General features: G+C 42.7%; 1 long non-coding RNA gene across 1 annotated transcript; it reads right to left on the reverse strand.

Annotated features, from left to right (window-relative positions):
* Positions 1-701: 701 nt before the first annotated feature.
* Positions 702-25,802, reverse strand: LOC119526997. The gene is made up of 4 exons (XR_005215296.1): positions 25,540-25,802; positions 24,024-24,109; positions 5,554-5,742; positions 702-1,181 (listed from the first exon to the last, which is right to left on the reverse strand). It is a non-coding gene; the product is annotated as an uncharacterized LOC119526997 (long non-coding RNA).
* Positions 25,803-72,089: the final 46,287 nt, after the last annotated feature.

Genomic DNA, 72,089 nt, shown 5'->3' on the forward strand with positions numbered 1-72,089 from the left:
GTCCCCTCCCCACTTCCCCTACAAAAATCCACCTCTCTGAATGGGCCTGGGTGGGCAACTTCCTGAGTGTGCCTATAGGGGAAGACAATTGCCGATGGCAGGGACGGCTGAATATTCTGAGTTGGAGAAGATGGCCTGAGTTTCAATCCTCATTGTCAAGAACGAACACTTACTGAGACCGCTTTAAGTGACAGCCTTTGAGTTGTTGCAAATTTACTGTTTCAGAGGGAACAGGGGCACAAAAGGCAGTTGCAAATTGTTGAACACAATTTGGAAATTGTCATCCTAGACATCATTCCTTTCTTCCCTGATTTATATACATGAATCATTTGCCACCTAAACCCTTTGAAGGAGTCTCATTGTTCCTAAGATAAAGTCCAAAGTCCTTACGTGACCTACCAAGAACCCTCTAGATCGAGCCCTTGCTAGCCTCTCTGACCTTGATTGTCTCACCAGCCCTCCTTCTGTGCATCCCAGCCTCCCCTGTCTTCCTGGGGGAGGTTTTCCCTGATACCTCTGTCCTAGTCAGGACCCCCTCCCCACCCCTAGTTATGTACTGTCATAGCAACCCGTACTTCTCTGCAGGGCTTATAAAACTGCAATTAAACAAAGAGTAACTAGTTGTTTATTAACTCCACATTCCTGAATGTCAGCTCCCAGAGGGCAAGGATCTCATCTGCTGTATCCCCCAACAGCTCAGAACTGGGCCTTGCATATGGTGAGCACACAAAAATATTTGTTGAATGAATAAGTGAAAGGCCCATGGGGGTCAGGGGGCAGAATGTCTGGGTGACCCTGCTGACTATGAGGATGGGGTTTGGCCCAGCTGAATAGCTCTGGGAGCCAGAAAGATACAGCCCGGGTGGCTGTGAGGACAGCCAGTGGACACGCTTTCAGACCAACCGGGAGAGGGAGGTGCAAACATGGTGCATTTCACAGAAAGACCTCAGATGGCCCTGCTGGCTGGGCTCCTCAACCACTGAGCAGAGCAGAGGACTCTTGAACTTGGTTTTCTGGTTCCATGTTTTTCTGAGCGACACAAAATGGAAAGGGAAAACCGTGTAGGAAGAAACAGATCATTCATTTATTCCTTGAAGGGCTGGGAAATCCTCATAAGGAACAGGACAGGCTGGAGTGCCCAAATTCATACATCCACTGCATGCCCAAGGGACTCTAGTCACCTGTAGGTGTAAGAAAAGTTGTGTGAGTATTTGTGACTCCAGGCCAAAGAGCTCCACTGGCTTTGGAGTCAGGACAACTTGATTCAAATCTCTGTTTTTCCACTTGCTATCTGTGTGACTGCAGGCAAGCAACTTAACCTCTACTTGGGCTTCAATATCCTCTCTTGGAAAATGAGCACAATTACTGGGTTATTATAGGAAGTCCCTGACCTAGAGGAGGCCCAATAGCTAAGATTACTGCTGGTTTTTTTATTACTATGTTAGCTCCTAGAGGGAAGTTTCGCTTTGCTCATTGTAGATTTTGACCCTTCTTTGACTGGAGGTTAAATAATAACCCATTGTGAGGAAAGTGGTTTCAGCTTTTAGAAAGTTTGTTTCTCAAGTAATAAACTTTCTTTTTTCCCATTCAATTCAATTGAAGAGTTCATTCAGAAACTTCATGGTTAGGATTATCTCAGGGCAGTTAATGCTCTCTTGGCTGGGTGGCAAGGGAGGCCACCCCCATTTGGTTATCCTGGAGACCACGAGGAAATGCTGTGCTCAGGTGTAGGGGCCTCTGACCAGGTGCTGTTGGGAAGAACACACACAGAGGCTCACATTCCTGAGCAATGAGTGTGGAGCTTTTTGTCCATCTGCTCCTTGTAAGGAGTGAGATATCAACAGCCCCGCAGAAAGGTTACTGCTATTTCTTTCTCTTCAAGTGTCTGAAACAGCCTTTTTTCCTTTGAAGGGTGGGGTGGTGATTAAACAGGGTAAATATGTCATACACACCCAACTTTAAGGATGTTGACAGACTCCTGCAAATCCTAGGGGAAGGTCAGAAGACCTTCTGGGAAGCTTCCTGAATCTGACTGGGAGGCAAGTCAGCCTGAAGAGCCCCTTCAGCAACCATCTGGCTAGGCACAAAGCTTGGCCTGGTCAGAGGAGTTGTGTCCTCACCTTCACCACAAGCCATCTGCTCCTGTCTCTTCACTAGCAGCCCTTGAGCATTGTAATGTCAAACAGTTGGCTCCTGGGAGGAGCAAGGAACCCAGAGGTGACAGGGAAGAGTCGGCAGGTGGGTGTGCTTTTCTCCTCCAAGAAGGATCAACTCCGGACATCTCACAGAAGCAAGGTAGACAGGGGTTCATTCCTGGCATTTCCAAAGCTCAAGCCTTACCTCTTTGCTGAAGCCTATCTCCTGCTTCTTGGGACTCTCACTGCACCATCTCGCCCTCAGCACATAATTCACACTCGCTTCCCTAAGATCTTGTGTGGCTTACGGTGCTTTCCTTGTCGTTGGTGGGGCCTCCCCGCTGAGACCACAGTCTCCTTGTAGGCAGGGCCTCTGGCTTCCACTTCATCTGCGACTCTGTGCTGGCACCCCATGAAAGTTGGCTGATCGATTGATGGATTGATGGGAAGATTGATTAGGTGACTGAGTCCAAAAAGTCTGGACCATCATCTCCTTTCTTTATGTTGGGTGTTGAGAGCTGGTTGTCTGAAGGATTCTAGGTCTCCTCCACCTGACATTGGCTCCTAATTGTCCCAGGACATGACCAGACTCCAAGAATTCCAGTTCCTCTTGCCAATGGCCATTTAAAAAATCCACTTTGTAGTTCCTCCTGCAGTCCCATGTGAGCTAATCATTATACAGGTTCTCACTGAGTTTCACTGTGCATCCAGCACTGTGCTTAGTCATGGGCACAAGTGAAGCCGAGGTACCACTCCTGCCCCCAAGGGACCTTCCATGTAGTTCAGGAGTGAGAGCACACCTGGAGCGATTACCGTGTGCCAGGTGTGTACAGGTTCCACAGGCACCAAGTGTGGTCCTCACAACAGAGCCAGGAGATGGGTGTCATTCCCCCTATGTTCTAGATAAAGAATATTCAGGCCCAGGGAGGTGGGATATCCTATCTAAGGTCACACAGCTATGGAGACAAGGCCAGAACTTGATGTCCCATCTGTCTTATCAGAGCAGGTTCTTATGGTTATTGAGCTAAGAACATCTCGGGCACAACCCGCTCCACAGTTCCCTTCCTGGTTGTGGATCTCACCACTTCCTGCCTCTTCAGACTGAGGCCCTGCTCTATGTCCAGGTGCACACTGCCTCCCTGATATCCTGCCCCCAGCAGGAGTCCTAATAGTGCTTTGGGGGCAAATAAGTGAGAATTGTGGGGCGTGCACAGGCTCCCAGCCCAACACTGCTTGTGTGGCCTCCATCCTTGTCCTCTGCAGACCACCCACCCGGTCAGCCCCACCTTGCTCCCTGTCCACGTGACATACAAGTTACAAGAGCATGGACACCTGTTTCTTTCCTCTATACCTGATCTGGTCATTTGGCTTGGCCATTTGTGAATTCACAAATTGGGGGCCCTCTCTTCCCCACCCTTTGGCTCACCAGGAACCCCTTGGTCTGCTTCAGGAGGTGGAACAGTTCCGAGGGTTCCTGCACACCCCCCACCTAGAGCTCTGGTCCTTTGCTGCTTGTTTAAGGAGAAAGTTGAAATGAGCAGCAGGGCCACTGGAACAAGCACTGGTGTTGCTGTCAGAGAAGCTGATGGCAGTCCCAGCTGCACCTGGCACCCATAAGTAGCACACCTCACCTTTCTGATGATGGTTTGAAGGTCCTTTGAGATGATGTGCAGGAAGGCACTTTGTAAGTCATTAAAGCTCTAACTGTTAGGTATTGCTAGCCAGAGGGGTCAGGAATCAAACAGCCAGAACAGAAGAGCCATTGGGTTTGTGCCTCTTTTAATGACTGCTGAATCCCTGGCACTTAAAACAGTGCCTGGTGCCCTGTAGGCACTCAATAATTATTTTTGAATGAATGGACAAATGAATAAATTGCTTATGTGTTGTTGGTGGCTCATCCCACCTCTCTTTTTTAATGCAAATTTTATTGAGATGTAGTCACACACCATATAATTCATCCAAAGTATATAATCAGTGACTCACAGTATCATCACATAGTTATGTAATCATCACTACAATCAATTTTAGAATGTTTACATTACTTCAAAAGGAAAAATATAAAATAGACATAAAAAAAGAAAACCTCAAACACCTCCATACCCCTTATTCCCTATCACTCCCCATTATTGACCCCTAGTATTTGTGTGGTACATTTGTTACTATTGGTAAAAGAATATTAAGATATTACTGTTAACTATAGTCTGTAGTTTGCAATAGGTATGTTTTTTCCCATATACCTCTCCATTATTAACTCAGCCCCCCTCTTTTTTAACCTGTGACATTTCAGGCTCATCTCCCAGTGAAGCAGATGCTGTATGAAGTTAAAAAAACAAACAAACAAACAAAAAAAACCAACAACAAAAAAAACTGGAAGAATTTTTTTATTTTTCCTGTATGGATTTGGGCCAGTTTTTTGTCATTCCGGTCCTCAGGTTCCCCATCTAGCAAATGGAAATAATAATAGCATCCACAGTCTTTGTTTAAGGGGCAGTGTGAACAGCAAATGAGAGTACATAGGCTTAAAGGCGTTCACGCATACACGGTGCTTTATAACTGTTTAAAATGTTGGACGATAGGAACCCAGTGGGACCCTTAGGGGACCCCTGTAGATGTCACCTAGATATTGATGGGAAGTTCAGTCTCAGAGATGAAGAAAATCTTTTATTTCAAGTTGCCTGTACTAAAATGAGTCGCATTATCTATGTGGGTGGAAACTTGTTTGGTTAGAAATTAAATTCCTGATTTGCATCCAATCTTTGCAATGATCCATTTAAGGAAAGGAAATACTCCCACATGGAATCAGTTTACAAAGCCTTGAGAAACCTGTAACTTTCTGGGTTTGTCTAACTAATGAGCCTGTCCCTGACTCAGCCTTCTCAAGTCAGGAGCCTTGCCGGAATGCAGAGCAAGCTCCCGAAACAGATAGGAAAGCTCTTATTTCATCACTAAAACATCTTGTCTGGAAGGCAGTGCTGAGTCCCGACACACAGGCCAGCTGTGATGCCATCCCCAGGTACAAGGCTGCTTGGCATGATTGCCTCCCTGTTACATGTATCAGATTTTCCCAACGACCCCTCCACCCGTCTATCCTCACCAATACCTCCCCCTGAAGGTAAAGTTCTGAAGTCTTCTGTGTGAGGACAAAGTTTTTCACTCAAAGCTGGAGAGGCAGCCTAAGTGAATAAATACCCCAAGATACAGCTTAAATCCCTAAAAGGTGTCATCTGCCCAACACTTTCCTGAAAGCAGACTGGAGGGCAAGGGGAGCACACAGGGTGGGTAGAAAGGGGAGTTTAGGAACAAAGACAAGGTTGACCTGCTTTAGATTTTGGTCAAGGGTCAACTCTAGCCCATAGTAACTGAGGCACATTTCGGTCCCTGACCACCCCCAACAGCACAGAGCACCTTCCATCATTACCTGCTCCTTGGGCCCAGAGAGCCACAGAGAAGGAGTGCAAGAAAACAGGCAGCTTGGATGTATCGTTTGTCAGTTGAGGTCTTTGATGTAAAGTCCCCAGTGCGCTGCAGTGAATAGAGACACTGATCTTCAGACACAGCATTTGTTCTTGGACAAATCACTTTCCTCTCCAGGCCTCAGTTCCCTTATCTGTAAAATGAGGTAGTTAAAGTGGAAGTTTTCTCAGTTCCTTTTCAGTTCCAAAAAACAGCTGCTCCCAAGTCCCCCAGATAACCTGCCCCTGCTTGGATGCAGTAGAACGCGAGGGGTTCTTTCTCACCCTCCTGAGGGAGACCTGTGGGGCACCCGCTGCAGTCCTTCAAGGCGCCCACTGTCTACAACTGATTATGTGTGAGCAATGGGAAGAGTCAAACCTGTCTGCATTCAAACCTTGGTCTCTGTTACTTACTCACCGTGTGATTTTGGAAAGCCTTTGCTCACTCCTTTATCCTAGAAGTGAGATGTTAGCTCCTGCCTGGCAGAGTCAGAGGGAGATTAGAGTTGATGCCTATAAAATGCGTGGAGTGAGGCCTGGTCATCACAGTGTGCCCTCACAGTTAGTTGCATTCCTGCCTGCCATCTGAGACACATGGGGCTGTGCGTGTTAGGAGGGAAGCCCGAGAACTGCTCCACTGATGTGTCGGTTACACTACAGGCCCAGCGGCTATAACAAAGATATCTAAAAATGCAGTGGCCCAAACAGGGTAGAATTTAATTTGTCTCTTATTAACTGTCAGAGATGAGCAACTCTCCTCTATGAGTTCCAACTTCCCAACCTCCCCACCTTTTTTTTTCTTGGTACTCTTTAGAAAAAAAAAAGTTTTATTTTGGAATAGTTATAGACTCACAGGAAGTTGCAAAAATAGTACAAAGAATCCTGTGTAACCTTCACCCAGCTTCCCTTTACGGTGATGTCTTATACAGCTGTAGTACATTCGAAACCAAAACTGATATTGGTACATTATTGTTAACCAGAACATAGGCCTTATTCATAGTTCACAATTTTTTAACTTGCATTCATGTATGCATTTATGTGTGTTTATAGTCCTGTGTAACTTTGTCCCATGTATAGATTTGTGGAATCATCATCACAATCAAGATATGGAATTGTTCTATCACCACAACAGAGCTCCCCCATGCTGTCCCTTTATACCCACAGCCCCTCCCCTCCATTCCTGTGCCCTGGCAACCAGGAATCTGTTCTCCATCTCTGGAGTTTATCACTGTGAGAACGCTATAGAAATGGAATCATACAGAATATAACCTGTTGAGATGGACTGTTTTTCACTAAGCATAATACCCTTAAGATCCATCCAGGTTTTGTGTGTATCAATAGTTTGCTCCTGTTTATTGCTGAGTAGATTCCATTGTATGGATGCACTCTAGTTTGTTCAACATTTCACCCATCAAAGAACATCTGGGTTGTTTCCATTATTTTGCTATTATGAACAAAGCTGCTACAAGCATTTGTGTACAGGTTTTTGTGTGGATATAAGTTTTCATTTCTCTGGGGTAGATGCCCAAGGGTGCAATTAATAGGCTATATAGTAAGTGTATGTTTCATTTTGTAAGAAACTGCCAAACTATTTACCATAATGGCCATACCATTTTACATTTGCACTAGCGATATATGAGTCAAGTCTATAGGAGAGAATAAAAGCCAGAACTAAAGGAAACATCCAAATTTTGGAGGAGCTGGAAAAGAAGAGGAATTACAAAACAAAAAGAAAAGCAGGGAATCATGAAACTGTTTCATGAAACTGCAAAGTTATAGGGATTTTTAGTTCCTAAAAGTAAAAAGCAGTATAGTGCAAAGTATGAAATTAAACAGATACTTATTATCCTCTGTTGAAAATAGTATTCATTTTCAATTTGTTTATAACACACTCACTTGATTGCTTTATATGGTTTTGGATGGCTGTTTCTGTTCTTCAATCAAGAATAGTTTTGTTTTCCATCTCTCATCATCCGAGTCCCTGCTTAACAACTTTCAATGGTTCCCACTCTTTACAGAATCAAGTCTCGATTTCTTAGTGGGAATTCATGAGCCTTTTATACCCCAGCCCTAGCCCTGTCACTTGCCGGCTTTATCTCCCTTTACCCTCTAATGACAACATGTCTCCAGGCTGCCCTTCTGCCCCATCCCCAGACATGCCCGCCTCAGTCCAGCCACCCGGCCTCTGGGCACAGTTCCTGCTATCTGGATTGTCCTCCTGCCTTTTTACCAGTTTTCCACATCCTATTCTTCCTTCAAGACCAGCTCAGGGCCCACCTCCCTTGGAGTCCCCAGGTCCCTTTCATCTGCAGGCATTGCCCATGGTCAGCACCCCTCCATGGACAGTTAGCCTGCACCGCCTTGCTGTGGTAGATACCTCAGCTGGACTGGGAGCTCCTCGGGGTCAAGTGCCACACCCTCTCAATCTCCATCTGCATCTCAACCCCACTCCCACCCACCCAACCTCAGAAAAGGGCCTAGCATGGTGCTCAGCACATGGTAGTTTCTCAAGTCATAGTTGACCCAAGCAGATGCATTCCTGGAGTCTTTGGTCAGCAACAACCATGAAGACTGGGATATTTACTCAGTCATTACCTTATGCATTTTTTTCAGCTTAATTGCCATGCAATTTCTTCATATCTCCCAATAAAAGGAAGAAAAATGCTTATCTTAGGAGGAGTGACAACTCTCACAAAAGTCCTTAACTCACCACAAAAATTTAAGAAATGTGGTTCTTACACAGGGATGCAAGGAAATATCAATTTTCTCATCATGTGTGAGCTAGGAGTTGCCTTTGGGAAGAACTGCCTGGGATGCCTGGAGGACTGAATGTATGTATTACTGTAAATTTTATAGAATCAGATTTCTTAATGGAAAAACTTACTGTAGTCATCAGTTTTGGGAACTGCCCCCAAACTAGCTTAAGGCTAGCAATCCCAAATAGCAAACTAACCCAGTCATCTACCTCGATGTTTATTTTACAATTCATTCCTTGAAGGGATGAATTAGAAAGACTTGGTCAATGGAAGTTCTGCTGAGATATTTTAGAGCTAACATGGAGGGGGGCATATTTCATTCCACCTGCTTTAAAAATTTTCAGACTAATATTCTCATAGCCATTTTCTGTGTCAGTGCCAAATTCATATTATTCCTTATGGAACCTTTATCCTGTCCGTTGGTGCTCCTTCAGCCCATTTCTGCAGTAAGTTAGATATTATGTGCCCTTGTCTGGTTTTGGTACATTTATAAATATGTATAAATATAAATCTTCCTCTGCTTTAATTGATAGTTAAAGCCTCATTAAGCAGGGTTGCCTCATGCAGTTGTGTAGGTTGCATACTGCAAGAATCCAAAAAGTGCCATTTACATGACCCACAATGGCACCTCCAAAGCTGTGCAGACTACACCCTCCACAGTACCTCCAGAAAGGCCCAGTCTCACAGATTAGCTGTGTTCCAAGCATTTGTCAGCAAATGTAAGCTTAAACTCTGCCGTTCAGCATTCAACGAGTGCTTCACTGAGAGACTCAGAACTTAGAGCTATGAATCATGCCCAGTCCATGCTACTCAAGGTCTGTTTCTGAATCAGGCCAGGCTAATAGAAAGCTGCATATCTGTACCGCATTATTCTGGCCCTGTGTACAATTGCTTTGACATATTTATGCTCTAGCATAAGACATCAATCACATTGGAGAATGTAATAAGAAACACTCCGATCCTTGTTGCTGTCTCTCTCTAACGCTCTAGCTGAGCACCTTGGGCTCATGGGATACATTTGTCTCTGGGCTCAGTATCAGGATGAGTTATGTTTTTCCTGGACAGTTTGATTTCATCTCAGTGACAGGCACTGTGACTCATGTAACCGGAGCTGCTTTTACATTGTACTGACTGTTAGAAAGCTGAGAGGCAATTGGTGGCTCAGCACTAACTAGTATAGAGACCTCGCAGCCCGTGCTTTACATCCTTACCTCATCCCTAGCTTCATCTGCATTAATTCATTCAACAAATAGCTATTGAGCACCTACTGCATGCCAAGCACTCTTCTACATACTACTGCGAACAAAACAGACAAAATTTCCTCCCTCAGAAAGCTTACATTTTAGTGGGGGAGAACATGCATGCAAAAAAATAATGACATTATATATGTTAGGTGGTGATAAATAAATCAGGGAAGGGGAATGGGGCAAGAGGGAGTGAATTTTAACCAGGGTGGTAGGGTCAGGGAGGGATTTTCCGATAAGTACACATTTGAGGAAAGCCTGAAGGAGGCTGGAAGTTCTGCTGTGTAAATCCCCAGGAAAGAATGTTCCAGAGAGAGGGAACGGCAAGTACAATATCCCTGAAACAGGAGTGTGTTCAACATGTTAAAGAAACAGTAAGGAGGCCGGTGTGACCGGGCTGGAGTGGGTGAGGCAGAGCACAGCTGGTGATCTGGTCTGAGAGCTCACAGGAAGCCAGATCATGCTGGGCCTTGGAGGCCTTTGATGTGCTTGGGCCTTTTTGAGGGGGAAGATGAAAAGCCATTGGAAGACGAATGACATAAATTAAAAGGATCACTCTAGCTGATGTGTTGAGAACAGACACAGGAGACAAAATTAGAAGCAGGGAGACCAATTAGGAGATAATTGTGGTAAAGTACTAGGCAGCAAGTGAGAAAGGGTCATATTTTCTGGATATATGTTGTAGGTAGAGCTAATAGAATTTGTCTTTGTAGGTAGAGCTAGAACAATGTGGGGTATGAAAAAAAGAGTGGAGTCAAGGATGACTCCATGGTTTTTGTCCTGAGAAATTGGAAGGATAGAGCTGCTTTTAACTACATGTTCTCCCACAGAGTAAAATGTGGGACAGTAGACTTGGACATGTTATGTTTTAAGGTTTTGTTAGATACCCAGGTGGATATGAGTGAGCTTGAGTTCTGGGGAGATGTTCTGGCTGGGCACAAACAAGCTAAACAAGCCAATGGTGTTTAGAGCCAGGGCACTGGAGGACCTCATCACAGAGTTGAGTGTGGATGGAGAAGAGGTTCTTCAAGGACTGAGTCCTGGGGCACTGCAAAGTGAAGAGTTCATCTAAGCATCCCCCTCCCTTTGTTTTTAACCTCACTTCCTAGGCTGGTAGCTAACAAATCTTATTTATTGTGCCCATTGCTATAAACCCCCTTAAATTCTTTTGGGAACAAATCAAATAAATATAGTTGAAGATAGTAGTGTCATAGCAAGATTGATTCACTCATTTAAGACTTACTGAGTGCCATTATGTGCCAAGCATTAGGAGCTGGGGAAAACCAGAGTGCCTGCCTTTGTGAAGCTTATATTCTAGTTGAGGGGAATGGCAGATGCTTCACAAGTAAATAAATAAATAACTAAGATAATTTCAGATTGTAACAGATACTATGAAGAGAATAAAACAAGTAAACAGATAGAGAGTGACTCAGGACAGGGCTTCACTGAGGACATGCTATTTGAAATGAAACCTAAGTGATGAGAAGGAGCCAGGCCAAGGGGGCAGCAGCGCAGAGGCCTGAGACGGGAGTGACCTTGGCATGTTGGGATGGTGGGAAGGCTGGCGGGTGTGGCTGGAATGCTGTGAAAGGTTAAGGCCAGAGAGACAGGAAGGGGCCAGGTCACACTGGGCCTTGACACCATGACAAGAACTTTGGGTTTTATTTTAAGTGAAGTGGGAGCCGCTGAAATTGTTCCAGCAGGGAAGTGACAGACATGATGTGACTTTTCCTGGCTGCTGAGTGGAGAATGGCCCGCGAAGGGGCAGGGTTTGGAGGACGTTGCGTGTGGAGCGAAATCACGGCAGCATGGACTAGGATGGACGTGGCGGACATGGGAGAGGGGCTTGGATGTATTTCGAAGGACTCGCTGATAGACTGAATGAAGGAAGAGAGACATCAAGGGTGACTCCTGGGGTTTTGGCCTGAGAAACTAGATGGATGTTGATGCTGTTTATGAGATGTGGCAGACTGGAGGAGGGGCAAATTTTGAGGAGAAATCAAGAGTTCTGCTTAGCTGTTTGGTTTGAGATGCCTATTAGTCACTGAGAGGCTCTGAATGTTATCTAGAAAGAAAGCCACAGTCATTTAATTAATATTTGCTGAATGAGTGAGTGGATGCCAGCCCTTTATACATGAGGAAGACCAGACTATTGCAGTTAATGACGGGCAATTCAGAACAATGATGGTAACCACCTGGCAAGTATTTTCACTGATCTTATCTTGACCAGTCATCTTAGCCACCTGTGGAGGTTCTGGGCTGGGAACTATTATCTTTATTACAGGTGAAGTGTCTGAGGCTCAGAAAGACGGCATGACTTGCCCAATGCACCCATTTCCAGGGGCAGATCCAAAACCTGTTATCTGTGGTTTGTCATTCGCTCCTTCTACCGTTCCACACCAAGTTCCTGTCTGTGCGCTGCAGGGCTCCTGAGAGAGTCCTCATTGGGAGGTACCCAGATGACATGGAACCCTCTGTGGCCTTTGTGTCTGTGGCAACTCTGGCTGGATGGGAGCTGTGGAACCCTGGACTAGCCTGAAAGTGGCCTGGGGAGTTAGTAGGCAACTGGAAGCTGTTGGGACTTCCAGACAGGCCCGAGCAAGCTGTGTAGAAGCCATGACACCCACAGATTAGTCTCCTCTCTTTGCCCTGGTGAGTCAGAACCCCATGATTGATCCAAGGCTAGGAATGGGATTTGGGCTAGTTTTTCCTGCAGACAGGTGACTCCTCTGGGCAGCTTTTATCACTAGAGTTAATTATGTATGGGGATGGCACCTTTTCCAAGCACTTCTGCCTTTCATGTTCCGGTTTCCAAACCTACAGTCTTACAACCTGGCTTGGCACATTCTCGTTAAGAAAAATTGTTTTTGTAAATTTCCATACAAAAGGTAAAAATATATCCAATTCCCCAGGTACAAGTCTATGTTAAATAATAGGCATAACAGTGAGTCTCAAACTTAAGTGTGAGTAAGAATCAATGGGGAGAAGAGGAGGTATTGTGCAGTGGATAAGAGCTTGACATCTGGAGACACACTACCTGCCTTTGACTCCCAGCTCTACTACTTACCAGCTGTGTGCCTTTGGGAAAGTTTGTCATGCAATTAGTTTCTTGGTTTACTGATCTGCAAAATATGGATAATAATACTACCTAGTCTTAGAGTTCTGCTGAAGATTAAATGAGTTCATCTGTGAAGCACAAGGAAGGAGATTCCATAATTAATAGCTATTATTAATAACAGTATTATTACTTTTTAAATCATATTGTTATTGCAGAATATAACATATATACACAGAAGTGATAACTTCCCAAATACAATTTAACAAGTTAGAGGGTAAATTTCAAAGAATGTTATGGGTTACAGTTCCACAGTTTCAGTTATTTCCTTATTGTGAAATCTAATGTGCAAAAAGGTAATAACTTTTGAAGTATACTCTAACAAGTAGTTATATAGGAAATTTCCAAAAACATTATGAGTTCCAGTACCATAGTTTCAGTTGTTTCCTTATTGTGAAATATAACATATATACAAAAAGGTGATAACTTTCAAATTACAATTTAACAAGTAGCTATAGAGTAAGTTTCAAAGAATGATATGGGTTACAGTTCCACCATTTCAGTTCTTTCCTTCTAGCTATTTTAATACCCTAGCAACTAAGAAAAACAAAATTTTATAGAGATTCAGTACTCATAATCCTTTGTTAAATTCCATCTTGTCTGCTACTACCCCTTCCTCTAGTTTAATCACTTTCCTGATCTTCAGGAATGTCTGGGCAGTGACCACCCTAACTTGTTCATGTTGGAAAGGGGTGTCGACATTATGGGAAAAGGGGACACATCTGGTTAATATTCTTGAAGAGGCTGTTGCTTCTGGATTTGGGGACATAGCTGGCATAGGAACTCTCTGGAGGATTTAAGTTTCTGAAGAATAAACTTAGAGAGTGAGACTTTTATAGAGTCTCAGATAGTGATCCAGGTATTCTTTAAGGTTTTCAGGACTACTGCTGACTTGGGCTGATCACACTGTGGCCATTTGGCATATCTAAGTGAGGCTTGCATAGGAGTAACCAGGACAGCCTTTCGACTCGATATGAAATCTCTTAGCAACTGAAACCTTATTTTGCTGCCTTTCTTTAGCCCCTTTTTGTCAAAAAGGCATTCTCAACCTCTCAATGCCAGGGTCAGGCTCATTCCTGGAATCCATGTCCCACATGGCCAGGGAGACTTATTTACCTGGGGGGTCCTGTCCCACACTGGGGGGAAGGTGATGAGTTTATTTGCAGATTTGGGCTTAGAGAAAGAAGGTCCACATTTGAGCAACAAAAGAGGCTCTTTGGAGGTGACACCTAGGCATAATTATAAGTGGGTTTAGCCTACCCTTCACAACCATAAGTTTCACAAGAACAAGCCTCAAGATTGAGGGTTTGACTTATAAAGTAGGGGGTTCCTAAGTTCGCATAGCATATGCCTGTCCACAATAATCCATCCATATCTCACATTATAATCACTTAGTTGTACAATCCCCATCACTCTCCATTTTAAACAATTCTCATGACCCAAAACATCCCATAGCTCTTTTCAGTCCTCAATTTGTCCCTAGTATTTGTGTGGCACTAGTAAGGTATTCCTGTTAATTATAGTCCCTAGTATGCAATAGGTAGATTTTTCCCATATACCATTCTGTTGTCAACTCTCTGTACCGGCATTATACCTTAGAAGTATATCATGCAAGCACCTATCTATGTTTGTAGTGCCGCTCTGTAGGTTACATGCCTTTAAACAACCCCTTTCAATTCTATTCACCTTCAATGCAGCTCCAATACTTACAATCCCATTGACAAACAATCATCACCCCATTCATTACCAAACCTCATCACCATATCTGAACATAACAGGTTGTCATTCCCCCTTCACTAGCTTCTGTCTATCTCTAGGTCCCCTATATTCTATATTTATAAGACATTTATTTTACATTGTTCAGGGAGGTCATAGTGGTGGTAACATACAATATCTCTCTTTTTGTGTCTGAGTTATTTCACTCAGCATTATATCTTTCAGGTTCATCCATGTTATCATATGTTTCAGGACCTTTTTCCTTCTTACTGCTGCATAGTATTCCATCATATGTATATACTACATTTTGTTTATCCACTCGTCTTTTGAAGGACACTTGGATTGTTCCCATCTCTTGGCAATTGTGAATAATACTGTTACGAACATCGGCATACAAATGTCTGTGTCGCTGCTTTCAGATCTTCTGGGTATATATGGAGAAGTGGAATTGCCAGATTGTAGGGTAATTTGATATCTAATTTTCTGAGAAACCACAAAACTGTCCTCCACAGCAGCTGGACCATTATACATTCCCACCAGCAATGAATAAGAGTTTCAATTTCTTCACATCCTCTCCAGCATTTATTGTTTCCTGTTTGTTTAAAGGCAGCCAATTTTATTGTTGTAAGATGGTATCTCATTGTGGTTTTGATTTGTATCTCCCTAATAGCTAGTGAAGATGACATTTTTTCATGTGTTTTTTAGTCATTTGTATTTCCTCTTTGGAAAAATGTTTTTTCACATCTTTTGCCTATTTTATAATTGGGCTGTTTGTGCTATTGTTGTTGAGTTGTAGTATTTCTTTATGTATGCAGGATATCAGTCTCTTGTCAGATATATGGTTTCCAAATATTTTCTCCCATTGAGTTGGCTGCCTCTTCACCTTTTTGACAAAGTCTTTTGAGGCACAGAAGCTTTTGAGTTTGAGGAGTTCCCATTTATCTATTTTTCCTTTTGTTGCTTGTGCTCTGTGTGTAAGGTCTAAGAAAATACCTCTTATTACTAGGTTTGAGATGTTTCCCTAAATTATCTTCAAAGAATTTTATTGTGCTGTCTTTTATATTGAGGTCTTTGATCCACTTTGAGTTAATTTTTCCATAGGGTGTGAAGTAGGGGTCCTCTTTCATTCATTTGGTTATGGATATCCAGTTCTCCCAGTCCCAGTTGTTGAAGAGACTATTCTGTCACAGTTCAGTGGATTCAGGGGCCTTATCAAAAATCAGTTGACCATAGATATGGGGGTCTATTTCAGAACTCTCTATTCAATTCCATTGATAAGTATGTCTATCTTTGTGCCATTACCATGCTCTTTTGACCACTGTGGCTTTGTAGTGGGCTTCAGATTCTGGAAATGTAAATCCTCCCACTTCATTCTATTTTAGGATGTTTTTGGCAATTTGAGGCCCCTTTCCCTTTCAAATAAATTTGATAACTAGCTTTTCCAAGTCTGCAAAGTAGGTTGTTGGAATTTTGGTTAGAATTGTGTTGAATCTGTAAATCAACTTGGGTAGAATTGACATCTTAATGATGTTTAGCCTTCCTATCCAGGAGCATGGAATATCTTTCCACCTGTTTATGTCCTATTTTTATTTCTTTTAGTAAAGTTTTATGATTTTCTGTGTAGAGGTCTTTTAAATCCTTGGTTAAGTTTATTCCTAGGTACTTGATTTTTTTAGTTGCTATTGTGAATGTAATTTTTTATTGCCTCTTCAATTAGCTCATTACTAGTGTATAAGAACGTTACTGACTTAAGTGCATTAATCTTGTATCCTGCCACTCTGCTGAATTTGTTTATTAGCTCAAGTAGCTTTGTCATCGATTTCTCAGGATTCTCCAAAGGATTATATCATCTGCAAATAATGACAGTTTTACTTCTTCCCTTCCAATATGGATACCTTTTATTTCTTTGTCTTTGTGAATTGCTCTAGTTGGAACTTCTAGCACAATGTTGAATAATAGTGGTGACTGTGGTCATCCTTGTCTCATTCCCAACCTTATTGGAAGGCTTTCAGCCTCTCACCACTGAGCACTATGCTGGTTTTTCATACACACCCTTTATCATATTGAGAAAGTTTCCTTCAACCTTTTGAAGTGTTTTTATCAAAAAGGGATTATGAATTCTGTCAACTGCTTTTTCAGTGTCTGTTGATGATCATTTGATTTTTCTTTTTTGATTAGTTAATGCATTCTATTACACTGATTGATTTTCTTATGTTGAACCATCCTTGAATGTCAAGAATGAACCCTACTTGGTTGTAGTGTATAATTCTTTTAATGTGCCTTTAGATTCAATCTGCAAGTATTTTGTTGAGAATTTTTGCATCTATATTCATTAGGGAAATTGGCCTATAGTTTTCCTTTTTTGTAGTGTCTTTATCTGGTTTTGTTATCAGAGTGATTTTAGCTTCATAAAATGAGTTAGGTAGTGTTGCTTTTTCTTCAATTTTTGAAAGAACTTGAGCAGGAATGATGTCGATTCTTTTTGGAAAATTTGGTAAAATTCCCCTGTGAAGCCATCTGGCCCTGAGTTTTTATTTGTAGGTAGATTTGTTATGACTGATTGGATCTCTTTGCTTGTGATTGGTTTATTGAGGTCTTCTGTTTCTTCTTGGGTCACTCTAGGTTGTTCATGTGTTTCCAGGAAATTGTTCATTTCCTCTAAGTTGTCTAGCATGTTGGCTTACAGTTGCTCACAGTATCCTCTTATGTTTTTATTATTATTATTATTTCTTAGGGATCTGTAGTAATTATCCTGCTCTCATTTCTGATTCTGTTTATTTGGGTCTTCTCTCTTTTTGACTTTGTCAGTCTAGCTAAGGGTCTATCAATCCTGTTGATCTTCTCAAAGAACCAACTTTTGGTTTTATTTATTGTCTTTTTGTCTTTTTTGTTTTGTTTTGTTTTGTTTTGTTCTCCAGCTCATTTATTTCTGCTTTAATCTTTGTTATTTCTTTTCTTCTACTTGTTTTGGGATAGGTTGCTGATCATTCTCTAGCTTCTTCAATTGTTCAGTAAGTCTTTGGTTTCAGCTCTTTCATACTTTTTGCAGTATGCATTTAGAGCTATAAATTTCCCTCTCAGCAGTGCCTTCCCTGCATCCCATAGGTTTTGATATGTTGTATTCTCATTTTCATTAGTCCCTAGATATTTACCTATTTCTCTTGCAGTATCTTCTTTGACCCACTGGTTGTTTAGGAGTGTGTTGTTTAACCTCCAAATATTTATGAAAGTTCTGGTTCTTTGGTGGTTATTGATTTCTAGTTGCATTCCATTGTAGTCAGAGAATGTGCTTTGAGTAATTTCAATCTTTTTACATTTATTAAGAATTATTTTGTGCATCAACATATGATCTATCCTGGAGAATACTCCATGGGCACTAGAGAAGAATGTATATCCTGATACTTTGGGATGTAATGATCCATATATGTCTGTTAAGTCTAATGCATTTATCATACTGTTTAGGTCCCCAATTTCCTTATTGATCCTCTGTCTAGTTGTTCTTGCTATAGAAGAGAGTGGTGTATTGAAGTCTCCCACTATTACTATAAAAATGTCCATTGCTCCCTTCAGTTTAGCCAATGTTTGTCTCATGAACTTTGGATCTCCTTGATTAGATACATAAACATTTATGACTGTTATTTTTCCTTGGTGAATTGTCCCTTTTATTAATATATAGTGTCTTTCTTTGTCTCTTTTGATGTCTCTGCATTTAATGTCTATTTTGTCTGATGTTAGTTTAGCTACCCCTGCTTTTTTTGGTTGCAACTTGCATAGAATATTTTTTCCATCCTTTCACTTTCAATCTCTTTGTGTTGCAGGGTCTAAGATGTTTCTCTTACAGCATATCAATGGGTCATACTTTTTAGTTGATTCTACCAGTCTGTACCTTTTAATTGGAGAGTTTAATCCATTCACATTAGAAATTATTACTATGAAGAGAGTTCTTGAACCAGCCATATTATCCTTTGGTTTTTAGTTGTCAGATCTATTTTTCCTCTCTCTCTCTCTTCATTTCCTTTAAGTTACCCTTACTAGTACTCTTCAGGTCTGTGCCCTTCTCCAGACCTCTCTCTCATTTCCTTTTTTCTTATCTGGTAGAGATCCTTTTAGTATTTCTTGGAGGGCAGGTCTCTTGTTAACAAATTCTCTCAGCATTTGTTTGTGAAAATTTTAAACTCTCCTTCAATTTTGAAGGGGAGCTTCACTGAATAAATAATTCTTGGCTGGCTATTTTTCTCTTTCAGAATCTTAAGTGTGTCATACCACTGCCTTCTTGCCTCCATGGTGCCTGCTGAGTAGTCAGTACTTAGTCTTATGTTGTTTCCCTTGTATGTGGTGAATTGCTTCTCTCTTGCTGATTTCAGAACTTTCTTCCTCTCTTCAGCATTTGACAATCTGATCTGTATATGTCTTGGAGTGGGTTTATTTGGATTGATTCTATTTGGAGTTCATTAGACATCTTTGATGTGCATATTTGTGTCATTTAGAATGGTTGGGAAGTTTTCCCCAACTATGTCTTGAAACCCTCTTCTTAGCCCTTTACTCTTCTCTTCTCCTTCTGGGACTCCAATCATTCTTATATTTGTTCACTTCATGTTGTCCATCATTTCCCTGAGATCTATTTCAAATTTTTCAATTTTTTTCACCATTTGTTCTTTTGTGTGTATGCATTCAGTTGCCCTGTTCGCTTGGTCACCTATTCTTTCTTCTGCCTCTTCTGCTGTTGTGTGTCTCTAATATAATTTTAATTTGTCAGCAGTATCCTTTATTTCCATAAGATCTTCTTATTTTTTTAATTTACTCTTTCAAATTCTTCTTTATGGTCTTCTGGAGTCTTCTTGATGTCCTTTATGTTTTTAGCCTCCTCATTGAAGTTGTTTTGGAGATTTGTGTATACTTCTTTAATTAATTTCTCCAAATTTTGTGTCTCCTCCAGCTTTTAATTTGTTCATTTGGCTTGTCCAAATCATCTAGATTCTTCAGGTGCTTTATGATTTTTGCTTGGCTTCAGGGCATGTGCTTATCTTGGTAAGGTTATTTTGGGAAATGCAGGATTATTTGAGCATTTATATTTGGTTTGGCAGAGCTACAGCTTGCTGGAGTGCAGTTTCCTTATCCGACTAGCAGGTGGTTCTCTTGAGCTGCCTCTTACTCTCAAATCAGCCTTCCCTGAACTTTTCCTATGTGCTAGGCAGAGTCCAAACTGGGTAGGGATCCAGTTAATGCACCAGTTCTCTGTGTGCCCTGGGGGTGTGATGTGGGCCCTTTGCAGTTCAACAGGGAGTCCACTCAATGGCACCCTTCAGCTCAAACGTGACCCAATCCCTGCCTGCCATGCACCCACGAGCCTCCAGGGTGTGGGAAAGGCTCCTCGTGCTTCCTATGGTGCCCTCTTCTTTCCCTGCTTCTTGCCAGTGCAAACCCTGGTTTTATGTGAGAGGAGAGTAAATGTCACATCCCAGGTTCCCTCCTGGGAGCTCCCGGCCATATGGCTGTGGAGGTTCACCTCCCCAGCTAACTGCCAAGGCGGGTGCACGGGAGTGGACAGCTGCTGCTCGCTCCCTTGCCTGGTGGCCACCTGGCCACTGTCAGCCCTGGGAGGCAGTTCTGGCCAAAGAAACTCACCCCATCCCTCAAGGTGTTTTTGTCCACATCACCATCAAATAATGTAGGGGTCCCTCTATGGCCAATCACACTCTGAAACTCTGGTCCTGGGTGTCCTCCAGCCCCTTTCTAGTTCCTTTCATGGAGAAGAAGCCTGCTATGCCTCACCCATTCTGCCATCTTCCTTCTAGACTTTTTAATATACATCACAGTATTATTTTTATAGCAGAGAGGCTTGGCTAAAAGTGGCAAGTCCAAATACCAACCTAAAGAGCTTCTGTCTCAGTGGACCTGAGATTTCTGATGCAGGTGAACTATGGCAACACTTTGAGAAACTCTGATCTATAAGGCAAAGAGGGGCATCCAGGAACAAGGAAAGGTATAAGGTACTACAGGGAGAAAAATGTGGGTATAAAATAGTGTACACTTCCCTGATTCACGGTTTCATACTCTTTTATGTGGTATGTTTAGAACAAAATCCAGTGGACTCTTTCAGTGGACACATAGATAGCTTCCAAAGAGAGTAATTTAACTGTACTATTGTATTTTTATACTACCTGATCATTTTAGTTTGTCTCCCTCTAGATCTTTAAAATTGAAATATAATTTTTATGCCATAGAATTCAACCTTTAAAGTGTCCAGTTCAGAGGTTTTTATATAATCACCAAGTTGTGTGACCATTGCTACTAATTACAGAATGTTTTTATAACAGCTCCCCCCTTCCTCCAAAAAAAGAACCAGTACACATTAGCAGAGACTTCCCATTTTCTTCTTCTCCCCAGCCCCTGACAACCACTAATCTACTTTCTGTCTCTACAGATTAATGGAATGTAAATGGAATCATGCAATCTGTGGTCATCTGTGACTGGTGTCTTTTGCTTAACATAATGTTTTCAAGATTCACCCATGTTGTAGCTCCCCCCTCCTTTTTTTTCTTATTAGAGAAGTTTGGGTTTACAGAACAATCCTGCATAAAATACAGGACTCCCATAAATGATCTTATTATTTATTCCTTGCATTGTTGTGTTACATTTGTTACAACTGATGAAAGCAGATTTTTTATAATTGTACAATTAACTATAGTACACGGCTAACTTAGGTTCACTATTTGTGTCATGTGTTTCCATGGATTTCCTTCTAAATTTTTATTCTAGTAACATACATACAACCCAAAAATTCTCCTTTAAACTATATTGAAATATATAATTCAGGGCTGTTAATTACATTCACAATGTTGTGCTACCAATACCACCATCCATTACCAAAACTTTTCCATTATCCCAAATTCCTATTCCTACCCCTAATTCATCCTCTTATAATTTATATTCTAGATTCTGACTCTATGAGTCTGCTTATTCTAATGATTTCATATCAGTGATATCATTCCTTTTATGACTGAATATTCCATTGTATGATGTGTCCATTTTGTTTATCCCTTCATCAATTGGCGGACATTAGGGCTGTTTCCATTTTTGGCTATTGTGAACAATGCTGCTATGAACATTCATGTACCTGTTTTTGGGTGGACATATATTTTCAGTTCTTTTAGTTATATACCTAGGAGTGGAATTTCTGGGTCATGTGGTTACTCTATGTTTAACTTTTTAAATAACTGCTAAACTGTTTTCCAAATAGATTAGCAATGTGCAAGGGTTCCAATTGCTCCACATCCTCCTCAACACTTGTTATTGTCTGTACTCTGTCTTTTTTATTTTAGTCACCCTATTGTGTGTGAAGTGGCATCTCACTGTATTTCCGTAATGACAAACGATGCTGAGTATCTTTTCATGTGCTTATTGATGTGTTGTACTTTTTTATAAATGTCTATTCAAATACTTTGCTCACTTTTAAATTGGATTTTTGTCTCTTATTGTATTGTAACGATTCTTTTTATGTTCTGGATACTAGACCCTTACCACATCAGGCTTTTCAAATGTATTCTCCCCCACCCCCCACCCATGTGTTGTCTTTTCGCTTTCTTGATAGTGCTCTTTGAAGCCCCCAAATTTTTATTTTTTATGAAATCCAATTTATCTATTTTTTCTTTTGTTGCTTGGGCTTTTAGCGTCATAGCTAAGAATCCATTGCCAACTATAAAGTCCTAAAGACTTTGTCCTATGTTTTCTTTTAAGAGTTTTATAGTTTTAGTCCTTATATGTAGGTATGTGATCAATTTTTAGTGAATTTTGTATGTAGTGTGAAGGATCCAACTTCACTCTTTTGTTCCACTGATTTTTATCTTTTGTAATCTTAAGGAAATATGTCATACATACAGGAACAGGGCACAAAGGTATACAGCTAATGAACTTTCATGAAGGGAACACACTTGTATAACCAGTACCCAGATCATGAACCAGAACATTACCAGAATCCCAGAGGCCTCTCACATCCTTTTCCAATCACTGACCCCCACGATGGACTACTATCCTGACTTCTAAACTGATGAGTTCTTCTGCTTTTTAACTTGATAGAACTGAAATCATATCTTTTATGTCTGACTTTTTTCACTCAACATTATGTTTATGAGATTCATCATGTTTCATGTAGTTGTACCTCATTAATTCTCATTACTATTCATTACATAACTATACCATAATCATTTATGCCTTCTGCTGTTGATGGGCATTTGGGTGGTTTCCAGTTTGGGGTTATTGTAAGTAGTTTTGCTATATACATTTTGCTACATGTCTTTGGTGAACATATACACATATTTCTGTTGTGTGGAATTGCTGGATCACAGGGTCTGTGAATATTCAACTTTGTTAGTGGTGGTACCAGTTTATACTTCCATCATAAGTGTATGAGAACTCCAGTTGCTCCACATCTTCACCAACACTTACTATTGTCTTTTTCATTTTAGCCATTCAAGATGGTGTATCGTGGTCTAGCATGGTGGTTTTTAATTTGCAGTTCCCTGATAATGAGTGAGGTTGAGCACCTTTTCATGTTTATTGGCCAGCTGGATTTTCTTTCTTGTAGACTGTCCTTTGATTCTTAAGCTCTTTGACTGCTTATAGTTTCCATCCTCTATAGTTTTTCTTATTATACTTATATTAGATTTTTCCTCTATTTCTTTGCCTTTAATTCTCCTTCTGCCTTCAAATTAACATAACATACCCCACCCTTGCTGGAAATCTATGACAATATTAATTAGAGAAAGAAAATTTAAAAGAATAAGAGAGATTTCTTCTTTTAATCTGGGTTTGCTCAAAGAACAGCTAGGACAGGGTAGGGAGAAAATGAAAGTGCATCCTGGTGTCCCTTTCTCCTTTCATGGCCACATCACTTCTGCTCCACTGGGCTCATTTATTTCACACTGTGACATATTCCTATCATTCTCCAGTTGTTTCATGTTTATATGTTTTGTGTATTCTTAACTAAAATGTGTTTTTTAAGGACAAGGATGCTCTCTTTTACTTTTTGTATCTACCGTCCTCCTTATCCAAACTTCCTTGAGCACCACAAGCCCTAACAGCATCTCTAACATCACACTAGTAGAAATCTCAGAATTTTATGTTGAAATCCCACAGGGTCAATCCTCTTTTCCTCCTTGTCATTGAGGTCTCTGAGCCTATGATTTTTAAGTTAGAGGAAACCATGAAACCGACAACTATGCATCCTACTCCCTCCAGAATCATCCTACTTCCTGCTGTCAGTTTCCAGCCCTCCCCACTGACAGCTTTTTGGATCCCCGGGCTGGGATGCAGGAACACTATTGTATTTATAACGTTCTGTTGACCTCTTCCCACCAGGACTAAAGAGGAACACGTTTTATAAGGGGATGAGCAAGTATCTAGGCCCTTTCTATAACAGACATGCTTTTTGTCAGAGTCTAGAAAAGGAATATGACTAAAAAAACTTTTAAAAATTATTTTCACAAACTAAATGAGTAGTTGAAGAAAAGAAACTAATATGAGCAAGATATAAGAGAAACTCCACTGGAAGAAATTTTACTATTTAAATACTTGCTTGAAAGATTTATGTAGCCAAATCCACTCACCCCTCTCAGCCTTCTATGCTAGGTGGCCAGTGCCGCTGCTCTGGAGCTCCAGTGATCCCGTAATGTACAAGATAAACGGGCACTCTCTAGGGACCAGAAATTAAATTCCCATCAGTGAACTCTCAGCACAACCAGCTCACACCCACAATGCTTCCTGAGCGCTGGGAGGTTATTTGAAGTCCTCTGTTGCTCAATCACAGAATTTCAAAATGTTCTCAGCCTCCAGTTTGAAGATTAGGGGGCTAAATTCCTGGGGAAATGGAAAAGGGGTGTATCTCACTAAGAGTCTCTAAGTCTAAACTTGATTGGAAATGGATTTGATTTTCCCTTATAGTGAAAACCAGGAATTCCCTGAAAATGAGGTGGCTAACCCAAGGGAAATCCCTGCTAAGGATACTTTGGAAGCACCCCCAAACCTGAGAGGGTTTAGGAAATTTGATTCCCAACTTGAATGTCTCTTCTCCATACATGTTCTCTCATCCTGTGGCTAAGTACCATGATGAGTTTACTGTGCTTTTTAGAATTCATAATAGCAGAAACCTCAAAAAAGTGGCAGATTTTAAAAACAGAATTTACAGTCTCGTGACACAATATGCTATTCCCGGAGGGACTTCTGTCACGCCCTGATTTCTGGGAAGCAGCTAGCTGAAGAGATATTCAAGAAGGGAGGGCAGGCAGCTCCTGAAGGCAGCATTTGTGACTGCTGGGTAATGGCCTGGGCATCACCACTTGCAGTCCTATGGCCTTGGGCAAGTGACTTAATTTCCATGAACCTCCATTTCTTCCTCCAAGAAACTAAAAGCCTTGATAAGGACACAACCTCAAAAGGCTGATTTGAGATGGCAAATAAACAATGAACAAGAGAGCTCTTGGTGAATTGTGAAGGATACATAAGGGAGGCTGTTGTTATTTTGCCCCTTCCTCCGATCCTTACTGGGAACCTTCTTTTATTCCTTTTTCAAATCTCCTCTCAGACCCTATATCTCAAATCCAGGCAATAATTCCAGACATTCAGAAGGTATTCAATGAAAGTTTTCTTAGCTGGATGAACAAAACTTTAAATAGGTAAAGGGGGTCATTTACTGAACAAATATTTATTGGGTGGTTATTATGTTCCAGAGACTGTTCTAGGTACTGGAGATATAGCTGTGAACAAAAGAGACACAACAAAATCCATGGCCTCATAGAGCATCCATTCTAGAAAGGGGAGAGGGGCCATACACAAATCATTAAATAGTATACTAATGAGTAAATAAATTTTAATTATTAGTATAAATAATTAAATTAGTATGCATTTAATTTAAATGCATTTAAAATTTTAAATAATGTTAAATATTTATTAATTACATTAAATATATTATATTAAATACAATTAATAACATTGAACAAATCATAGCATGTTAACTGGTGGTAAATGCTATGGAGAGAAACAAAGCAGGGAAGGAAGATGAGTGGCAGGGGTGGGGTGTGGCTAGAGATGGGTCAAGGTATTACTGTTTTAAGGGCTTCAACTCACAGTTCCAAAGGCTGAATTCTTTGGGGATGAGTTAGCTTTTGAGGGGGCATTTCTGGAGAGGCATCATCTTCGTCGCCGCTCAGCCGTCCCGCTGACGGCACTGCACCCAGCAGCCAGGCTCAGGGTCAGAAGCCAGACAACAGCTGTGAGGGACGGCGATGACCAGCCAGGCAGAGCCAAGCAGCACCGGGAGCAGCGCTCCAGGCCACCCGACAACGGGAATTAGATCACCTTGGGAAAGATTCTCCCCGTTGGCTGTGCTTAAAATGTCCCACATTGTGTTTCCTTCAATAGAACTGGGCAGAGACCAATTTCAGCACTTCAAAGCCCTTCCCTGTTTGCATTGCCTGACTGACATATTTCTGTCCAAACTCATCCAGACTAAGAGCTGTTAATTTCCTAAGAACACTGCCCACATGATTCTTACTTGGCTTGGAATTGATCTGGCTCAGAATCATAAATTTACACTTCAGGATAAAAACTTAAAATTCTCTTTGCATACCTCCCCTGGTACCCACCCTCCACCACAAGGACCATCCTTGGCCATGCCTACTAGGAGGGTCTTTTCCTTCAGCAACTCTAAAGCCCTAACAACGCTGAGGATGCCCACCATAAAGGATAGTATTCACAACAGCTCACACCTACATAGAGCCAAACGTGGGTTATTTCTTGACTTTATGGAATCATCGGTTTTTCTGCCTGTGACAACTATAGTAGGAAGCTGGGATAAACTTATAGAAAATGATTTAAAATCACATAATATCGGGGTCAAATGGCCTCACAAAATTTTCTAAAGATAGCAAATATGTTGTATCTTCTGTGCCAATTCCAAATGATGGGTATTGGCTCCATGTAGCATGGGCTGGGATGGAGTCCCAGGTAGTTCTGACTCAGAAGGAAAGGGGAGGGCAATTGATTAGCAGTGTCTGCCATGGATGAGACACAGTGCAGGGGTACTCCTGTTGGGTATTTTACTGTGCCTGATCTGGTTCTGACTTCTCATTTTACAAATGAGGGACCTGATAGTTTAGGCGACTCCATCAAGACCATATAGGTGATGAGAAGCAGAGCGGGATCTGGAATGCAGATCTCCAACTTTCTGCTTGAGTATTCCCTCTAACATCAACTTCTCTAAACTCTGGTTCATAAGGTCTGTGGAAGGAGGAGATTTAGGGACTGATGCACATTTTGAGGTGATCACTGTTCCGGTGTTTCCTGCTTTCTCCGGCTCCTGCCAGCAGGGCTGCCTGCCTCAAGCTCCTGCAGACCCATCAGGAAGCGAGAGTCAACCTACGAGGCCCAGGAAGCCTGGACTCCAGATCCTGGGCCTGAGGTCACACCCTTCTCACTATGATCAAATTGTCCTTATCATTCTTATCATCCCAGTTTGGGCGAGCTTGAACTTGTGATGGTATGTACAGAATTGCTTTTTCTCTGCAGAGTGATGTTTGACATACATTGCACATAGGTCTATTTTAAAACTTAGTCTTTCTAGCTAGCTTGATTTATTTGGTGGGAGAAGATATTCACATGTGGTTGTAACTAGTGGGGAAAGGGAGCAAAAAGGAGTAGGGTTTTTGTTTTAATTTATCAAGATTAGCTACATTTCTAAAAATAAATAAAATAAACGTTGGCTCAAATGTTACATTTACCTTTCCCTTTTGTCCGGGATCTGGTCTCCTGTCAAGCCTTCATGCTGGTCATCACTTCTTCTTGAAATGCCCTGCTTGCCCAACCTGCCATACCCTGCTCTTCTCTTATGTGTTTAAAGTTCTGCTTTGAAAGAAGAAAATAATTTTGGTTCAACAGACATTTATTGTGAGGCACTCAGGATTCCAAAATGAACACAATAAGGCCCTGGCCCTTGGGAAATTTAACTGGAACAGTTTACAATGAGCAAATACAATGAGGCAAATACAATGAGAAACACAGTGCTCAGCCTTGTACCCCATGACCTCATTGAATCCTCTCTCTAAATCAACTCTTCTTGCAGACTGAGTCTCTTTTGTTCTCCATGTTAGCCCCCCTTCTCCCACTGCCTTCCTCATCCTTATATCCCTCCCCACACCAAGCACAGTGCCTGCCACATCGTGCCCAGGAAAGACTTGCAGCTGTCTGACTGATTCCTCAAAGCCATTCTGCAAAGCAGGCATCATTACCCCTCTTTAATAGATGATAAACTGAGGATGAAAGCTGAACAGGCTTTCCTAAGGTCTCCTAGTTATACCGACTTAGGTACTTTTTTTCCAAGCCCCTTTACTTTTTCCCCTATATTGTATTACATTCCAAGTCACTTCACTTTTCTGAACTCAGTTTTCTCATCTGTAAATTCAAAATAAGCTGGATGACCCTATGTTTCTTTGAAGATCTAAATTTCATAACCAATGCCCAAAGTTGGTACTGGAATGCATTTACCCGTTTCTCCTAGGACAGTTCTTATGTGTGTATTTGAACTGCCCTCATTATACTACCAGCTCTTTGAGCTTAATATTTCATTTTGCAATCCATTTGTAGCACTCTTAGATCTGTGTTCTGGACTCAAGGACTTCTTGGAGATCTTAAAAATTCATGACTTTCTGTAAACCTGCCTTATCTGGAATGAGTAAACCACATGTTTCACTTCATGACACCAAAAACTTTACCCTGTTTTCTCTCAAGAACAGCAGCAAACTTTGTTGTTCTCTGACTGGCCTCAAATACTCTGTTGCTTTAAGATGGAGAAAACATTTCTTGGAAATGACCATGATCCTTGATTTTGAAGGGGAAAACACAGACTTTAAAATTTTATGAGATCATACTATAATAAATTGTATGTCTATCACTAGCAATGAACAATCCAAAAATGAAATGAAGAAATCATTTCCACTTACAATAGCATTTAAAAGAATAAAATACTTAAAGAAGTGCAAGACTCATCTTCTGTGTGCTGGTTTGAATCTATCATGTCCCTCACAAAAGCCATGTTGTTTTAATCCAATCTTGTGGGTGCAGACTTATTATGGGTGGAATCTTTTGATTAGGTTGTTTCCACAGAAATGTGACCTCCCCAACCATGGGTGAGACCTTTTGATTAGATTGTTTCCATGGAGGTGTGACTTTGCCCACTTTCCATGGAGGTCTTGGTTAGTTTACTGGAGTCCTTAAGAGAGTTCAGGGGCCAACACAGTCCCCAGATGCTTGGAGATGCAGACAGTAGGATGTTTGGGGATGCTAAGCTAAGAGATGAAGCCCAGAGTTTGCCCTGGAGAAGCTAAGAGAGGACCCCCAGATGCTTAGAGAAAAACACCCCAGGAGAACAAGCAAAACTGCATAGGAGCTGAGAAAGAGAAGCTAAGAGAGACAAAAGTCCAGAGACATTGTGGAGAAAGCCATTTTGAAACCAGAACCCAGGAACAAAGGACCAGCAGACACCAGCCACATGCCTTCCCAGCTAACAGAGGTGTTCTGGATGCTATCAGCCTTTCTTCAGTGAAGGTATCCTCCTGTTGATGCCTTAGTTTGGACACTTTTATGGTCTTAGGACTGTAAACGTGTAACCTAATAAATCCCCTTTATAAAAGCCAATCCATTTCCGGTATTTTGCATAGTGGCAGCTTTAGCAAACCAGAACACTTTGAAAACTAAAAAACTGTTGAAGAAATTAAAGATCTAAATAAATGGAAAAATAACCCATATTCATGGATTGAAAGACATAATATTGTTAGGATAGGAATACTCTGCAAATTGATCTACAGATTCAATATAATCCCTATCAGAATCCCAGCTGGCTTCTTTATTTAAGGGAAATTGAGAAGTTGGTTCTAACATTAATACGGAATTGCACATACCAAGAATAGCCAAAACAATCTTGAAAAATAAAAACAAGGTTGGAGGACTAATACTTCCTGTTTTCAAAACTTACTGTAAAGCAATAGTAATCAAGACAGTGTGGTATAAAATTGATATTCCAGAAGTAAACCCATATAGCTATAATCAATTGATTCTGATATAGGTGCCAAGACAATTCAATGAGGAAAGATAGTTTTTTAAACAAATAGCAATGGGACAACTGGATATTCACATGCAAAAGAATGAAGTTGAACCCTACTTCATACTATATAAGAAATTAACTTAAAATTGATCATAGATCTACATATAAGAGCTAAAACTATAAAACTATTAGAATAAAGCAGAGAACTAAAATCTTCATGCCTTTGGGTAAGAAAATAGTTTCCTATATATGACATCAAATTCAACAAAAGAAAAAAATAGATAATTGCACTTTATCAAAATTAAAAACTTTGGTGCTTCAAAGGACACTATCAAGAAAGTGAAAAGTCAATCCACAAAAAGGGAGAAATATTTTCAAATACTATGTCTGATGAGGACTTGTATCTAGAGTGTATAAAGAACATATACAACTCAATAATAAAAAGACAACTGAAATCAAAAATTGGCAAAGTATCTGGAAAGAGATTTCCCCAAAAAGACATACAAATGGCCAATAGACACATGCAAAGATGCTTAACATCATTAGTCATCAGAGAACTGCAGATCAAAACTACAATGAAATACCACTTCATACCCACTAGGATGGCTATAATAAAAAAATCAGATAACATGTCTTGCCAAGGATGTGGAGAAGTTTGAACCCTCATGCACTGCTGGTGGGAACGTAAAAGGTGCAGCCACTTTGGAAAAACAGTTTGGTAGTTCCTTAAATGATTGAAGAACTACTGTATAACCCAGCAATTTCCACTCCTAGAAATATACCCAGGAAACATATGTGCACACAAAAACTCGTACACAAATGTTTATAGCAGCATTACTCATAATAGCAAAAGGTGGAAACAACCCGAAGATCCATCAACTGATGAACAGATAAATAAAATGTGGCCAATGGAACACTATTTGGCCATAAAAAGGAATGAAGTACTGATACATGCTGTGACATGGATGAACCTTGAAAACATGCTAAATGAAAGTAGTCAGTCGCAAAGCCTCATATAGTATATGATTCTATTTATATGAAATGTCCAAAATATTCAAATCAATAGAGGAAAAAGTTGATTAGTAGTTTCTGAGGGCTAGAGAACAGGTTGGGGGGTGGATAGAGAAGTGATAGCTAAAAGGTGCTGCATTTTTTTTTTTTTTTGAGGTGATGAAAATGTTCTTAAATTGCCCATGGTGATGGTTACACATATCTGTGAATATACTAAAAACCATTGAATGTTAGATTTTAAATGGGTGAATTGTACAGTATGTGAATTAAATCTCAATAAAGTTATTAAAAAAAAAAAGAAAGATTCCAAAGAGAATTACTGCTATCTCTTGGTGGGGGGTGGGGGGGTGGATATTGGCAGGGCTGTGCAGAAATTAGAACACTTATATGTTGCTGGTGGGAGTGTAAAAGGGAACAGTTTGGAAAACAGCTTGTCAATTCCTCAAAGTGTTAAATATATAGTTAATATATGACCTAGCAATTCCACTCCTGTATATTTACACAAGAGGAATGAAAACAAATATTCAAAACAAAAACTTGTACACAATTGTTCACAGCAGCATTATTCATAATAGCCAAAAAATGGAAACAGCCCAAATGTCCATCATCTGATGAATGCTTAAGCCAAAGATAGTATAACCATACGTTGTGATATTATTCATCCATAAAAGGAAATGAAACACTGTTCCATGCTACAACATGGACAAACTTTGAAAACATATACTAACTGAAAGAAGCTGGTAACAAATGACTATATATCATATGATTCCATTTATATGAAATGCTGAGAAAAGCCAAATCCATAGAAAGAGAAAGTAGATTAGCGGGTGCCACGGGTGGGGGGGGGCAGGGGTGAGGGGGGACTAGGGAGTGGCTGCTAATGAGTATGGGATTTCTTTTGGGGCTGAAGAAAATGTTCTAGGATTAGTGGTAATGGTTGCACAACTCTGTGAATGTGCTAGAAACCACTGGATTATATTATTTAAAAGGGTGAATCTTATGATCTCTAAGTTATATTTCAATAAAGCTGCTATTAAATAAATTTTGTGGTATCAAAAAAAAATCTGAAAAGGGAAATGAGAGAGGCTAACTGAAAATTCCAGGCTAGCCCCAATTCTTAACACCACCACGGTAGATATGATAAGCAGTAGCCACCATCATAGAGCTCTAAAAGCACACAGATCCTGTGAGGTCATCTAGCTCACATGGTCAATGATTTTTCAACTCCTACAATATTCCCATTGGGTGATCACCTAGCCTATGCTCAACAAGGTTCTTCTTTCTTCTGCTCCAAGCATTTGTTGAACACCTACTATGTGCTCAGCTCTGTGCTAAACACTGAGGACACACTTTGCATATGTTACCTCTGTAATGCAAAAAGAAAGCCACATTTCTTTGAATATTTGTAATATTCAAATATTGAAAAATGTGTAAGACATTTTACTGGTTTCTACTCATTTTTGTTTATTTATACCTCTTTTAGTTTGGATTCTCCCAGAGGCAGATCCTCAGACAAATATTTAAGTGAAAATGGTTTATTCAAATAGTGCTGGTAACACTTGTAGGGAAGTGGGAAAGGGATCCAGGGAAGACAAGAATGCCAGTAAATGGTACCTTCAAAGTCAACTACTACTAAAGCTTAATCCTAAGGGGAAACTCTGGGAAAAGGTGTAAAACATGTCTGAAAAATCATTCCATCCAAGGTGCAAGGGAGCTGAGCTTTTAATATACCAATTCCTATGTCATTGATTTGAGCCCTTATGCTGGGAACATGTTGGTTTCTTAGCAGTCCAGATGATTGTGCAGTTTTCTATAGTTCTGAGTTGGGAGAAGAGAAGACCCTCAGACACAAATGCAGTTTCTGGCAATTGGGAGTGGGTGGGACCAATTGCCATGGTCCAAGGGATATAAGTGGGACACGACAGCTCAACTATGGTACCCTTACCCCTTCCACAGGCGATTTAAGGTGGCATGCAAGGATACACAAAATGCATCATAAGGCCATGAATTAGATAAAGGTGAAGAGGACAAATAAAATAAAAAGGAAAGTAAGTTTTCCTAATAAGGCAATGAACACCCTCCTTGTAGATCCAGAAAGCAGAATGCTGTTTCTCAGCATATCCTTGTTCAATGCTGGCTCTCCAAAAACATCACCAAAATTACCTGTTAAAAAGGTGAAACTGAGGTGCTTGCTGATCATGGTAGGGAGATCACTACTTTGACAGAGTCTCAAGTAGCATTTCAATGGTGAGAGATTTGTGAGGACTTGGGGTCTAGTTTAAAGTGGGTCTTTCTGTGCAGGGGCTTGATTAGAATTGAGTAAGGATTAGAATAAAATAGTTTAAGATTAGCGGACATAGCAAGGCAAGTGTCTCAACGTGAGGGTTTTGAACGGTCTTAGAAAGTAAATAGGTGTTTGATGCTAATTACTGAGAAGTTGAACAGTCATCTGTTCATTTAAATGGCTTAGGGAGGGAAGCCTCTGAGGTAAGCAAAAAGTTAATTTGCAACTTTTATCTTGCTGAGCAAGTGTTTTCTGGAATAGTTAAGACATGTTAAAGTTGACAGCACACTGTGGATGGTAATGGTTTCTGTTCTCACATTTGGTTCAAGCCTGTGATATCACACACTAAAACATAATTTAGTAAGAGTGGTTTTCTAGGAAGTCAAAAAGAAGCAGTCTAGGTACAGAGCTCCCTGTTTTTTGATGAATAGGAAAAACATACACACTTCCCATCTTTGAAAAGGAGCAGGATTAGAGAGAGAAATCTTGGAGCAGCAGGAGAATGAAAGCTTCAATGGCTGTCAGCTTGTCATGTGGGCCTGAGAGAAGGCAGAGGGTGGGGGAATTCTTGAAACTATGTCTCCTACATAACCCATTTCCCAGAATTGTGCCCCTCTGGTGGATCCTAACCCAGCCTAGTTTCCAGATTGGCCAAGTTCTCTCACTGAAGCCAGAAAGGAAGTCAAGGCAAATTTGCGCTCACTTGGCCCCCTCTCCCAGCCCTGTTTTGCTCCTGTGGCTCAGACTGATGTTAGAGTATGACTGGTGTCCTATTCTCTGATGAGGCTGCCCTTGGACACGGTGCTTGGGGGCAGGTAGAGTTCTGAACAGGGTATACTGTCTACACCACTGTCCGGTAGAATCACCCAAATTACAGAACTTCTCTCCAGGGCCACTGAATGACCATACATGGCACCGTAGAGCCTCCAACATGCTCTCACTCCCCTCCTCTTATTAGGTTCTCACAGCAATCCTAGTAGGCAGGCAAGGTTACGTTGAAGAAGCCATAGGCTCAGTGTCACAAGAGAAAGTGCTGGTGTTTATGACCACATCTTCTGACTTAGCCCAGAGCTCTTTCTGACATGGGAAGCTTCCTATGCAGCCATCCCTAAAATGATTATGAAAAAAATCATTGACAAAAGCTATGGCTCTACTAAAATGTCAGAACACTAGAAACAGCTCATTTCAATTGAAATGTGGTCACATTTGGCTGCAATCCACATGATCATGCTATTCAAACATTTAAAAATACAGGTAATGATTTTTTCCATTATGGAAGTACTAATGCTCATTATAGAAAATGTGCTTAGAGATGGGGTTGTCGATTTTGTGCATGAGAAGGAAGGTTTTTGGTTCACTCTTGAGGGATGGGGACCACATCTTAAAGCAACAAATGTTCCTGGGAGCAGCGGGCGGAGGGGGGAGGGGTGGAGGAGGTGGTCAAAGTTGCAACGGCATTGGGTTTCTAAGGGAGGACCAGGAGGGAGGACTGGGGATTTCTAAGGGAGGACACGTTCCAGGAGGGTAATTAAGTCTTTGTGCTCCTAAGGTTTGGGGTTCTGGTTTAACAGGCTTTTTTCAATAGGCCATGGAAACTTAACGTGTAAGAAAAGAAACACAACGAGCACCACCCTCCCGGCGAACCCAGAATGTTCAGGTGTGAGCCTTGGCTCATCACACCTCCCTCAACACCCCAGGACACTCATAAGGCCCAGGGAACCCGGGTCTAGCATGAGGTGGGGTTTCCATTTCTACATCTGGAGGCCAGACAAGAACTGTTAGTACAAGAGCTGGGAGTGGAAGTGACTAGAAATTAATCTTGCAAAATACAGAGAAGTTGCAAGGATTCCTGCATGCTTCTACCATCCCTCAGCAGCACAGTTAGCAGTGCTGGTGGCCTCATCTCTACAGAGCCCTTCCACCCACAGCCCCTCCCTGCAGGTCAGGAGGGGTCTGCTCGGGCTTTCCTTCCAACACAGGCTCTGAGACTTGTGCAAATGCAGCTTTGGCAAGAAGATTCCACCTGAGGAGAAAAACGGGCCTCACCACTCAGGAATGTGCTTAGTGGGGCACTTTACCACCGTACTTGTTCCCGCAGTCAGCAGCTTGTTGCAGCACCTGACGCTGTGGCTGCCTGGGATTTGGAAACCCAGGTACTTGCTGCGGAAGATGCTTATCACTCAGAAGGGCAAGTCCTGGTGTCAGCAGAGAGTGGAGTTAAGGGGTAGCTCAGCGGTTTCAGAGCTCCTCTCCCCTGGGGTGAACACAGAACACATTTTCCTCTAGTCACCCTTGCTTGGGGCCTAACTGGGATCATACTGCTTTTGTTTGGCCTTCCCGACACGTCTCATGTCCAGCAGTCTCTCGATTACTGCCTTTCATAGTTTGGGATAAGCCTTGCCTCCCACTACCCCTGTGAGGCAAGGTGATTGGATGTGATTTGAATGCTGGCTTGTGTATTGTGAGGTCTGCTTGCATATTTACTAAATTAAATCAAATCCAATAACATATAAGCCACATGTAATAGGAGAATAGTGGCCTCCCAAAGATGCCCATGCCCTGATCCCTAGAACGTGTGAATATGTTACATGACAAAGGAGAATTAAGGTTGCAAATGCAATTATGGTTGCAACTCAGTTGACCTTAAAATAGACAGATTATTCCGGATTATCTGTTTGGGCCAAATGTCAACACATGGGTCCTTAAAAGTAGAAGAGGGAGACAGAAGAGGAGCTTGAAGTGATGCAATATGAGAAGGACTCAACCTGGCTTTGAAAATGGAGGCAGACCACACACCAAGGAATGTGGGTATCATCTAGACATTGGAAAAGGCAAGGAAATGAATTCCCTAAATCCTCCAGACGAGAACACCAACCTCCTGACTCCTTGATCTTCTTAGTCCACTGAGACCCCTGTTGGAATTCTAACCCATAGAACTGTTTAGTTGAAAGCCACTAAGTTCGTGGTAATTTGTTATAGCAGCAAATAGAAAATTGATACACCATATACTAACAAATCTTTGAGAAACAGCAACCTGGGGTTTGAAAAATGTTTCAGGGCTCTCAGATCTCTGCTCCAAGACAAGGCATACCACAGCATCTTCCTGCTCCAGTCTTTAGCTCTCCACAGGCCTTCTGCTTCAAGGGGAAAATATGTCCTTATGATTCCTAGAATTCATGACTGTGGAAATGGTTTGTTATGGAGTCTTGATTAAATGCAGAATAAATATGACAAGGATTTATTTTGTCATCCCTCCTGTAATGATGTGTTGAGGAGACACCATAACTCACCTGTCACTTCAGGTATATCAAGTCCAGCCCAGTCTAGTTAAAGATTCCAATCTTATATCTAGTTGAAGTCTCATCTCCTCCCTCTCCCTGGGAAAGTCAAGCTTCAACGAGGGACTTTGAAGTAGGGAGGGTGTGAAGTCTGCCTTCCCATTCTTCATCTTCCCTCTGACAGATCTAGTTGGTCTAGGTTGAGGGTCAGAGAAGAGGAGGGCTGGAACTCAGGGCTATCAAACATGACCGACTGGTCACCCATCTGTACCAAGGCATCGGGGTCCATGTGATACTGGAAATTCTGGCTGATGTGTTAGTCTCAGCTTAGATGTTGGGCAAAGTTTTCTTTGGGACCCTATCCAGCCATTCCCCTGGCCAGCCATGGGTCTGTGCCTTTGGGTGGGGTATTGTCTCACCTGGTCATCGGACTGCCCTATAATCTCTTCCTCTCTCCTTCTCCAATGTCCATCCTCCTTCCCCAGGAGCCTCTGGAATCATAGAGACCCACTCTACAGCCTCCAAGGACCTCAGGGAAACTGCCACTGCTTCTTACCAAGCAGCTATCAGACTGCACTCTCACTTCTCTGCCCAGACTGCTCCTGCAGGCCTTCTGCCTTCCGAAATCTCCAGGCAAAAAGCCTGTACCAACCTCAAAGTTCCCAAAGGTCTCCAAACTTCAGGAAGTACAAGTCAGTCTCCTCAAGAACTCTCTCAGTCTCACCACATTCTTCTGCACAGATGGCTGCTCTGGAGGTGCCTGCAGGGCCCAGCTCAGCAGACATCCCACCAGGGGGGCACCCTCGGTCTCAGAGAACTTCCAACTCTCCATGTAGTTTTGGGGAGAAAGTAAGCTCTCTCCCTGAACTCTGCATGCAGGATGACTTGCCTTCCCTCTCATCCTTTCTCTAGTGTGCTGCTTATGTTCTGGAGAGGAGGTGGGGTGATGGTTGTGGGGAGCCCAGGGCCAGTTCTGCAGCCTCTTAGTAATCCCAGAGGGGTGGGCTGGGCCCAACTACTGGAGGCCCTCTTTAAATTGAGGGGCTTCCAACACCTGTTTTCATATGCAGCATGGGCCTCCCATCCCCAGTCAATTTCCTGCTCCAGCAGATTTTTTAAAATCCTATCCTTTGGTGTCACTTTTCTTGAAATCCTCGGTTCTAACAACTACCCTAATTAGTAAGACAGAGGACTCAAAATAAAGTTCCCTGTGAACGGGGTTGATAAGAATTAGATTTCAAATATATAACAAAAAAGCCCAGTCCCACAGGAGTAGGATTACAAAAGATCTGAAGACTTGTACTAAATAAATAAAATAACAACTGGTAATGGAGAAAAGCCAGACTCTTGAGCCTTAGGTACTTCCCATGAAACAGCCTCGCCTTTCTCTGAGTTTCCAGCTATTGTGAAACTGACTTTTATTCTGGGTGGAGCCACACTGGGGCTTCCACCCATGACCCAATTCCTCAGGCCTCATGAGTTTGGGGGTGTAGATGAGGACACGTTAATAGTAATGACACTTGCACCTGCCTCTTACTGCTCCAAACAGGGCTCTCTCCCAGGGCCCATACCCAGTTCCAGGTGTCTCTGCAAAATCCCTCGAAGGTGTCTCTTGCCTGCTGGAGATCCTGATGCTATCATTTTACAAAGTGTTGCTTTCTGATGTACTAAAGCCTCCCTGTGGTTGTGATGGTCTAGGGGAAGGATTGCAGAAGTGATTGTTCCCCTTCCCTGCTCATGCTGTTAAAGGGGTCTGCGATGGTTAATTTCATGTGTCACCTTGGGTAGGTTATGGTGGCTAGTTGTTTGGTCAAGCAAACAATGGCCTGATTGTTACTGTAAAGGCATTTCATAGATGGATTTGCATCTAGTCAATTGGTTGCATCTATAGTTGATTGCATCTACAATCAACAAAGGAGATTGCCTTCATTTATGAGGGGAGTCTCCTCATCCAATCACATAGAGTTCTTAAAGCCAGAAATGAGGATTTCAGCAGTCAGAAAGAATTTCTGCTTTTACTTCAGCCAGCCAGACTCTCCTGAGAAATTCACCTTCATTTTCTGTAGGTTTCAACTTATGGCCTGCTCTACAGAATCTGGACTTGCCAATCCCCATGGTTTTGTGAGCCAATTTCAATACATACATATATACATATATACATATTTTTATATATGTATCTCCTATTAGTTCTGTTTCTCTGGAGAACCCTAAGTAACCCTACATGTGCCCCCTAAGTCTTATAGATGTTTGGGTTTTAATTTACTCAACAAACTTAACACTTACCCTGAGCCAGGCACTGTTCTCAGCATTTTACAAACATCAACTCATATGACCTCACAGCAACCCTATGAGAGAGGAAACATGATTATCACCATTTAATAGATCAAGAAGCCAAGCTTTGGAGAAGGGGTAGCTGGGCATTTATTTATTTATTTATTTATTTTATTTTATTTATTTTCTCTCCCTGTGACCTGATGATGTGCCTGAAAGGCCAGGCTGAGGATAGATTCGATGAGCTGCAATACCTTGTGCTTTTGTCCTTTGGAATGCGTTCACTCCCAAGAGGCTCCTACACCTCTTAAAAAAATAAACCTTTGCCAGGCAGCCCAACCAGTTCATCAGAGAAGCCTGAATTCCCAGCAGTGGAGAAAAAGCTGTGTTTCTATCTGAGATGGGTGTTTCCTTCTTGACCTGATATAGAGTTTGGGATTTGCCTTTTATTTCATCCTTCTTAAGCAAGTTCTTCACAGAATGAGATATATATATATATATATATATATATATTTTTTTTTTTTTTTTTTTTCCTCCTGGCCATCTGCTGCTCCCTTCTCAAAGCAAAGGGGACTGTGTTTGCCTGATCAGCTGAAGCAAGGAGGGGCACTATGTGCTGGGAATCCAGGGCTGGAAATCACTGCCCATGATCTCTGAGCTAATGCAGACCTGCCTCAGAAAGGTCCTTCAGCTCCTCTATTTGAACAAGGAGCTGTGGTTCAGAGTGATCACTTTGTCAAGAAGGGGAAAGTTTGTCTTTCCTTCCACCCACCATGCTCTGCTAATAAAATAATTCAGGTGAAACTGGTGCGGGTAAAAACTGAGAGTGAGTTGGAACAATACCTCAGGGGCTTCAATCTACCCTAAGCATGAGGATAAAGCGGTCTCCAGCCTAAATGCTCCCTTTCCAGCTCTAAGCCCCAGGCAGGTTGCTGCCAGCTGTCACAGCCCCCCTTCCAGTCCCAGCCCACCAGCCCACCAGCCCCAGGCAGTGGTAAGTGGCAGTCACAGACTCCACAAACAGGGGAGTGGCTGACCAAGCACCAAACTATTTGGACAAACAAATACTCAGGGCAAAGGTTGTGTCCCCTCCCACCAGAGTCTGGGTTGATTTCCTCTGCTGCTAACGAATAGCTCATAAGTTCTAACAAAATTCTTGGCACCTGGAAGCCAGGCAGAGTAGCTTCTAACAGGAATTTAGGCCAAGTGTCAACCCTGATGCAGGATCAGGGTTCTCCAAGCCCCTGTTGAGTCGGGGGGTGTAAGTCTTTCAGGAACGTTTGCTGCTGCTCCCAGAAAGTGACCCAAAAGAGCCATTTCTAGCTCCCATTTCTAGTCACAGATACTTCTGTCTGCCAGACAGGATTGGACACTGAAACTCTTCTTAATACTGAGAGTGTATGGCAGGCTTCAGGAGATTGGCTCCTGGTCTCGGAGAACACGTGGGGATGAAAAGAAGCAACCAAGAAAACATTCCTACCAGATACCTGTCCCTACCACCAGCGGGACCTCATGTGTAAGTTAATGCAAGAATTGTACTGGCTATGCTCTGAACTTGCACTTACGTAACTCACAGACTGAAACATATTATGTGTGTGTAAACTTAATTCAAACTATATTTCACTGAGCATTTATATATTTTCATCAGGAAACTTCTCTCAAGAGAGAGCTGCATGAAATAATACCACTCGTTGCCCTGAGCCCCTTACTCCCACTGGTGGGAGGATGAAAGGCCAACATCCATGCACCCACACTCTTCTCCCATGGGATTAGGTACCCATTTTGCCACTCTCATGCAACCTGTTTCCTACTGTCCTTAGGAGGTTTGCCTCCTGCTCTGTGCCGTTCACAGCTGTGCCTCAGCCTGGGTGGGTGAGGCAAACACCATCAAGGCCTTACCCATATCAGTTTGCTCTCTCCCTTCTGCAGGTGTCTGCCCATTCTGCAACTCTCTACCTGGGGATTTGTCTGTCCACAGTTCATGCTCAGCCCACAGGCAGGGCAGCCTACACTTGCCGGGTGTCGTTACCTTCAACCTATGACAGATGGGCATCAGTAGACAAATCCTCCAGCTTCCTCCCCTCTCAGGTGGGACAACTCTGAGGCCCATTGTACATTATTTCCCAGAAGTCCCCAGCCTGACTGAGCCCATTGTACACAATGCTAACCTGCTCATTCAACACGCTTCGTATTTCCTTCCTTCCCTTATCAGCCCACTTAGACTCCAAGGGTGGGTAGGAAATGTTAGAGAGAAAGAGGAAATATTAGAGAGGAAGTGCCTCCTCTATGGATTCCATCAAGCCTAGATTCATAAGAGGAGCAGATTCTGGTGATTAATTTATGGAAGCAGTGGCCTCTTACAGACCTGGAGAGAAGAGATAATGACTCTTAGTTGGGAACATTTTCTGTCTGTCTAAAGCTGCCAAGTATCAACAGTTCAGGCATTACCACATCCCATTTAAGTGCAGGAGTCATGAGCCTTCATAGGGTCCTGGCTTAAGAGCTGCACATTAGCACTGAAATGGGAGAAGCTGGAGCTTGGCCAGCCCTCAAATGGAGGAGGCCAAGCCCTCAATTGCATATTGCCCTGTCCCCAGAACTGTAACCAGGACATCCAGGGTTCCTTTAAATGCTATTTCCACTAGGCTTACCCTGGGCAACTCTGCCTTTGCTTCTATGACAGAATAGTAGTTAGTATATTTAATTGGAGAGCAGGGAACCAGAAGGATGTTGAAAAATATCAGTTAGATCGGAGCTTGGGGACATTGCTTGGGGAATCTACTTTATATAATCCTACTGAAAAATTCCCTAATAAGTTATATTTTTAAAAAAAAAAAAAAAGCAGGAAAAAATTAAAAGAGGAGAAAAAAAAGCCATTGGCACTGGAAATAAAGACCAAATCATCAAGCTGTTTTTGTCACTCACAAGTCTTAGACAGCTGGTCTCCAAGGACTCCCAGCTACTGCCTGCAGACTCTCAGTACCTGTACACACTGCCCCAGTTAGTAAGAATGGGCTAAGACCTGGGAGGAATTGATGAACCAAATGAGTCTGGGCTTTTCACTTCCTCAGCATGAGTCACGCCAGGCAAGCTCACCTTTCCTCCCGAGCAGCGTATGAGGCCTCTGAAAATAAACAGAGAGAGAGAAAAGACCTGGGCGTGGTATTGAATGGGACTTAGCCAGACCCGGATTCTTTGGCTGCAGAGAAGCCTGGCAAACTCACACAGGGAGTGTCCCTTTAATCTTGGAAAAGAGGCATCAAGGTGGAAGGGGAAGCAGAGGGAGGTGAGACAGGACCATTTTTACAGGCTCCTTTGGCTGGGAAGTTAAAAAGTTTGCTGGGAAATGCCTTTGATGGCTTCAAATGTCAGAGATGGTACATTCAGGGGGGACCATTTCCCACTGGGAATCTTTTCATTCTTGCCTTTCCCCAGCCCCAATCCCCAGCAGCATAACTTTTACACATGGATACTGCAGGTGGAGCCCAAAAGATGGTTTCCTCCTAGACAAGTGGGGTGGAACCTAAGGATTCATAATCAAAATAGAAAAATTAAATTAAAAAATGAATGAGTAGATAGGTGTCAGATAGATGATAGATTTATGGACAGATAGTAATGATGATGATAGATTTGATAGATGATGATGGAAAGATAGATTGATGATACATTTGATGGTGATGATGATGACAGACAGACATAGATTTTATCTGGTGGCAGAACCAAAGCAATACTGTAGCTCTGAGCTTTACCTTCAGCACTTGATGGCAAGCCCGGCTCTGAGCTTCTCTCACCTCAGTGCTACCTCACAGTTCTTATGTAAGAGCTCCTATGCTGGGATTTCTGACCCCTGAACTTAAAGTTGACTCTGCCAGTACACTGAGAAAAATGAGATGTAACGTTGCCTAAGCTATTGGTTTTTGGCAGCTGTGATGGTCAGCTCCTCACCCACAAGTGTGCTAGGCTGGCCAAGGCCCTGTCCTGAAAATTGTTCTTTGGTTTGATTTCTTCCTAGCTGTTTAGATGGCTTATTCCTTATAAGGTATATTTCAATTCTCCAGGGCACAACAAGGCAATGTGTCTCCCCTCTCCTGTGCAATAATTATTCAATAGGAAGTCAAAAGTTTTAAGATACTGGGATGTTTCCTGAGTCTCCCCCTTCTTGGGGAACCAGTTTCATACTCAGCAGCCACCATTAAATCAGGTATCGTGTAAATTAGTTGTACCTGGGCTATGGAGTCATAGGGTTGGGGGCACAAACCAGCTCTGCAACTCACTAAAGGGTGACCCTGGGTAAGAAACACCCCCCACCCCACCCCTGAGCCTCCCTGAGCCTCTCAGCTTTCTCACTCAGCAGCACCCACCTCACTAAGGGTGTTAGGAGGACTAAATAAGAAGGTTGAGACACAGTGCTCTGTGCTTGGCTTACAGAAAGTATTCAATGTCTGCCAACTATTAATATTTTTCTACCACTGAATCATAAGTCCTTTGAGGACAGAAACTAATTTTCACAGTTCTTTGTTATCTCCGACAGGGCCATTTATGTAATATATACCCAAGAGTTATTTGTTCATCTGCTTTGAGGGAAGGCTTGGCATAAGAGAAGTATGATTTTATTGTGTAGGACAATTTTCTTGAGGAAAATAAAAAGGCAATGGATTTGTGAAACTTGATACAGGTTTGGAAAAGGCACTTTGTAAAATAAAAGTATTTTCAACTGCACACGTTCATATTTTAAAATAATTAGCCAAGATGCCCATGCCTAAAGTTCATTCTGGAATATTTAGACAAGAATGGCAGATGATGTCTGAATCTGAAACAAGCCTGCCAAATACAATCTAGGGAATCTACCACAAATGTGTAGCTTATTTTGATGAAAATCACAAGGGGTCTCTCAGGGAGCAAGCAAAATAAAACGTTCAGAAAATAACCTTCTGCCTTCGTCCACATTGTCAATCACTGATCCCTGGCAGACAAAATGGTCCTCCCAGGCTGGTTCCCCTGCCTGCCCCAAATATGCACCAGGCTGCTGCTAAGTGATGCCTGGTGGACCGTGCCAGGCAAGCGTGGGATCTGGGTCCCTCTACGTCGGCCCATTGGCAAGACTCAGGATCACCACGGAAGGTTAAGCAAGGAGCGGCCCTTCTGCTCTAACTTCCCCTGCCTTGATTCTGTGTAGGGGAGAAAGGGTCAGATGAGGGTTTAGAAGGCAATCTGCCTTTATGTCCCAGCTCTGCCACTCACTCCCTGTGTGACCTTGGGGACTCCCTCAACATCTCTGACTGGGGTGGGCAAGATAGCCCATGTGGTCACTTCCAGCTCTAAATCCTGACATGCTCTGAGACGTGGAAGAGAAAGACCAGAATGAGGCAGTACAGGTGCCAGCAGGGCATGGTAACTGGGTGCCGGCGCCCAGAGCTCTTTTAGAGACCACATCCAGGTTCCTTGTTTGCCACCGCCAGGATGTACACCCACTGACACATACTGTAATTCTGTGCCAGGTGCAGATGGCAAATATTCATTTGAATCACTTAATGAGTTAGTATTTGCTGAGGCCCTTCTATAGAACAATGGGCTAACAGGTACAAAAGATGTACATGTCAAGGCCCTCACTTCATGGCCCTCATGAACTTCAGGGTCCAAATTCCAACTCTGTCTGTGATAGGCTGTGTGGCCTTTTGGGCACAGTACTTCACCTCTCTGAGCCTGGTTCTCTGCTTGTGAAACAAGGATCATACACTACCTCGCTTGTTATAAAAATTAGAGATAATGTATGTAAAATCCGTTGGATTGTTTCAAAGGCTGGACTGTTGTTAAGAAATAGATACTATATGTTAAGCTCCTAGCACAGTGCCTCACACAATATAGGTATTAAATGAATACTAATTATCATTGTCACTGTTAATATACTGTTATCATTATCCTCAGTACGGGTCAGTATTGTTAAAAATGCTTCATGGATGAAAGGAGAACTGGGGGGAACCTAAAGCAGGAGTATGGGTGAGGTGAGGCATAGGTGAGGTTGATGGGTAAAATTGTGTCCCCCCAAAAGCTACGTAGAAGTCCCAATTCCTGGTATCTTTGAATGTGACCTTATTTGGAAATAAGGTCATTGCAAATGAAATTTGCTTAAAATGGGGTCATACTGCAATAGGGTGGACTTTTCATCCAATATGACTGGTGTCCTTATTAGAAGGGAAGGGAAGACACAGAAACAGAGAGAAGATGGCCACGTGACAATGGAGGCAGAGATTGGCTTACGCCACCACCAACAAATGCCCTGGATTGCCAGCCACTGCCAGGAGCCAAGAGAGAGGCAGGGAACAGATTCTTCTCTGGAGACTTCAGGTGGAGCACAGCTCTGTGGACATCTTTGACTTTCGACTTCCAGCCTCCTGAACTATGAGACAATAAATTTTTGTGGTTTTAAGATGCCCAGTTTGTGGTACTTTGTTATGGCAGGCCTGGAAAACTAAGACAGTGAGATTTAATCTGAGAGCACATCATCTCCCTCGCACACAGCCTCCAGGTGTCACATCTCCATGTACGTTGCTGAGAAGCCACTCAGACATCTGTCACCAATTCTCCAGAATGTTCAACCCACCCTTACACAGGCTTTCTAACAGGAAATACAACTCACAGGGATTGAAAAAAAAAAAAAAAAAAACCTAAATTGAAACCAAGTTCAATAGTCATACATTTCTTAGGGCATCACTATAAACCCTGCTGCCTCCTAAACTGTTTCCTGTTTCCTCTCCTTTTCTGTGAAAGTGACAAACCCTGATCTCTTTGAGCTAATCCAGAAGGCAGTGGAATGACAGACACTTTGTTAATCCTTAATTCAACCTGGGGGCTTCGGAGGCTCCTCCCCTTAGTGGGGCTCAAGCAGGTTAGGGCCCCTTTAGTGCCCCCCAAGGAATTTCAGAAATCTCTTTCATCTAACAAGAATCTGGGTTAACATGCCTTCTCGGTGGGCAAGGAGGCCGGCTGTAACTTCTGACATCTTCATTCAAAATACTTTCAGATTCTTGCTTCTTAAAGCCATTCCACTTCTTAGTTCCATCCACAGCACCAAGATTTTATTATTGTTATTATTATTATCATTATTATTATTATTATTAGTTTTTTCCTATGCTCCTACTTTTCTCTGAAACCATACAATATTTGGGGGGATTAATGAATTTATAATTGTGGAAAAGATTTTTACTTCTTTCGCCTTACTGCTTCTCCAACCCCTCCCCACCAGCCTCAACTCTCCTTCCCTCCAAAAAAAAACTTTATTTTCTCAAATGTCTGTTCTTCTTTCTCAAGGGATAATCATCAGAATAATGAGTACTTACTATATGTAAAAATTAAGCAAAATTCTTCACTTACTTTATCTCCTGTGCCTCTCTCCCAACAACCCCCTGTCATAAATAATATTTTTATTCCTGTTTTATAGATGAGAAACAAGAAAATAAGAGAGGTTGACTACTTGCTGAAGATCACACAGCCGGTAGGGTAGAGCCAGAATTTGAATTCAGAACATCAAAAATTATACTCTTCTTAACCATTACATTATTTTCTCCAAATTTCTACAAATCTTCACAAATCCCCTACATTTTGCTAGGTCCATACATTCATATTCCTGATGGTTGAGTCACTGCACCATTTTAGGTAATTTAGTGTTTCCGTGGAAGCAATTACAAGGAAGCTTGGCTTTCTGATCTAAGTGTTCTTAAAAATGCAACTATCAGCCATAGATCTGGGGTGGTTTTGTCATTTTCAGAAACCAGGGAATGGACAATGTGGCCTTGCAAATATTTTTGGGACTACAACTTAAGGAAATCTAGGTATCCCCCACTGAAACCAAGTTCTGTGACCCCTCTAAAAAATCCTTAAAATGTTTTCCCTCAGATACACTACAGCCCAGCTAGGTGAGTTACATGTGTTGAGGGCCCAAGACCAATATGAAATAAAACACGGTTGGGAGCTGGCAGGGTTAGGGCAGAAGTGGTTTGGGAATGTGGGGTGTCTGGTGGGGGAAAAGTACAGGGACTTCCTTGTGAACTCTTCAGATGTTACAGCAAGCACAAAGGTGGTGAGATAAGCCAAGGAGTCATCTTTTTGCCCATCTCCACACCCATACCCAGAAGAGGTTTCCCAGAAGCCACACGTTGCTTTAAGGAAGAGTCCTCTATGTCTTTTTGGCCCCATACCACTTCCTAAGTTTCTGAATTTCTGGAATTTTCCCTTCCCAGGGGATAACCCCAAAGCCTTGATTTTAATGTATCAGATCTATAGCACTTGCGTGTAATTAAGAAGGAAAGTTTGGTGTGGATGGTGGTCACAAACAGCAATGTCCCAAACTATCTGTTATTTCTGCTTGGCAATCAAAGAGGTTGACAGTAGTCTGTTGTGATGGTTTGAAGCTGTTCTGTACCCCAGAAAAGATCATGTTCTTTTAATCCATTCCTGTGGGTGTAGACCTATTGTGGGTGGGACCTTTTGATTAGGTTATTTCAGTTGAGATGTGAGCCTTAATCCTCAGGGGTCCTTTATAAGAGGACAAAAGACAGAAAAAAGTCCCACAGAAGCTAAGAGAGACAGAAGCTAAAAGAGAGAAACATGCAGAAGCTCAGAGAGGAAGCCACTGAAGTCAGAAGCTGGAAGCAATGAAACCAGGAGAGAAGGACCAGAAGACATTGCCATGTGACTTGCTGTCTGACAGAGGAGCCCACGTTTGCTGGAAGCTGGTCTTCAGAGAAAGTATCATCCTGTTGATTCTTTCATTTGGACATTTTCATGGCCTTAAAACTGTAAACTTAAATTAATACATCCCCATTATAAAAGCCAATCCATTTCTGCAATATTGCATTTCATCAGCTTTAGCAAACCTAAACACATGTCCACAGCAGAAAAGGGCAATGGATGAATAGGCTAGGAGCTACCAAATGTAGGAAGTTTCCTAACCTATGGAGATCCCAAAAGTGAATATCTTCAGAACCAAAGGAGGAGTCCTTTAGTGGTTATCAACTAGGAAGAGGGACAGAACCTCTCAGGGGCCATTTGGAAATGTGGGAATTATTTCTGGTTGTCACAATGCTTGAGAGTGTTGCAAGCATTTAATGGCAGGGGCATGGATGCTAAACACCCTGCACAAGGGGGTCAGTTCTGCACAATGAAGATCCACTCCAATGCAAATATCAGCAGCACCCTGGGGTGGGTCCCAGCCCTCAAAATAGTTGTTTTCCCTGGACCAGGTCTGGCACTCTGTGCAGGCAATCTGAACTTGATTTGCAGGGGACTTCGTTAAAAAAGAACTGATGTCACCATGTCACCCTCGGCAAATGTATGCTGAGAATCTTTGCCTTTCACCTCCATTTGGGAAACCTAAAACTACATTTTCATTACTATCCTCTTGCCAGATACCTACTGTCACATCTCATATTGCCTAAAGTGCATTTCACATGGATGACCTGTCTCCCTTTCAACAATGTCCCCAAACACCACCTCTTCCTTCTACTTCTCCAGTTCTGTCAATTCCCCTGGCCCCTTTTCCCCCCTCTCCAATAAGGAGGAGGAAGGAAAAAGAGTAGATTTCAGGGTGACTTGAGTCTAAATGGCTTGTACTGTTATCAGCAGCCCTCTCCACCACCCTGCAACAAAATATAAAACATCTCTAGGTCTCAATGTTTCTTGGATCTGAAAAATCCAGAATTAATGAGTGGTTGATAAGGTTCACAATGATGGGCACAATGACCTCAATCAAATTTCCTTTTAATGTTGGGGAGCAATAACTTGAATAATACATAACAAAGTGACAGAAACCCAAGTCAACCTAACTAAGCAAAGGCAAATTTATTAGCTTAATGAATCGGGAACTCCAGAGGAGGAAGACAGTATCAGCAGGGGTCTGTCTTCTCCCAGATCTTCAGCTCTGCTTTCCTCTGGTTTAGCCCCATTCTCAGACTTTCCCCAAAGGAGGCACAGACCACAAGAATACGGTTCCCACCAGCTGCGCAAAACCACCAAAAAGAACACTCAGGTTTCCCACCATTAAAGTTCAGGAGCTGACACTCATTCACTCTGATTGGTCCAGCTTGGGTCATGTGCCCCCCCTAAACCAATCACAGAGATCAGGTTTTCTCATTGGGTAGGATTGGGTCTAGACCTCCAGAACAAGTGGGTGGAGTCAGTCTCAGGCAAACCCCTTGGGCTGAGAGTGGAGGAGGAGTGAACCCCGAAGGAAAACAACGATGCTGATTCCAGAAGAAAAGGAATCAGATGTTGGGTCGGCAAAAACAACAGGTGTTCACTATCATGCCTTATAAGGAATGCATACCCTACAGGACTGTGGTAAGAACTTAAATAATAGTTAATAAAGAAGTCTTTAGACCATAAAGCAAATGTATCTAAAAGGTGTTTTTATTGTTAGCGGATACTTCTGGTTTTCTATGCAAAAACTTAGACAAGACACGTTGGCACTACAACCAAAAGCAATAGCCGTTGTCTGTGCAGGCTGATGGCCAAGCAGGTCGCTAGTGGCAGAGGAAAACATCCCCTGCTTTATGGAGAGAGAGCCTGCTGTAGTGAGGAGGACCTTGGCTTTGAATCAGGCGGACCTGCTTTCTAGTCCTGGCTTCATTTTCTGTAAGGCGAGTGAATGGGGACATGTCACTTAGCTTTTCTGAGCTTCACTTTCTTCAACTCTGGAACTGAGGATAGTCTCTCTCTCTCTCTCTCGCTCTCTCTCTCTCTCTCTCTCTTTCTTTCCTTCTTCTGACACTGACCCTCATGCCTCCCTCTTTATTTCTTTTTTTAAAATTTTTATTGTGATAACATATATACAACACAACATATCCCACTTTAACGACGTATATGTTATCACACTTTACAGACACCCTGTCCTTATGGGGGCTAAGGTGTCATGTACAGAGCACCCATGGTGCCTGGCAGGGGACAGCTGGATGGTCTATAAATATTAGAAATGTCAGCCTCTTGCCACTCGCCTGCCTCCAGGACCCACTGTGTTGCTTTAGTTCTATTGAAATTTCAATAACTGAAGACATCTTAATATTGAAATGTGAAGCCTGGAAAATACTGTGTATATATTTTTAATAAGCAGGCAAGAGTAAACCAAGTTAATTTTTTCACCCTTGATATTTAGACACTTTCTAAATATGTTCATGGGTTGAGGAGGGAGACCTAGAAAATGGACACCAAGGCCTTTGCCCTAAATATCCTGAGCCTGTAACCTTTGGGTTCACGCATTGTAATTGCTGTCAGAGACACACCCAATCAAACAGTGCCCCGGCAAGACACAGGGAACAGATTATGAAATTACCTTCCCAGGTGCAAAAACTGAAGCTGTTAAGCTAACCTGTGAGTCAGCAACAGGAGTGAAATGTGAGCAGGGAGGTATCATCATCCCCACCACAGGGAAGGAATGACTGAACTAACAAGCCTTTCTGAGAATATTTTCGGTGAGTATTTTGTGCAAAGTGGTTGAAGAGAGGGAATGGGAGGCACCTGGGCTGTAAAATTAGAGCTTTGCTCCTGAAGGAACTCGGGCGGTACCACAGCAAACACCCACACACCCCTTTCTCCTAAAACCTTCCTTCCGCCCTCAAATCCCTTTTTGCTCCGAGAATCTTCCCCTTGAGGGAACATTAACTGACTGAGCTCATAACTGCCACTCTTCTTTTTCTCTTTTTTCCCTAACCACATTTGTAAATGCCAGGAATCAGGAAAATATCCTTTCCCTTCTTTCCCTCCCCGGAATGGTAAAACTACCAGTCTCCCCAACCCCGGTCCTGCCAGGAGGCCCCATGGCTATCCAGACATTTCCCAGAAAGATTCTGGCCCATCCTATTTATAAAAGCAGTCACAAAAGGAATTCCACATGCTCTTTAGCTTTGTGTTTAGCATAACTGTTTTCATGGTGGATGGGTCACCTTTTGCCTGGAGTTTCCACAACTAGCATAAATAAACCATCTTCCCTTTCTCTGGCTTCCTCCTCACTCTGTATCTCCACAGCATCATACATGTGTGCAACTTGCAAAGCCTGCAAGGAAAAGGCCTCGTACTGCAGGTTTTATTAGTCAAGATTTTCAGATAATTTCCTAGTATCTTAATCAGTTCAGCTGATAATTGTTAAGGAACTAGAGCGATGATACTCTCTCCCAGTTAACAAACTTAGAGGCAGGCCACCCAGCTGTAGGGCACCTACATCTAGGCAGCCATGTCTGACTAATCACTTCTAGCTCTGTGCTCTGAGGAAATCTCCATTCACTGATTTGTGCTTCTTTCCCCAGTGTTGGTGTTAGAGCAGGGAGGGGAGATGGTGCAGGGCCTTAACAAGAGAATAGCCTCCTTAGTCAAACTCAGGCCAGCGTGGTCCAAAGAGCAGTTATTGACAGGATGCTAAGACTCACTGCCTCTCACTTCTTTTCCTTGTTTCCCCTTCTGCCATTGAGTTCTTTGTCTCCTTTCTGTCTGGCTCCCATCATTCAAATGGTAGACCACATCCCCCAAATTAACAAATGGCTGTCTCTTTCAGAACCTTCCTTACACAGCCAGCATGCTGCATTCTATCTGGCTTTGTTCCCCCACTCATTGATAAACTAGTCTGGAAGTTCCTGGAAGGTGGGGCCTTGTCTGGGTTTCTTTTTTCCTCTTCAGCACTCAGTACCCTGACTGGAGCAAAGCTCAGTAACCATTTGTGTATTGCTACTGAAATGCTGACTTGGCCAATTCTGAGTGAATCGTCAATTTCAAGGCGCCCATGGCCAAACATGTGAATAGTTGCTAATATTGTTCTGACCAAGGAGATACAAACACAGACTTGATCAGGTCACTTCCCTTCTGTCCTGGCTCCAGGAGCCCTCTCTCCCATCCCTGTATGTTCTCATGTAAACAACATGCCTGAAGAGGAGGGGCAGAAGGGAAAAGAGGACCTGCCATGCCCAGGGCATAGAATAGAGAGGGGAGAGCAAAAGAAAAGGGGATTAGGAAAGAGATCCAAATAAGGGAGGGAAAAGAGGCAGGCAGAGAGAGATTAGACCAGAGGAGACAGTGAATGAGGGAGAGAAATGAGGGAGACAGCAAGACGAGGAGTGGAGGAGAAAAAGCTCCGGAGGGAAGAGTGATCCCCACCCCATAATGTGTCCTAATTACTGAGCACCTACTCTGTACCAAAAACTGTTCTAGGCCCTCCTGCTACAAGGATAAAGAAGACAGGCTCTTACATCATGGAGTCTATATCCTAATGGAAGACTGACAATAAATAAATTAATATGTAATAAAGTTAAAGAAAAATAAAAAATAAAGTAGGGTGCAGGTTTACTCTCCAGTAGAAGCAGAACCTCACTTCGAGGTCTTCTGACCCACGAGTCCAGTGCTATCATGCTGGACAAAATGCGCCAGACAATGAAGGAGATGATTTTATTCAGGCTATTGCCATAGGGAGAATGTTCATTAATGAGGAATGTTTCAAAGAAAAGGAAGGGCCCTGAGGTTTTGCCAAGGCAGGTGAACAAGGAGTCATCTGAGAGTGCTAAGGGAGTCAGGAGGAAGGATGGAGGTGGGTCTTATCTTGAATATTCAAGAGCAGGATGGTCCTTTGCAGTTTAGCCTTGGAACACAAAAGTCTGGGGGTGAGTTTGGAAAACGAATGATGGAGGATTTCTAAACTTTAGCTGTTTTCGAAGATCGCAGGGTTCAGGTAAAGTTCAGACTTGTCTCTAATAATTTGTCACCTCTCTTATTCTAAAGACTAAATATGATTGCTTCCCTGTGTCCAAGTGCTCATTACCTGCACTGTAACTTTTGAATTCCTTCAGGCAGTGCACAGTGGCCTTCATGATCCAATTCCTACCTGCTTCTTGGGTCATTGTACCCAGCAGCCCCTCACGGCCCTTTGGCCTCTGCCATCTGAGCTCTAACCGGCCATACTCTTGCATGCCTCCATGTTGTGTGCTGTATTAATGAGGGCCAGCCAAGCTGAGGGAAGACTCCAGACACTCAAAGAACAAGACATTTAGTTCTTTCTCATATAACAGTTCAGAGACCCAGGCTGAACCCCATTCAGACACCTGCAACTTGTGTTTCCAAAGTCGCCCTGGGCATCTCCCAGTGAGCTGAAATGGGGAAGCTCATGATAGAGCACATGAGAGGATTTTATGATCCAAGCCTAGAGGTGGCATCCCCCACTTCTGCACACTTCCCACTGGCCAAAATGTGGTCTCCTGGTCACACAGTCACACTATACTGCAGGGAAGGCTGGGGAATGGAATCCAGTCATGTGCCAGGAAGAAGGAAATGGATTTGAGTGGCCACAGCTGGCTTTATCCCACAAGCTTTTGCACATGTTGTCCCTTCTCTGATTAGATGACTCCTGTGCTTCCTTGAGGAGTCATTTAAACATTCCCTCCTTCCTTTAGGAAATCTTTCTCAACCACCAGCATGGATCAGGTACCCCCTGAAAGCCTCTGCAGCGCCTGAAGATCTCTTACAATACTAATCACACTGCACTAGAGTTGTTTGCTTTCTCATTAGCCCCTCTCACTACACCCCAATTTCCCTGAGATTAGGGACTGTGCCTTTGTCTCTCTCTCCTCAATGCCTAGCACTGCATGGGACTGGTTGATAATCACTAATGTCTGTCAAATAAATGAACGGCCCCCAGCTGGCTTCTAAATGACCGAGGTCCCCAGATGATGTGCCCTGGAGTGATCATTTTGACCAAAAGAAAAAAAAAAAAAAAAAAAAAACCACAGAGTCGCCCAGTAACCCTAATATGAAGCTCCACTTGAAACCTGGGCCTGGATCAGCCCTCATGCTGGGACCCTGTCCTAGTTTCCTATGGCTGTTGGAACAAATTACCACAAATCCTGTGGCTTAAAACAACAGAAATATGTTCTCTCACAGTTACAGAGGCCACAGATTCAAAATCGTATCACTGGGCCAAAATCAAGGTGTCAGCCGAGATGAGCTCCCTCTGGAGGCTCTAGGGAAGAATCCATTTCTTGCCTCTTCTGGCTTCTAGTGGCTGCCAGCAGGCCTTGGCTTGAGGCCGCATCACTCTAATCTCTGCCTCTGTGGTCACATAGTGGTCACATCGCCACCTCCCAATCTGTCTGCGCCAAATCTCCCTCCTCCTCTCATAAGGACACTTGTGAAAGCATCTAGCGCCCACCCAGATAATCCAGGATAATCTCCACTTCTCAAAATTCTTAACTTAATCACAACTGCGGAGTCCTTTTCTCTAAATCAAGTAACATGTACAGCTTGCAGGGAGTAGGACCTGGTATCTTCGGGGGCTATCATTCAGTCTCATGCAGACCCCCAAGAGGAAATGGTGTGCCGCCAATGCTGGAGGTGCAAAGAGAGCTCAGACGCCTTGTTTGGAGTTCAGGCCACTAACCATCTTTGACAGCTTGGTTTACCCTCAGAGAGAAAAGAGAACTGTGGCTTCAGCTTCCTAGCAGGTGAGGAAAGAGAGTGACAGATGTGCATTGTATGAACTGTGCTAAGCCTGCAGCAGACTTGGAAGGAAGGTGGCTGGGCTGGAATTGCTCCTGTTTGCATAGTATCTGGGCAAATCAAGTAAACAGTGACATGGTGACACATTCTGGTGCAGCCTGTATGATTCCACATTGCTCTGAGCCAGTTTGAAACAAAGACAGTGAAATTTTATTAACACAGGGGAGAGCTGCTGAGTCATTTCCCTAATGGCTGGCTCATAGAAGATATCATTAGCAACCCTGGGAATGAGAAAATGGCGGCCTCTTTTGATGTGGAGTTATTGGCTGGCATCACACCTTTACAACTTTTGAAGAAGGAATTATATGGCTCATACATCCAAGAAGAGCCAAAGTGGGGAATTTACCTCATGGCACATGAGTAATCAGACAGCAGTGTGACTAGCACCTGAGGCCCAAAGACGGGGGGCAGAGCAGCCACCCACACCCCCCACTCCACCATCACCAAGCTAAGGGGAGAAGAAAGGCCTGGGGGCACATAGGTATCTGTGGCTTCTGGGCCTGCTGGGGTCCCCCTGCCACCTCCCATAGTTGTGTTTGACACTCATTAGGACCATATGGGTGAAGAAGAGGAATGGAACATTAACAAATTTCACATCCTTAAATGGCCAACTTGGGTTCTGTGAGTGGTAAAATTAATAAATAAAGATGAATCATGCATTTTGAATTATATGCCTTATTTATGTCCTGGTATTTCTTTTCCTGGTTGGGTTGGTTCCTATTCATGCCCTTTGGGGGCCTCTGATGGTTTCTGGGGGCACAAGGACTAGCCTCTTAGCAACCATCCAAAGGACCTCAGGGAACTATGGCCTTGGCACAGAAACTCCCTGGCAGGTCAGGAAAGACCTGCCAGTTCTTAGCTGTCTTCACAAGAGGAGAAAGTTATCGGGTTCTCTGTCTGGTGGAGGTAAAGGTATATGCATCCATTATGCTGGAACATCGAGCTGCTCGGATAACAATGATGATTTTTGGTGATGATGATAGCTAACATTTATTAAAACTTAAAATGTGCTAGGCACTCAGCTGAGGGCTTTACATGCAGTACCTTGTTGAATCCTCATACTCACTTTATGAAGTGAAGTGTATACAGTTAACATTCTTCATTTTAGGTGAGAAACATACTGGTGGGGAAGATACTGAAAAATTTGACTCCTAAGCTGAATCAGATTGAAAGAACACACCTTGAAGCTCTGGCAAAGATGTGCCCCTGAGTGCCATCATCAATGCTTGTGCCCCAGGCAGCCCCTGCAGGCTCTTCCTTCAAATTTTATTTCAACCTTTAGCACTTATAACCACCTCTGCTATTACCACTTTAATCCAAGCTACAATCAACTCTCATCACAATGACATATAAGCTGATAGTAATTGAGTTCCTGGAATGCCAGGCATTGTTCTAAGCCCTTTACTGCATTGTGGCAATGCAGTGAGGTAGGAATGGTTCAATCCAAGTGACCCCATTCATACTGCCCAGAGTTGTACAATGGGAAACCCTTACTATTATCATCTCCATTTTACAGGTGAGAAAACTAAGGCACAGAGAAGTTATTTAACCTATCCATGCTCTCACTGGCAGAGGCAGTCTTCAAACCCTGGCAGTCTGGCTCCAGAGCCTTGGCTACTATACTACATTGCCTCTCTATCCGTTTGTTAGTCCCTAATTGGCTCTTGCCCTCCTGTGTGCTCCAGCAGCCAGAGTGGCTCTTTTAACGATTAAATGAGCTTATGGCTCAAAACCCCACAATTGTTTTCCATCAATCCTAGAATGGAAACTGAGCAAACACCTTGGCCCACAAGGCCCTATGTGATCTGGCCCCTGGCCACGCCTCCAGGCTCATCTCTGACAGACTTCTCCCAAGCTCACTCTCTTCCATGCACACTGGCTTTTTTACTTTCCTAAGATCATGCCAAATTTGTTCCTACCTCAGCGCCTTTGCACCTGCTATTTCTGATGCTTCTGCCACACACTTCATGCAGATCCTCCTGTGGGTTTACCTCTCACTCCATTCAGGACTCTGCTCAAATGCCACCTTATCCAGAGAGGACTTTCCTGACATTCCACTTAAATAGCCCCTGACCTCCACCTGCTGTCCTCTAGCTGCTTCATAGCACTTGACAGCAGTTTACATTACACTATGGGTTTATTCATTTATATGCTTATTATCCCTGGAATGTAAATAGGGACTTTGCCATTCTCAACACTGAATCCCCAGAACCCTGAAAAGAGCCTGCCATATAGTTGGGGCTCAATAAATATTGGCTGAGTAAATGAATAAGCAAAGATCCTGGAAAGCAGGGATGCCTTAGCACTGGCACAAGCGCTCAGTGTTCAATGAGAATCAACAAAACAGAGGAGGAAGGAAAAACGGAAAGAAAAGGAGAAGGAAAAAAAGCACTGTGCATATTCCGATTTAACATTTATGTGGTGTTTCTTTGGTGCCAAGCAAAGTAACACCTATTATCTCATTTAATTCTCAAATCCTGTGAAGTAGGTAATTTTAGCAAAAAGGAATATATGAGGCTAGTGGGTAGAAATAAAAACATTTGCATGAATTTCTTGATATACTCTTTATCTACAATAAGAAAGAGTCCATTGTTTAGGAAACATTGTGAATTGCTTATCTTTTTGTAGTCCAAACCACATGAATTTTTCTGTTTATTTTTTATGATTCAGCTGCATTAGGCCTACAGCTTATTTAATTTGTTATGCTTACTTCTACTTTATCTTAAAGATAAAAGGCTTATTTCCACCATTCACTGTTGCCTCAAGTCAGCTTTTAGAACTTTCCATGTTCTTCATGTACTGATTCAATTCTCTGGAAACCTGTGTGTTCTATGTCAACTTCGTGGAGGAAGGAGCCTGAGTTTTTCTAAGGATGTGTCCCAACTAAAATATCATTAGGCATTTTAATCACCCAATCATTTTAACCATATGCTGGGGCAATGACCCATCATGTTGCAAGTCTCAAGATCTTGCCTAGTGCTGGATCTGAAGTCCTAGGGGCACCTGGAAGGGGGCAAGAAGAATGAGTGCTCACTCCTTGTTAAACAGAAACCACTCTTTTGTGGGTTCAGGCCCCTCCTTTTACAGCAAAGCACAGGCTGTTTGATCTGTGGTTAAACCTGAACCCTCACAATAAGGATTTGGCTATTACTGCAGAGTTGTGCAAAATGAAGAGATCTTACAGAATCCGGGCTTCCGAGGCGGGGGTGGTGGTGGGGGGGAACAGTTTATGTAACAAGTCTCGGTTGGATAGCTCCCTCATCCCTTCCTCTGCACACCAGTGAAAGCCCCTAAATCTGGGTTGGATTTAGGATTAGGGTCAGAGGGTGGCTTAAGGTTAGTGCTAAGGCAGCCCACAGACAGCTCTGGGGTCGGGGCTCTTAAAGGGCCAGTAATGCCAAAATGATATGGCATCCCTGACCAAAGATATTTAACAACTTCTGAAGGATGTCAAGGAGAATGGAAAGGGTGACCAATGTAACTTTTGAGAGAGCTTTTGAGGGATCGGGAGGGTAGTGGTCATCATCCTCTTTGTGTCATGTTGAAAGGAGAAGGGATTTGCAAATACTACTGAACCCCAATTTTCATCACCGTGTCCTGAACACTAAGCTTCACAATAAGAAATTTTCAGGAGTTCCCTTGCCCTTAGAATCCTCCAGCTGCATCTGCCAGAGTTATCCTTACACATAAACAACCCCTCTCCACATTATTCAAAACTTACAGGTCCTCTGAACAACTTATTCCCGGGGTGGGAGTTCAGCATGGGCAACAGTTTTTTAGTTGAATGCGCTAACGTGTAGCACATTACAGCTTATGACATGCTTTCCTACCTCCTTTAATCCTCAAACCTGGGGCAGGGTATTGTTACTACCAGTTTTTAATGAGAACATTGTAGCATAGAGGAGTTGATAATTTGTCCAAGGCCATGTAGTTAAGAACTGGGACTTGAATTTTGATCTTTTAATTTCACAAGCAAGCAAGCAGGACTAATCAAGACAAGATTGAGCAAACCCAATGCTCTCCAGGGGTGAGCACCCTAATGCCAACAGCAGATGTGGGTAACACGCTTGAGAGTTTACAAAACATCTCAGGCTCTTGTCCAGCAGCTTTTTAGGGGATAATAACAACTACAAATGAATTACAGATTCACAACTGGGACCTTTTCGAGCAGGGGCACACAGCCCACAAGTATCAGTAGCCTCTAAGGACAATGCAGAATTCGGAATAATCTGGTAACTTTATCAGAAGACAGTGTACACACAGGAGATTTGGGGAAATCATCCATCAAAAATGTTGAACACCAACAATGAGCCTTTCAACGGACATGACTTAAATACTTGAATACTTTATCCCATGAAATTCCTTAGCCCCCTGATGATTCCAGATAATGGGTGTTACTATATATATCTAATAATTTTCAGACCTAAATTTTTTTTTTATTAAATTCAGTTTTATTGAAATACATTCACACACCATACAATCATCCATGGTATACAATCCACTGTCCACAGTATGATAACATAGTTATGCGTTCATCACCACAATCTATCTCTGAACATTTTCCTTACATCAGAAAGAACAAGAATAAAAAATAAAAGTAAAAAAAGAACACCCAAATCGTCTCCCCATCCCACCCCGTTTGTCCTTTAGTTTTTATCCCCATTTCTCCACTCATCCATACACTAGATAAAGGGGGTGTGATCCACAAGGTCTTCACAATCACACTGTCACCCCTTGTAATCTACATTATTATATAATTGTCTTCAGGAGTCCAGACTGCTGCGTTGGAGTTTGGTAGTTTCAGGTATTTACTTCTAGCTATTCTAATACATTAAAGCCTAAGAGGTGTTATCTATATAGTGCATAAGAATGTCCACCAGAGTGACCTCTCGACTCCATTTGGAATCTCTCAGCCACTGAAACTATTTCGTCTCATTTTGCATCCCCCTTTTGGTCAAGAAGATACTCTCAGTCCCACGATGCCAGGTCCACATTCATCCCCGGGAGTCATACTCTGCGTTGCCAGGGAGATTTACACCCCTGGGAGTCGGGTCCCACGTAGGCGGGAGGGCAGCGAGTTCACCTGTCGAGATGGCTCAGTTAGAGAGAGAGAGGGCCACATCTGAGCAACAAAGAGGTACACAGGGGGAGACTCTTATCAGACCTAAATTTTTAAAAATATCTATTCCAAGTTCATAAAAATGAAAAATTTTGTAGTTAAACTTCCCTCAAACTTATGTTTCATTCTATAAAAATGAAAATAAAGTCTTCCTTTACCTAGTGAGCCTCTAGAAATTTCAGTCTTTATAATACATGAAGTATTGCTGTGATTTATTGTTTTCAGGTGCTCAAAAAATCATTTTAATCTTTTTCAATCTTCTATGTGCCATATTTTCAGCGAGTGCCTAAGAAATAAACACTTTTGCTGGAGGAAAAATAAAGCATACTTCCAATTCTCAGCGATCCTCAAAAAATCAAACACTATTTAAATGACAGGAGAAATCCTACTTGGCAAATCCACTCTTTGATACTGAAACACTATAGATGGAAATGGCAGTGGACATGAGGGATGTATCTGCCTCCCAGGGTCTCCCACCTGACTCCCTCATCCCCTCTGGGAGAGGAGGTCAGCTTTCCAGACCCCCTGGGCTGGGCAGTGGAAGCTGCAGGCCAGTCCCCTGCTGAGTGCCACTATTGAGGTGAGGCCTCCCACTCCTGGGTAGCCAGGCCTTGCCAAGCATCCTGGGCCACCCAAGAGCAAGAGGCTGTACTTGGACTTGAGCTTCCTCCCCAACCACATTGGCCGTTGCAAGAGAACAGAACAATGCTTAGCCCCATTCCCCACCTTGAAGTTTTTCCTACAGGAAGTTGTCATCACTGGAAAACTGAAAACTGAAAATGCCTATAAGCCCCCTCTGTTGATGATTCCTATTGGTCTTTGGCTCTTGTAGAGAATGTCTGCTATTTAATTCTATTTTTTAAAAAATGGCAGAAAAGGAAGCCCCATTCAAAATCTTTTGATGACTTCCCATTTTTCTGCATAATAAAGCCTGGGGTTCTTATTCTAATGTGTAAAGCCTGTCATAAGCTAGTTCAAACCTATCTTCCCAGCCTTATCTCTCACCTAATCCCACCCCACCTCCATGCCCTCCCTAATGTCACATACACACACCACATATCCCCAAGCTCTAATGGTTCTAGATTAATCGCTTTTCCTTAGGTCCTTTTGGCTCTTTCTTGCTCACATTGTTCCTTCTTTTAGGGCACTCTGACTATGTCCCCAGTCACACTAATCAGTATGCTAACTGACTCTTGAAGTCAACCTCAAATGCCTCCTCTTCTCTGATGTTTTTTTCCCCCAACCTCTACTCTCACCTCCCATCTCACTTTACCTCTCCAAAAGTTTGCCTTAGAGTTATCCATGTAGACATCTGTGCTCATAGAAATGGGACCCTGTCCGCTACCCTCTGTATGCCCCAGGGACAGTCTGGAGCTTTGCATGGAGTAGAAGCTCACTAAGTATTAGCTAAAGTGGAATGAAACACCATTCTCAAAGAGAAGTCAGGAGTGGACAGCTGAGGATTAATGAAACTGTTCTACTACTCACCCCCTCCCCACTCTTTCAACACTGAATGAAAATTTTCCTATCCTGTTACACAGGCTTTAGCTCCAGTGTCTGTCAGCTAAAGCTGGGTGGCAGTGAAGCTTCAGTTGGTTGGCTAAGACTCCTGGTAAAGCAAGAGGTATTGCAGTGAAGCAGGCAGGAAACCCTCATGTAATCTCCCAGATCCCAGCATGAGATGAATTAAGTTTCTACCTCCAATATCTTTATAGTTTCTCTCCTCTGTCATAGGCAGTATCTTCTGCAGACAGAGCATAATTGGAAAACTCTGGGCAGGTTATTTAACACCTGTGGCAGAAATTGCTAGTTGTTTAGCCCACTAGCCATTCTTCACTTCCTTGGTAATAGAAACTCTGATTTTTTAATGGGTTAAACAGCCACCCAGAATAAAGACTTCCTTTCTGATTCCCTTGCAGCTAGGTTTAGCCATGTGACCAAGTTTTGGCCAATGAGTTATAAGTGAAAAGAGTATGTGCAACTTCCAAGAAGTGTCCTGAAAGAAAGGGAGTGCACCCTTCTTTGCCCCTTCCTTCTTCCTGTTAGCTGGAATGTGAAGGAGGTGGCTGAAACACATGCTTGGACCATGAAACAGAAGCTGATGCCGAGGAGGGCAGAGCAGCACAATAGAAGGAGCTCCGTTCCTAACACTAAGGAGCACCTTACAAGCCCTGGATTGTCTAACTCCAAACCTCTTAAGAAGTTTATAACAGAGAAATATACTTCGAACCTATGTCATTATTATTTGGAATTTTATATGAGCCTTGATTTCTTTTGATGAAAAGTACCTATGTCATAGAGTAAGTCTGAAGACTAAATAAGAAATCTCTTTCAAAGTGCTTGTTTAAAAGACTTTTAAAATCTTGGCTTGGTTCATAAGATGTGATCAATAAATTCCTTTTCCTCTCTCCCTTTTTTTCTGACTCAGAGTTGAGAGGTTTTCTTGTGATCCTTTACCAGGGTAATCTAATTTGTATATTCTCCCCCAAATTCTTCTCCTGATTCATTGTAAGACACAGCATCTGGTGGAGCTGAAATAGCAACATTTTTTTTTTATTTATTGAGAGCTTCCCATGTGCCAGTCACTGTAGTTTGCACTTTACATGTAAGGTCTCATTTCAGTGCAAAAACTGCCCCAGGTGAGGTAAGTGACACCTCCATTTTACTGCAAGAGAACCTGAGGCCCAAGAAGTGAAATACTTGCCCAAATTTACACAGATCTCCAGTGGCAGCGATGGAATTCAAATCCGGGTCTGACTGGTTCTAGAATCCATGCCCTTGACCCTTCCTGTACAGCTGCTGAAAGAGCAGAAGTTTGGGAAAACAGAAACATTTCCTGCTAGTCATCCCTCTTCTACTCTGCAACCACCTAAACCAACATTGGGACCAGTTTCCAGCCCTTCTCTCTTCCCCTCACTGCCCAGAGAGGAGGGGCCATGATCATGCATCCTCTCTCCTCAGATCCTTGAGTTTTCTAAGAAGCATTAGAGAAAAAGTCCTTCCCACTCATGGCCAAATCTGGGACCGTGTCCTCTTTCTAGTTATGTTGAGCCCACCAGTTAAACAGTAAGTTTACTTGCAGCTCACAACTGTGTGCCAGTGGTTTTTGTTGGAAATGATTAGAATATAAGGATCAACATTTAGTTCCATAAACAATGTCCATAAACCTTCTGTAATAGGCTACTAATTGAAGCTTTGACTAGGCACCAAGATACAGTATGTCTGCAATCATAGATAAAGGTGTCAAATCTCCACATGCATATTTTCAAAGAAAATGTCAGAGAACCTGTTCCATGACTCTGAACCCCCACCCCACATGGAGAATATAAAAGGACCAAGAGGGTTGGAAGGAGAGAGGAGTCTGTGAGGAGGATTTATTTGGAGAACCCTGTCTGTGGATCCATCTCCTCCCTTCCCCACCCAAGAGGGGGATGAATGATTGCCTCTCCATCCTCCAAAGAGCTCTATACATAACCCCTATAAATGAGGTCTGAACCCCACCTAGGAGTCCAAAATCAGGCAGACCATTTTCTTTGGAAGCTGAGCCAGGAGACTGTAGTGAGGGGGTTGGCCAGCACCTTTGGGGTGAGGGCTGTGTAATACTGGGGCAATGGACTATAAGGAGAGGGATCTGTTGTGGGGCCATCCTGCATCCTGTCCTAAGGGCCTCCTGGAGGAGCAGAGAGACCCTAGCAGCAAGATATGGAAGTAAATGCCTTAAAGGCTGAAGAAGGAATGCCAGGGACCCTTCAAATAGAGATACCCCCACTTGGGGGGCCCAGGCGACTGCCAGGGAGGGAGCCTAGCAGGGAACCTTTGAAGTGTCCATGAAAGTGCCCCAAAGATCAAGAGCCAGCTTTAGAGTATGTGCAGGTCCAGCTAGATGAAGCCAGCATATGGTAATCCCAGTTCAGGTGAGACTTTTCTTGGCCTTTCCCTTTTTCTCTCCCCACAGGCCAACTCCAGAGGGGCTCAGTTAGCTGGAGGAAAGCCAACCAACCAGACCACCCAGTTATCCAAAGTGGATTTCCAGCCCAAAGTAGGCTCAGATGGGGAAGTGGAATGGGTCTGACATCTTATGAGATTCAGGGTTTTGATTAATCTCCTGAACTGTAAACGCTTATTGCTGAATTGAGTTTGCCTTTGCTGCTTAAAATGACTCTCGGGATGTCCCTTACTAAAAGTAAGCAAAATATTCTTGGGCCTCCTGGAGTTCTCATGCAGGGGCAGGGAAGGATTACCAATAATAAACAGAGTATAAAGGAATGGTGGGAGATTACAAATAAAGACTCTATTTGATTAGGTTATGAGTCTTCTTGTGCAACACACCGGCAGCTCTTGTTTATATGTTGATACTCATATAAACACAGCTGCACTGCCCCAAATCAGAAGAGAAGCTTCACATCAGAGCAAGTCACCTGGGGCTTGAGGTGACATTAGCTGTGTGCCTGCTCCAGTCAGGGGAAGAGTCAGATCCTTTGTGAGGAAAGTTGACCCTCTTTGTGGATTCTTCCTTTGGGCCAAGTTGCTTTCAATCCACACAGAGTTCAATCCACAAAGAACCAAGTGGTGGCTAGGGCCAAGCTCATTCAAAATAGACCTCGGGCAAGAACCGTGAAGGTCCTGACATAATAACCCTGAGATCATTAGAGGTTATGACATGAAACCCAAGGAGTTGCAAGATCTTTCTGGGATCCATCATCTAGAGCTTACCAAAACTTACCAGAGCTTTTCCCCTGAGAGGGCTGGTCATTCCTTCTTACTCAGTCATGGGTAACAGCGTTGTCCCTGGGAGAAAGGAACCCTGCACTTCTGAATTACCTTCAGGGAAAGATCAGTAAAGGAATTGCTGTTCTTCCCTAGTTCCTTGGCTTGATTGCTGTCTCTGTGCCCCAACTCTACAAGCCTTTTCTCCGCCTGGTCCAGCGCTATGGCCACCATCACTAGATTATCCCTGGGGTCTGCCTGGAAAGGTCTGAGCAGCATATTTAGCTCACCTGAAACAGGGTACTTTTAAGATTCTGAAGATTAGAATAAAACAGAACTCAACTAAGAGTATAGCATAGTGTTCTTATTCTGGAAAAACCAGACTGGTCATAGTTGGCTGAGCTGACATAGCTTCTAGTCCTGGTGTCAACTCTTACTTCAACAGCTCCTGAGAGACAGCAGCCTAAAGCCCCGTTTTCAGTCTAGTGGGATAGAGTTGGGGGGAGGGAAGGAGGAAGGAGTCTAGGCTAGCCCAGGTTGGAAAATAGAGTTATTTGTGGGGATAATGGAAAAGCATTCTCTTCTGGGATACATCATTATGACAATGAAAGATATCAGCTCAGGTGTCCCTCCACCATTATTCAGTTTCTCGGCTCCCCTCATTCCACAATAGTTTATAAGTTACTACATTCATTCATTCACCAAACATCTGTGGAGCACCTAGTAGGTGCCAGGGCCTGGGTTAGGCACTGTGGACTTGGGATACATAAGGTAAGATTTCTGCCCCTGAGGCACTCACAGTCTAATGGGCAAGAGGGTCATGTGCAGAGAAGATCTAAAGGATAAGGTGGTAGAGTGGGCTCCCCAGGAAGCAGAATCCAGAAACAGAGTTTAGCACGCAGGAATTTATTGTATGCTCTTGGGACCCACATCTGTGGATGCTGAGCTGTCATGCAGTCCCGATGACATCCAGGTGGCCCCACAGGTGGCTCTGGAGCTAGAATGGACCTTCAGAGTTGTCCTGAGGCAGGCCAAGATAGCTTCTACCCTCTGCACTGATCAATCACTGGGTGTGGGCCACCCAGAAAAGAGCAGCTGGGGCAATCCCTGAGGGGCTGGCAGCTGAATTAGCAAGTCCTTCAATTACAGGGGATCTGGGTGGTACACTACAGTGTCCACAGAGTCAAGCAAAGTACTCAGGGAGCAAGGAGGGGAGAAATTAACAGCCAAGACAAACCGTGTAAGGATTCACTGAGAAGGATCTTAAAAAAGCTTTTCAGGCAAAAGAAGGAGGTAATAAATTTGAGCTATGGTACAAATGGGTTACATTGCCTAGTAGCCTGGGGAGGGCACATTGAAGGTGAGGTGAGAGAACGTAATTCTCTCCTCATTCCACCATGAAGACCTGATTTCCCCCTCTGTAAAGCCAGGGAGCCTCAGCAGATTCTATAAACACAAGATAAGTGTGACTGTGCGGATGCACAGTAAATTACTGTAGCCGGAAAGCAATCAAATTATGATCTCTGGTGAGCAACTCAAATAGGGTTTTTAAATCGGGAAATATTTAGTCTACTAATAAAAACCCACTCTTGTATAGCTGGCTGCCACGCTTCCTTTACCAATGACGCAGCCAAAGTCTGGCAGATGCAGTGGATGTGGAGGAAAGGACCAGTGGTTGAGATCAGACGGCCCCAGACACAGGCCCGACTCAGCCCCTCACTCTGCTTGATCTTGGCCCAGTCACTCCACCTCTCTGGGCTTCGGTTCCCTCATCTGTAATGCAGAGCTACTCCCACTTCCCAGGGTGGTCGTGTGGCTTTCAGCTTAAATGAAATAACATATATAAGACTGCTTTGTACATCGTGGGCCCTGGTGCCTTTGTGCTGTCTTCTACAGCTCAGTAGAGGTGCAGGAAGTGAGCCCAGCCCGCTCTGAGGCCGCGGCTACTCTGCTGATGGGCCATGAAATGCTCCGTGATCACTAGGGTAAACCCGAGGACACCTTTGTGTGTACAGTCTGTTCAGACAAAGCCATGAACTGGTAGTGAGCAGAGACCAGGAAATGGGCAGCGCCACTCTCTCTCATCTTACCCGTCCTGGACTGAGGTCAGAGACCGTTGCTAAGTGACAGTCTTAATTCAATGCCACCGAGGGGCCGAGGTGCCCGAGACTCCCCCTCTCCACGGGGAAGAAATGCCACCATGCTAATCAGAGCCCTTGTTTCAGAGCATAATGTGGATGCTTTTTCCAGAAGCAGGTTTTATTCTGAGGTAAACTGGAGACATTCCTCTGATGGGAATCACGGCTGGAATGAAAAAAGAGCTGGGAGAGATGGGGTGGGGGTAGGGGTGGGGGTCTGGGGCTCCTGCCCACTCTTTTCATAGAGCAGATTATTCCGGAACAGAGGCAGGATGACCAAACAGAAGCTGCACAATCGAGCCTCTGTTTTACTCTTGGCAGGCAGAGCACGTGGTTCCTTCTTCTCTTTTTAAGTCTTACTAAGTTTTAGCCATTGTGCTGCTACCATGTCGGGAACTAGGGTCTGGAACCTTTGGGAACTGGCGGTGCAAGAGATGAGTCAGAGCACCTCAGATTATGATGGCATGCACCTGCAATGACCTGTGCGTGCATCAGGAATTTCTGGATTGCTCTGAGCTGGCCTCCCAGAGCTGTCAGTGCCTCCTCCACAGTTTGTTCCTTCAACTCAGCCTGTATTCTAACTGCTTTTGCAGGTAGGAGGCACTAAGCAGTGAGAAATTCTCCATGAAAAGACTGAAAGGAATAAGCTGCGATGTTTTAAGAAAATAGGATCTCCTCAGTGAGTAGCTTCAAATGCTTCTCAAGGAGGAAAACAAGAAACAGAACTAGTCAGAAGAAACAGTATCAGTCAGATGGGTCAGCTTGTTTTAAATTCATCTCACAATTGCAAACTTTGCAATTAGAGCAGAACTCTTTTTAAGAGCAACTAGCTGAAGAAATAAACTTTGAATGATCTTCTAAGTGAAAAAAAACCATAAGACATTCAATTGTGGAATAAAATCCTGCACAGAGGAGAGAAAGATGGCAAGCACACTGGGAGATTGTCCTAGCAACCCTCGTAGACCTTGGCAGCGCTTCCCGTCCAGCAGGCCTGGGCTCCTGCACCTCAGTCTCTTCCCCTACAGGGACGGAGTTTTACACCCAACACCCAACGTGCCTGAGACCCTTGCTGACTGATACCAGTCTCATCGGCCAGCACAAAGTGAGCTGCAACTGCCTTTAAGTTCACACTGCCTGAATCTTCTTTTGTTGTTGTTTCCATGTTCGACAGCCTGATACGCAAAATCAAAGAATAGTCTTTGTTGTAGATAATGGAGGATCTTTTCTAGTTTCCATCTCCCACAGTCCAGGAATCCCAAAATGCCTTTTGGAGGAATTTCTTTTCTCCTCCTTGCAACCCCCAGGAAGAAAAAAGCAACGGGAGTGAATGACCTCTGCGCCCCTCAGAGGTTCCTCAGCCGCGAGGGAGAGCCCTCCCCCGGAAACCGTGAACCAGATGGAGAAATGAGGACAGTGAGGTCGAACAATTTCAGTCCCGTAATCAAGAGACATAGCTACCTGAGGCCTGCAATGTTTGTAGTACTTCCGATGAGTTAGCAAGTCTCATTAGCACCGAGAATCCGTAACAAGAGTCATCTGAGATCCCTACACCAGCCCTAATCCTCAGCTAAAGGAAGGAAGGGGTCATGCATCTGCTCTAATTATGGTTTTGCTCTTTGGGGTACAACAAATAGTTATTTATTCACCTTGGTTCAGAATAATGGAAGTTATTACAAAGAATGCACAGAAACCCAGAGAAATAAACAGAATATTTGGGAAACATTCTCAGCAATTCTTTTTCTACACTTCTATCCTTCGACATGTTCTGTCACCCCTGCTCCTTATTTTTACTGCCTGGCTGATGCTAATTCAGCTGGGGAATAACTTTGGATGCTATGACCATCCAAGCCCTGTCCAGTCCCAACCTTATCTGCTTCTGAAGTGCCCCCTTTTGTGTTCAACTGTTGGTGCTATCTTCATCCTCTTGATATTTTTAGTTTGAAATTCCTGGGTGAGCTCATCATTTTGAGCTAGGTCATGTCATAGCTTACTAGCCAGCCTATGCATGACCCCGGGTCAACAGCCCATCCCAAGCCATTTCCTGTGGTTGGAGGACAGCTAGGGGGAGGGATAGAGAGAAGAGGATCCTGCCTTACCAGAAATGGCTAAAGGCGGAACTTTCATCAGAGGTGACTGAGGATATGGTGTTTACTGTGGCAATCACGTACGTAGCTCCAGCTAACCAAGATGTTCCCTGGTTTTGGCCATCTGTATTGAATAGGCAGATAACCTGGGAAATTATTTCAATCTGCGTCTTGTTCAAGGGGACAGATGCAGCCAAACTGTGAAGTGCTTTAAGTACTTAATGAATTGCAAGTCTTTGTAAATGACCAAATCTAACAAATCTGAGCAAGGTGCTGATTTGGAAGGTTTCACAAAAATTAATAGGCTTAGCAAAGGGTCTCAGCTTTAGACCCAGAAGTTCTGGTCCTAAGAAAAGGTACTTGCTTCCTCTCCTTCGAATCTGGGGAACTATGGATGACTAAGACCTCTGGGCCAGGGTTCAGGGAGAGGGACCATGACCTTGTCAAAGCCAAGGCTCTGGCCGAAGGCTCTCGTCTCCCTGTACTCCGCTGTGCTAGAGAGACAGCTGTGGGATGGCCCAAGGGTGGGCTTGAAGTCCTTGCCGCTGGCCACTCCTCCCACTCACACATGCCACACACCTTACCCGGATGACTTCGTTTCCTTCCCGAAGGAAGGAAGGAAGGAAGGTTTGACTATGGCTGTTTGCTCTTTAGGAAGAATCACATTTGGAGACTCTAAATCCCAGTCTTCTTGCAACAGTTATGTTCTCACCAGCCTCAGCCTGCCCCTGGAAAGAGGATCTTTGAGCTTCTTAGCAGAAAAGGGAGATCAGTAGATTGTAACAAACCATCAGATTTGGGGAACCGCGAGTCCCTGAAACCACAGTGACCATCCAGCGTGGGATGGAGGCAGTGGTGTGAGATTCAAGCCTGCTTGAGGGAGGAAACTGCTTCCCCATGGGAGAGGCTGGCTAACCAGAAGCTCCACTGCCATGAACAGTCAACTCTTTCTGAAAGTGTAGGAGTGCTTTCTATCCGTTTATTATTTTTGTTAGTGTTTTATCATTTTAAATGATCAGTAACTTTTAAACCCAGGTTTAAAAAATAATATTCAAAACATTTATAACTACATTAACTCAAGTGGTACAAGCTTGCGGATTGACCAGGGCAGGAGTTACTAAGTCCATTTTGCAGATGCAAAAACTGAGGCTCAGAGAGGAGAGAGGGCTATCTCATATCTAATAAATAGCAGAAGTAGAATCTGAATACTCTTCTGTCTCTATTTTATATGGTATTCAAAAGCATATTACATAAGTCAAAGTTGAATGCAAAACTGGTAATAGTTTTATTAAAATATAGAAGGCATTATTTCTTTTGGCCACTAACCCATCATTAAATGACATTAAAGGGAGAAAAGCACATAAAATGGCTTCTTACCCCCTATGTTTGAGAACATAAGACCTGCCACATGTAAACTTATACCAAAGTTATCTGTTTAAGGATTTAAGATTCAACTCAAATAACTTCTTGGCAAAACATAGTTTCTTATTTGAAGGAATTTTTAAAAGGCATTGTTCAAAATCTTCTCTAAGTTTCTTGGCCATATAATAGTGTCCCAAATTATATTTTATTGACTTTCAATAATAGTAAATAAAAAATATGGATTCAATTTTCCTTTAGTTAGAGTTTTTTTTATTAAATCAAGACGTACACAGCTGAATACATTTTGAAGATTTTTCAAGACTCAAACATTTAAAAACTGCTTTAAGATATTCCTTGTGGTGAGCTCAAGATACAACCAGATTCCCATATCATTACTAGCACAACATATCTTTAAAAAGCAATGTTGGTTTCTTATTGTACAAACATTAGGGTGACTTAATTTATTTGTTTTCCTCACCTAGTTATTAAAAATCCCTGGGAGTACACTGTCATCACCTATTCGTAATAAATATAAAGAGCAAATAAAACACTTAGAAAAAACTGCTAGCATTTCAGTGCTCAAAGGCCTTTTGGTAGCCCATGTTCCATCCTCCTCACACTGGAGATATTCTATTGCCCTTTAACATTACGGTGACTGTAGAAAATCTCACATCTCAAAATAAAGTACACAAAATCCATGCCAGCTGATAATCACCTCTGCAATCTTGCTGTAAAAAAACATAATTTTCTTTTTCTTAGTTGCCAAGGTATTAGCATAGCTAGAAGGAAAGAATTGCAATGGTGGAACTGTAATCCATAGCATCCTTTGAAATTTTTTCTATAGCTACTTAAATGGTAATTTGAAAATTATCACATATATATATATATATATGTTATATTTCACAATAAGGAAATAACTGAAACTATGGCACTGTAATTCATAACATTTTTGGAAATTTCCTATGTAACTACTTGTTAAATCATACTTTGAAAGATATTACCTTTTTGCTTATGTGTTATATTTCACAATAAGGAAATAACTGAAACTGTGGAACAGTAACCCATTACATTCTTTGAAATTTGCTCTCTAGCTACTTGTTAAATTGCACTTGGAAAATTATCACTTCTATGTATATATTTTATATTCCACAATAAAAAAAAAATGAAAAAAAAAGAACAGGTACCTTCCTGAGATCTTGTGAACAAAAGAAATACTTTAGCAGACCACTTCCATGACCATGATCTCTCCAAGAGCAACTTGAAAAGTTCAAAATAACTTGTCTGTCAACAATGTCCAAAATCCCTGACACAGAAACCTGTAAATCATGAGGCCTCCAGAAAAATCACAGACACTTGATTGCATTTATCAGAGATGTCAACATGGAAAATTCCAAGAAGTCTTAAAGGGCTTTCTCCCAACATAAATTGTAAATGCAGAAAGAGCCAAAATGTGAGTGAGAGGTGTTGAACTGAAATCAGAAAATATGGCCAATGGATTAAGATGTATTTGCTTTCCATATATCATTTTTTTTTTTATTTTAAAGAAGTTAAGGATGCATATTATTAGTGTACAGGTTGATGAATTTTCACAAAGAACACAGCTGGGCAACCACACTCAGAATGAAGGAAAAAAAAAAAGCAGAATCAGAATATCACCAGAACCTTATGCCCCAAAATACAGTGCCCATCCTGATTAGTTTGCTTGTTTGTATTTTATATAAAAAGAATAATAGAGTATATATACCCTTTTGCATCTGGCTTCTTTCACTCAACATTATATTTGTAGGTGTCACACTGGTAGTTTCACTAACTGCTGTGAAGTTCTCTATTGTGTGAATGTATGTGCCTCGGGTCATTCATTCCACTCTTGATGGACATTTGATCTTGTAGTATGGACCTAGTGCTGTGGTTTGGTTTCGGAAACTTTTTTTAAAACAATGGTATATCTGAGAGGGGATTTTTATTCCTACACAGAGAAAGAAAGCAGAGGGGCCATTTTTCACTTGCTCAGACCTCTTCGTTTTCTGTTGCTTTTTTCCTCCACCCACAGGACAAATTGTGAGTTATGCTTGGGAGCCCGTAACTGTTAACAAGGAGGTGTGACTGTTACTGAGTCCCAAGAAAATAAGGTAAAACCTTGGGTCTGTAGCATAAGTGATCCGTGGTTAAGTGCACTTGTACGGAAACTTCAGAGAAGCCCTCTGATCACTAGGAAACTGCAAATACTCACAAGCAGATGGTATCCGCACTCAGGCGCCAGATTATTGTAACTTGAGTCTACAGAGTCTCAACAGGTGTGGATTCCAGGCTATTTCTCAACCCCCAAAACTTGCAAGAAAAAGAGAGGTAACGAGATACAAATTTGTAGCAATGAAGCTTAAAAGGGCCCTGGGAGATTTACCTTCTTGTTTTAGATATAACAATGGCCAAAATCATTCTCTAGCATATAGCTCATATTTTTCTCTCTACTCCAAACCCACAACCATTACCTCATTTAAGGTCTCTTTTAAGATTCTGAAAAACTAAGTACTCGCTAAGTTTCCAATAACTAGAGGCTAAGCTAACGTATTTCTAGAGAGCCTATGTTTATCTGGGTGCAATGATTTAAAAGATTTCTGAGTACTTTAGTGGGGAAATTCTTGAAACTTTTCTCTCTGATCACCAGTTCATAAACTCAAAGCATCTTTGGGATCTAAAGAAAACAAGCATGCTCATTTGAAGGAGGGAGGTTGGGAAAATAGAAAGAAATGTAGTGTTTTGATTCATCGGTTTGGAGATACTTCAAAAATATTTATTTCAGTATT

Source organism: Choloepus didactylus, chromosome 2 (genome assembly GCF_015220235.1).
Source record: "Choloepus didactylus isolate mChoDid1 chromosome 2, mChoDid1.pri, whole genome shotgun sequence".
Lineage (NCBI taxonomy): Eukaryota > Metazoa > Chordata > Mammalia > Pilosa > Megalonychidae > Choloepus > Choloepus didactylus.